This window comes from Sturnus vulgaris, chromosome 29, assembly GCF_052056855.1.
Source record: "Sturnus vulgaris isolate bStuVul1 chromosome 29, bStuVul1.hap1, whole genome shotgun sequence".
Taxonomy (NCBI): Eukaryota; Metazoa; Chordata; class Aves; order Passeriformes; family Sturnidae; genus Sturnus; species Sturnus vulgaris.
Genome location: NC_142271.1, coordinates 5,954,685 through 6,020,184, shown reverse-complemented (window position 1 = coordinate 6,020,184; position 65,500 = coordinate 5,954,685). Strand labels below are relative to the sequence as shown.

Below are 65,500 nucleotides of genomic sequence, written 5' to 3'. Positions count from 1 at the left end.
ATCCCCCCCCGGACACCCCGAAATCCGCACCCAGACACCCCGAAATCCCCTCCCAGACACCCCGAAATCCACAGTCAGACACCCCGAAATCCCACCCCAGATACCCCAAAATCCCCACTCAGACACCCCGAAATCCCCACTCAGACACCCCGAAATCCCCCTCCGGACACCCCGAAATCCGCACCCAGACACCCCGAAATCCCCCTCCGGACACCCCGAAATCCCACCCTTGACACCCCGAAATCCCCTCCCAGACACCCCGAAATCCCACCCCTGGACACCCCGAAATCCCCACTCAGACACCCCGAAATCCCCCCCCGGACACCCCGAAATCCCCCCTCAGACACCCCAAAATTTCTGGCAGTGATGAGGATTTTTTGTTCCATGCAAGTAAAAATTGAGAGTTAATGAGTAACACTGGCTACTAATAAATACTCGATGATCGATTACTCGAGCCTTGTGATCGATTGCTCAACGATCACTCGGCACTGGATAGCTAATGCCTGCCGATCGATTAGCTCGGCGATCGATTGATCGCGACTGCCGATCGATTAGATCGACGATCGATTGATCGCGACTGCCGATCGATTAGCTCGGCGATCGATTGCTCATGCCTGCCGATCGATTAGATCGGCGATCGATTGATCGCGCCTGCCGATCGATTATATCGGCGTTCGATTGCTAATGCCTGCCGATCGATTAGATCGGCGATCGATTGATCGCGCCTGCCGATCGATTAGCTCGGCGATCGATTGATCGCGCCTGCCGATCGATTATATCGGCGATCGATTGCTAATGCCTGCCGATCGATTAGCTCGGCGATCGATTGATCGCGACTGCCGATCGATTAGCTCGGCGATCGATTGATCGCGACTGCCGATCGATTAGATCGACGATCGATTGCTAATGCCTGCCGATCGATTAGCTCGGCGATCGATTGATCGCGCCTGCCGATCGATTAGCTCGGCGATCGATTGATCGCGACTGCCGATCGATTAGCTCGGCAATCGATTGCTAATGCCTGCCGATCGATTAGCTCGGCGATCGATTGATCGCGCCTGCCGATCGATTAGCTCGGCGATCGATTGATCGCGACTGCCGATCGATTAGCTCGGCAATCGATTGCTAATGCCTGCCGATCGATTAGATCGGCGATCGATTGCTAATGCCTGCCGATCGATTAGATCGGCGATCGATTGCTCATGCCTGCCGATCGATTAGCTCGGCGATCGATTGATCGCGACTGCCGATCGATTAGATCGGCGATCGATTGCTCATGCCTGCCGATCGATTAGCTCGGCGATCGATTGATCGCGACTGCCGATCAATTAGATCGGCGATCGATTGCTCATGCCTGCCGATCGATTAGCTCGGTGATCGATTGATCGTGACTGCCGATCGATTAGCTCGGTGATCGATTGCTCATGCCTGCCGATCGATTAGATCGCCGATCGATTGCTGATGCTCATGGATCTGCAGGCATGAGCATTCGAGCTTGTATTTTTTTTTAATTTTAATTTTTTTTATTTTTTTATTTTTTATTTTTTATTTTTTAATTTTTTAGTTTTTAAATTTTTTAATTATTTTTATTTTTAAAGTTTTTTGTATTTTTTCCTTTTTTCCTTTTTTCATTTTATTTTTAAATTTTTATTATTTTTTTGAATTCTAATTTTTTTACAGTATTTTTTTTCCTAGCTCACGGTGTGATCGGTCCGTGCTGCACGAGGGGTGATTGCCGCTGCAAGAAATGCACAGCTCTGTTCTTGTGGAGAAGACAAACAGGTGCAGGGTCCCGAATGCACTGAGGGGATCAGACATTACCACGGCCATGCCAGCGCTGCCCTTGGCTCACACCTGCAGCCAGCGAGAGCTGTGCTGCTGACCCAGCATGTCATATGGTTTATAATACATTTCATTTCTCTTTAGCAATAATAATTTAAAAAAAGGAACAGAGCTGCAGCAGCCAAGTAGGGAAGGGAAAACTCCGTGGCACTGTCCTGCACCTCTGCTCCCCCCTAAAACGCTTGTGGCTGAAAAAGAGGAGGGGAAAAGGCAATAAAAAACAAAGCCTAAAGTCTGCACAGCACAAGGGGGAAAAATACCGAAAGACAAACGTAGAAAATGCTAGAAAGGCACAAAGCACCCGAGGCTCTCCTGTTCTGCAGTCTGCTTCACAGGGGAACTTGCACATTGCTCGTCAGCTGCACGCAGCAGAAATGACAGAGCAGCTTTGGCAATTTCAGCAGACCTGATTTCATAAAGCCTTGCTTTTAGAATTCTTCTACCTGTCTATGACAGGATCAGCTCGAAGAGGTTGGAAGAGACCTCTGAAATCACCGAGTCCAGCCGGGGGCATTTAAAGAAAATTCCCAGGCACCTCTGGAAAGCAGAAATCAGGTGGAATGAAGAACCCACTCCCGTGGAAAGACAAAGGACTCAGTGTCCCCTACGAGACAGAAGTGCTCGCTGATACCCACGGTCCTTGCATGAACAAACGGAGCAGGACACACAGAGACACTCCTGGAAAAGGGAAGGAAGAAGGGGAACTGTTTGAAGAAGTGAAGCCGACAAAGCCCTGTGGAATGGGAGAGCCTGGGCTCGTGCACAGAGGTGTCCCACAAAATCTCCTGAGAGCAGGGACACTTCCAAGGGGCTGTGGGGCTGCTCTGGGGGAGCAGAGGGGTGATTCAGCTCTGGGCCACTGCTGGGGAGCTCCTGAGCCTGGGGCTGCCACAGCCCAGCCCTGCCACCCCACCAGCCCTGCTCCTGCCTCAGCCTGGCTGGCCAGCCAGGAAAGCATCCCCCTCTCCACATGAAGGCATTTGGAGGTGGATTTGTTATCCCACGGAACACAAGCTGCCCAGCAGCTCTGCCAGGGCTCCTGTGCACGTTCCCGTTTGTTTGTGGCGGATGAAAGGTGTTTGCTGCTCACCCTGCAGCTCCCAGCCCAGCTCAGACCTCGCCTCAGCAGGGCAGGGAAGGCTCGGGAGCAGCCCGAGGAGCAGGCTGGGTGTGATGCTGGGCACGGGGCTCCTGTGAAGTGCAAACTGCAGAGACACAGGGAAGCTGCCGAGCCGGGGGGCTGGGCTGTGTTTTTAAGGAAGGACAACTGTCACTCCTGAGTGAGTGAGGCCACACGGCCAAAGGCACTGGTGGGCTGGGCTGGGCACAAAGCTCAGCAAAGCGCCTGGAAGATGTCCAGCAGATTTTATGGCCCAGAAAGAGCCATGTGAGCAGTGCTGTGATGTACCACACCGCAGTGTGGGGCTGCCTTTGATCCCAACGCAGGTAAACAGCCCGGAACAATCTGCTTTTGCATCAGGGTGAGGAGCTGCACCCTCAGATGTGGATGGTTCCTGCTGCACTCGCAGCTGTGAGAGGGGTTTGTGCACTGAGGGCAGCTCAGGCCGGGCTGGAGGAGGGAGGGATGGGAGGAGAAAGCCTCAGGTGTGCGTGCAGAACAGCAAACAGCTGCCAGGGACAGAGAGCCAGCTGTGCAACGGGGACAGGGGCCAGCAGGGCATCCTGCAGAGCCTGCCCGTGCCCCAGGCAGCACCAGAGCTGGAAATCCTGGTCCCCATGGCTGAGCCCCTGCCCTCCTGTGCACCCCCTGCCCTGCCCAGCCCCACTGTGACACCCGCAGGGACACCCCGTGGTCACAATGGCCCCTGTGGTCACAGTGACCCCAACAGCCCTGCCCACACCAGCAGTGCTGTCTCCCCAGACAGCCCCACACTCCAGGGCCTCCATCACCAAGAACACCTCACAGGTGTGTCCCAGGTGAGGGACGCTCCCTCCCCATGTCCCCTTCCCATGGGCTGCAGATCCTGGCCCCGAGGGTGACAGGCTGGCAGGTCCCAGTGATGTCAGTGAGATGCTTCATCCCATCCCTGCTGTGCAAATCCCATCAGCCAGCTCTGCCCCCGTGGTGCTGAGAGCCCCGTGGCAGTCCTGGATGGCTCCTGGATGGCTCCAAGGGACAGGATGGGCAGTGCTGGTGTGGGGACAGTCCCAGAGCAGGGACAGGACAGGCCCTGTGCTCCCAGCAGCACCACTGAAGCCTTCCTGCTTCCCTGATTACTGAGCCTTTCCAGCCTTTCCCTGGGACCCACCGGGGGGATTTGCCGTGACAGACACCAGGCAGTTTGGGAGGGATTAGGGATCTCTCTACGTAGGAAGGGCTGCAATAGGATTATGTGATTCTTCATTCAGGCACGGAGCTCTGGCAGGGCCATAAATAGCACCGGGACCTTAAGCTGGTGCTTCCCCTCCAAGGCAGGGATTACACAAGCAGGTGCACTCACCTGGGCAGGAGGAGGTTCCTGCACAGCTCCAGGTGCCCCAGGGGATGAGCAGGACCTGTGGGGCAGCCCAGCCCCAGGGCAGGAGCAGAGCCAGAGCTCAGCACGCCCTGCTCGGGTCCTGCCCCTCTCTGAGGGCACTGGAGGGTCCAGCCCAGCCTGCCCTGCCCCTCTCGAAGGCATCTGCATGATTTAGCAATCTGCCAAGGCAGCTCCAGCCTCCCCTCCACGCCCCAAATGCAGATGAATGACTTTAGTGCTGCTGCTGGGTGGGTGCACAGGCATCAGCACAGTCCTGTGTGTACTTGTCTCTGCCAAAGTGAGAATGGCCAGGAGCCACCAGCACACACGGGTGTGAGCACAGCAGCTTCTGAACCATCTGAGTCCAGAGCAGGGTGCACAAACCTCACTGGAATGGCTGTGCTGGTACAAAATCTGATTTTCAGGTGTAAAAATCCCATTATTTTATCCCCTGGGGAAAAATGGATTGAGGTTTCCTTGTAGCAGCAAGTGCTGAAATAACCCCTGTGTGCTGAGCTCCAGCCCGTCAGGCATTTGGCATCTGCCCTGCAGAAATGAGTGACAAAAAGAGGTGGTGAACCTGTAGGGATGTGGTGATTCCCCTCAAAGGCTTTAAGGAGATTTCCAAACAATCTGCAGGCATTCCCCTTCTAATAGGTTTAGGAGCCAGGGAACAGAAATAGCACCAAGTACGTCACGGAAAGTAGGAAACCTCTTTGCATGCTTCAAAAAAAGCAAACGGCATTTATTTAGGACAGGCAGGAGTAGGGTGGCTAATTGCTGGGGGAAGAGGCAGTTTCCATTCGCACAGAGGTGTCGTCAATGAAAACAAGAACTGAGTCATGCTTAGGTAACAGCAGCAGGAATATCTCTGCAGCCCAGCACAGCCCTGGGTCACAGGTCACCCCTGGGTGCCTCGGGGCTCCTGTCCACCCCTCCTCTGCAAGGGGGTCTTGAAAATGCTCAGGGCAAGCATTTCCCTGCTCCTCGTGCCCTGCGTGGGACCTTCACAGTTCTGGGGGAAACTCGTTTGGAGATTTGCTGAGAGCAATTCCCGGAGCAGGAGGAGGCTCAGGGAGGTCCCTGCAGAGGGACCCAGAGCTGCTGAGCTGCTCCAAAGGACAGAGTCCGGTCCTGCCACCACTTTTGTGTCCTCTTGGGTCGCTCTGTTTTCAAGGCAGCTTTGCCATGGCTTTGCCATGGTGACATGTACCTGAGAGGCAAGACAGAACGCAGTCCTTTGTGTCTCAGCATTCATTTTCTCTCAGCGTTTATTTAAAGTCGCTTCCGTATTTCCAGAGTATCATTTGAGTTTAAAGTCCCTTTCTCTTTGAGCAGCACCACCTCAGATTTTTGGCCATGGATGTGTAAACCCCTGGATCAGCTCTGACACTGCCCTGCTGCCCTTGCAGGCTGTCCTGGTGGGGCAATTACCACACATTTCTCTGGCTCTTTTTCTCCACAGGGGGCTAAAACACCAGAAGCCCCTGGCAAGGACCACACGAGAGCCAGGGGAATGGAGAAGGACAAGGCAATGCCAGGGACCACCAACCCACCTCCCAGGAGGAGGAACTGGCCTCCAGCTCCTCCCCTGGGCTCTCGCTTCGTGCCCGTGGTTGTCCACCCTGGGGGCCGCCCCCTCAGCTCCTTCCAGTTCGTTTTCTACCGCCCTGAGTGGTCCAACTCGCTGGCCCCGTTCTGCACCATGCAGAAACCTTTCTGTGGCTTCCAATTCCGCGAGGACACCGAGCACGGCCGGCGCCGCTGCGACCTGGAGAGCTCCAGCCCCTCCAAGTGGAGATCCTTCCACCACCCAAAACCATAGCTGGGAGCAGCCCAGCCAGCCCATAAAGCCCTGGAACAGCAGCTGTGTCACTTCAGTGTCCCATCAGTGCCAGCACCGGGCTCAGGGGAGGGTGGGGAGGCTCTGCTGCTGCTCCCCAGGAAAATATGCAGAGTGGATTTTGCTGTAAAACCCCGTCCAGCTCGTCCTGTCCCTGGCTGCCCACTGCTCTGGGTGCCCCAGCACAGGGCACAGAGCGAGCCCAGCTCTCCTGGCTCAGCACAGGCTGGGCTGGGGCTCAGAGCATCACTGCAGGTTCACCTTGCACAACGGGGGCCTGGTGGGGAGTGCAGAATTAGCACATCCAATTAGTGCTCCTCAGCTTAATTCCTTTTCCATAAGTGTTTTATGATTGTGTAATGCTGCTTTTTTTAGCAGAGCTATTCCTAAGTTACTGCGATGCAGAAGCAATACTGGGCTCTATTACTTGTTAGATAACTGCAGTTATTAGATTTAAACTTTGTGTTATGGATATAAACTGTGTGTTTGGATATAAACTGTGTGTTAGGGATGAACAGACCCTGCAGTCACAACCATTCACTTCCAGCTGAGGACCTGGCCCATGATGCTTTCTGAGGATATTTTATTCCTGAGTACTTCTCAGAGTGCTGAGTGTCAAAGTGAAAACAACATTTGATTTGGTTGTATTTACATGGAGAAATTTTCATGGTAATCCATCATCAGTGAAACCTGAAGCTGCATTTAACTCCCCTGGTGTGAGCTGGGTTTGTAATGCAGCAGCCAGGACACAGTGCTGGGCTGAGCAGAACGTGGGACAATTTTGATGAAAACCCACTCAGTTACCAGGACAAGACTGGACACGGGGCCCTGGGGGGAGAGGGCCCTTCCCCTTCCTGCTGTCTGCAATTAAAGCACTTAAACCTTTACCATTCAAAGAAATTATGTTTCTATATTTGTCTCCCCACACCAAATTTACCCTCCTGGTCTCTTCCAGGAGCTGGCACTTCCCCCTCCCCGAATTCCAGGCTCTAGAGCCCCTCTGGAATCCTCTGGCAGAGTGAGAGGTGAAGGGAGAGCAAAAAGCAGTAACAGCACAGAAGATTCTGAGTGGTTTTCTTTCATTCTTCTTACTCTGGTTCTGGTGCAAAAGTTGTTGCTCATGTGACACCAGCTCCCCCCTCCCAAAAGGATAAATGAAGTGGATTAAGAGATTAGCTCATCACAGAGAAAATTCCACCCTTCTAATCTCCTGCTGGGCCTGTAATCTGCAAGACTTCCCCATTTTACCTCTTTTCTATTTTCACCCTGAACTCTTAATGCCTGGCAGGACCCCACCACCCCCACTCCAGCCCCATTGGCTGGGGAGGGATTTACTGGGTGCTTAAATGTCACCTTCCCCTCCAAAGGGAGTTTTGTGCTTTTGGGTTTTCCCCGGGAAGAGGAGTCTCCATCACCCCTGGGATCTGTACAGCACCAGGCACTTTGGGTTTCCCTGATGACCCCTGGACTTTGAAGGCAAGAAGGAGAGTGAGATTTTTTTTTTCCCCCTCAATTTCCCAAAGCCTCAGTTTTTGGCTGCAAAGGGACCAGCACTTGGTGTGGAGATGGGGAACATGGATGGGAAAACCGTGGAGGAGCTGAGCACCACCGAGTGCCACCAGTGGTACAAGAAGTTCATGACAGAGTGTCCTTCTGGCCAGCTCACCCTCTACGAGTTCAAACAGTTTTTTGGCTTGAAAAACCTGAGTCCTTCAGCGAACAAATACGTTGAGCAAATGTTTGAGACCTTTGACTTTAATAAGGTAAATATTCCCCTGGGCTGGGGCCGGGTGGGTGTGAGGGACAAACTGCTCTGAGTGTCACAGCCTGATTTCCTGTGGCCTCATAAATTGTAGAATCACTTCTGGAAGGTGAAACATGTCAGCAAAAACTCTTCACCCACTGCCTGCTCTGCAAGGACACAGAGACTTCTCCCAGAACTGATATTTTCCTTTTATAACAGTGGGGTTTTATCTGGCAGTCTTTGATTCCTTTAAAATGAAGTGTCCTTTAATCCTTAAACACTGGATGTTGTGGCAGTGAGGACAAGGGCTGCATTCATGCAGGACAGTCAGGGCTGCTGGCATTGTTTGAAACTGTAAATGGGTTGCACTGGGATGGATTTTATTCCATGGAATAAGGAGCTCCCTGGAGAGGTTTTGCAGCCCAGGCTGTGGCTGTGCTGGACCCCAGAGCAGGGATTTGGGAATGCAGTCCCAGAGCAGATATTTGGGAATAGATATTTGGGAATGCTGCTCCCCAGCTCAGGGAAGTGCCAGGGAAGCAGATGGATGCTGTGTCCCCAACAGGAAACTGCATCTCCTCTGCTTGCAAATGACCTGAAATTGCCCCTCCTGGGAGATGAGGAATCTATTTTATGGCAACCCAAAGGGCTTAGTGGCATTAATCCCATTGACAAAAATGCAAATCAAGCCCTAAATCCTTCAGGTGTTTGGTTTGTGCCTTGGCCTTTCCCCGTGTTTGAACGCATGCCTGAGAAGGGAATTGATGCACAGGAAATCCTGCTGGGGATGGGGCTTAGCAGCTATTTGTACCTAATCTGGCTCCTGCAGCAGTGGGATAAAGCAGATGATCCCTCTGGAACCGCGGGGCGTGCCTGTGTTCATTGACAAAGCCCTGGCTCATGCTCTGCCCTGGGCAGTGGGAATCATGGAATCATGGAGGCTGGAAAGGGCCCCTAAGATCAGTGAACCCAGCTCTGCCAGCTTCACCGAGGAGCTGTGTCCCCACTGCCACTTCCACACGGCTCTGAGCGCTGCCAGGGGAGTGCCACAAACCACAGCAAGCAAAGCAAGCACCACGGGAACGCTCTGTGGTGGGCAGGAGGCATTTTAACAACATTCTGGAAGCATCTTGGGCAGTGTGTGGGGGCAGCTTGGTGCCCTGTGAGCTCCTGCCAGCAGCTTTGCAGCGCTGCCACCACCTCAAACACCACGGTGTGAGCTGGGGTGGGCAAACACCCAGAGGAAAGTCAAAGATAAAAGTGTTTGTGGAGCAGGTACAGAAATGGCGCAGGCACAGAGAAACACCTCCCCAGCCCCAGATGTCAGCAGTGCTGGGGTGACCCCTGAATTCACTCCTCTCCTGGAAATGAGACCCCCTGGCAGGAGAAAGGAGCTGCAGGTGTGTGCAGGCAGGATGAGGCTGGGTAATTTATCGGGGTTCATCTGCATAAACCTCTCTGACCTCTGAATTCCCACTGCTTTGGGCTGGTAATTAATGCCTGGCATGTTAATTCCCTGAGCACAGGCCAGCTCTCAGTGCCCAGGCCAGATTCACCCACCCAGTCCCTGCCTTCCCAACAGGTAACAGCCCAAGGCTGGACTTGATGATCCTGGAGGCCTTTCCCAGCCTTAATGATTTTATAATTCTATGATTCTACAACATTTCTGCACAGATTAAGGTGGAACCTTGGCTTTAACCACTGCACTCCACCAGCCTCTGGTCTCAGGTGGGGGCACCAGTTCCAGGGGGGGCCTTCCAAAAGTGACCCAGAAAATCCCTGACTCTCTGCCTTTAACCTCACCTGAGCTTCTCACCTTCTGCTTTTAGGATGGCTACATAGATTTTATGGAATATGTGGCAGCTCTGAGCCTGGTGCTGAAGGGGAAGGTGGATCAGAAGCTGAGGTGGTATTTCAAGCTCTATGACGTGGATGGGAACGGCTGCATCGACCGGGCTGAGCTGCTCAACATCATCAAAGTGAGTGGGCTCAGCTCTTCCCCTCCTGCCACCATGGGCACTGCGTGCAGGGAGCAGGAACTTCCAGCACAGTGAATTCCATTCCATAGTGCCCAGACCTGCTGCCAGTCCTCCCTCTGCCTCCCACACCCCTCGGACACCCAGCAGCCCCTCGTCCTTTCCTGGCAGGTTGTTTAACCCTGTTCACTGAAACTGGGGCTGAGATAAGCACTTGAATTTAATCTAAGGGTTTTCAGAGGTGAATGGCTTCTGGCTTATCCCAGCATGCCCACTAAATCTTGTAAAGCATTGCTTGCCTTTTTAGGTGATTTTAATCCCCAGATTTTTAGACAAGACTTATTCCTTTCAAAGCCTAACTGCCTGAAAACAAGCTTTAGCCCTGAAAAAGAGTTTGGCCTTTCGTGTCTGGTCATTTGGCCACTTGTGATGGACACACAAAGCTTCAGAGCCCTCAGTGATTGCCTGTGCCCCTCGTTCCCCCCAGGCCATCCGATCCATCAACCGCTGCAACGAGAAGATGACGGCGGAGGAGTTCACGGACATGGTGTTCAACAAAATCGATATCAATGGAGATGGTGAGGCCTCCCCTGGGCACTGCCACGGCTCCTGCCTTCCCCCTTCCTGCCCTGCAGCTGCCACAGCAGCTCCTGCTGCTGCGAGTCCCAAAACACCGGGATGGGCAGAGCTGGCAGAGGGTGACCCTGTGACCCATCCCCAGAGGGGACCCTGCCCACAGCCCCTCCTGGGCTGGGCTTTGGGGCACAGTGCACAGAGCTGGGAGCCCAGAGTCAGTGCTGGGAGCCCAATATCAGAGCTGAGACCCCAATTCCTGTGCTGAGAACTCAGTTTTACTGCTGAGACCCCAATTCCAGTGCTGGAAGCCCAATGTCAGTGCTGGGAGCCCAGTGTCAGTGCTGGGAGCCCAGTTCCTGTGCTGAGACCCCAATTCCCGTACTGGGAGCCCAATTCCCGTGCTGGGAGCCCAGTGTCAGTGCTGGGAGCCCAATGTCAGTGCTGGGAGCCCAGTGTCAGAGCTGAGAGCCCAATGTCAGAGCTGAGACCCCAATTCCTGTGCTGAGAACTCAGTTTTACTGCTGAGACCCCAATTCCCGTGCTGGGAGCCCAGTTGCAGTGCTGGGAGCCCAGCTGCAGGCTCTGTGCCGATCCTGGGGGCAGCAGCGTGGCGAGGAGCGAGGCTGGGCATTGACAGAGCGTTGTGGACGTGCCCTGCAGGTGAGCTGTCCCTGGAGGAGTTCATGGAGGGCGTGCAGAAGGACGAGATGCTGCTGGACATCCTGACCCGCAGCCTGGACCTGACCCACATCGTGAGGCTGATCCAGAACGACGGCAAGAACCCGCACGAGGGGGGGCAGGACGCCCAGGACGCCCAGTAGCTCCCAGGACACTTTCCTGTGGCCTCCCCCTGGCACTGTCACCTCGGGCTGGGCTGTGGGGCTGCGGTCCCACTGACAGACAGACAAACAGACAGACAGACACTGTCCTCCAGCCCAGGGACCGGGCTGTGCCCGAGCAGCAATGGGAGAGGCCCCAGCAAGGAGGGAGTGCAGAGCTGGGCTCGTCCCACACACACCTGGGGTCTCTGGACAATGCTGAGCTCACAGAGGGGACAGCCGGTGCTGCCTGGGCAGGGGAGCAGCAGAGCCCGTGCAGGGCACCCCAAAATTCCCACCGAGGCCGTGGCCAACACCCCCTCAGCGGGGTCCAGCCCCGGGGATGCCCAGGACTTGGCCCCGGTGAGAGGGGTCCTGGAAAATCAAATCCAATCCTTCTCCTTCCATTTGTATTTCCAGAGCAAATGATCAGTTCTGGTCACTCCTTCATTCGTTATCGTTTGGTCACCAGTGATTAGTGATAATGTGAGTTAAAATATTAATGAGCTAGAAAATGGGAGGGGTGAATGCAGTGGCTTTTCTTTGTTTAAAAGCGTTAAAAACATCGAATGGTGCCTTTTTTTAAACAACCCCCTGGACTGGAAGGAAATGTTTCTCCCTGAAGCATCTGGAAGGAAGGAAGGGCTTCCAGATAAGCAGAATCAGCAGTGCAATAACCTGAGAGGGAGAAGCGTTGTTCCTGAATGTTTTAGCTCCTGGAGAAGGAGCACCAGGAGGTTTTGACCCCCGTGTCTGTGCGGGCTTTGGAGGGGGGAGCTGCCACAGAGGGGTGAGACTCAGCTCAGAGCGCCCACGGGTACCTGAGGATTCCTGCCCTGAATCCTCCGGGTGGGATCAGGGCAGTGCCCGTGGAGCTCAGGGCTCCTTTCTGCAGCCCCTGGGCATCGGGGCAGGGCTGCCAGGACCCCGAGGAGGGCTCAGGGGCGGTCTCACCCCAAACAGCTGCTGCAGGGAGGTTCCTCACCCACAGGAGCAGTCCCAGGTGTGATGAGGCAACACAGGACACCAGGAAGGATTCCTTGCCCAGCTGAGTTTTGTTATTTAGCACTGGGTGTTTGCAATTCATAATCAGCTTCCTGACCGTTTTCCTGTGTGTCTTTTTCATTTGACAGAGTTTTACCTGGAAGCTTTTGCACTTCCAGTCCTGCAGTGACCTAATAAAGATGTTTTACAATATTATTTCAGGTCATGATTTTCTCTCTTCCAATCAATCCTCCTGTTTCCAGCAGGACAGATTTAGTGGCTCACACAAGGACAGAAACAGCTGCTCTGGGGTTGTTCTTGGGCTCACAAACCACAGCACCCTGGACAGGAGCCCTCGATGGGGCAGCTTGTCCGCTCACTGCACCTGCAGCTGCAACCCCTCATTAGAGGAGGGCTGAGCTCTTTACTCACAGTGTCACTGTCCTTGCAGCAAAACCAACTCCCCCTCAGGTGACCAGCACAAAACTCTGAGCCTTTGGCTCTGCATCAGCACGAGGAGGGAGCTGAGCCCACCTTGGGCTTTCTGAGCCCCTCCCTGGGCACAGACACCGTCAGTCACACCCGAGCCTCCCCCAGCCTCTCCTCTGCACCCAAAGAGCGGCTTTGACCTGCCAGGTTTCTATTTATAAAGCCGAAGTTAAAAGGGCTGTCCCTGTCCCCATCCCTGAGCCTGTCCCATCCCATTATCCCATCATCCCATCCCATTATCCCATCCCCTTATCCCATCATCCCATCCCATTATCCCATCCCATTATCCCATCATCCCATCCCATTATCCCATTATCCCATCCCATTATCCCATCCCGGATTTTTGGCACCGCTCCGGTTCCCCCCGCGCTCCCGCCGTGTCCGCCCGTCCCGCAGCGCCCTCTGCGGGCCGCGCCGGGATCGGCCCCGGCACCCCAAACACGAGAGAGGATCCCCCAAAACAGCCCCGAGACCCCAAACACGAGAGGGGATCCCCAAAACGGCCCCGAGACCCCAAACACGAGAGGGGATCCCCGAAACAGCCCCGGGACCCCAAACACGAGAGGATCCCCAAAACAGCCCCGGGACCCCAAACACGAGAGGGGATCCCCGAAACAGCTCCGGGACCCCAAACACGAGAGGATCCCCAAAACAGCCCCGGGACCCCAAACACGAGAGAGGATCCCCGAAACAGCCCCGGGACCCCAAACCTGAGCGAATCCCCAAAACAGCCCCGGGACGCCAAACCCAAGGGAATCCCCTAAGGCACTGATCCCACAGGCACAGAAAACCACACAAACCCTTCCCAAGGCCCCTTTTCTGCAGGTTTTGGGTGATCCCACCACGCCCCTCAGAACCCAGAACATCCTCAGGTGTAGGATTTTCACCAGTGATGCACTCCAGGCACTTTCTAAGCTTCTGAGGTGCACTTAAGTTTGAAGAAAAAAAAGAAGGGAAAGGAAAGGAGAAGGAAGGAAAGGAAAAGGAAGGACAGCAAGGAAAGAAAGAAAAGGAAAGAAAGGAAGGAATGGCAGGTGGAAAGGAAAGGAAAGGAAAGGAAAGGAAAGGAAAGGAAAGGAAAGGAAAGGAAAGGAAAGGAAAGGAAAGGAAAGGAAAGGAATTGAATTTTGCCATGGCAGAGCTGGGCACAGGTGCTGTAAGGAAAGCCCTGGGAGCACAGGCAGTGCCTGCAGTGACCAGCGCGGGGCTGAGGAGGTCACTCTGCCTTTCCACAGGACATTTGCCAAGGGAAGCTGCCCAAAGGTGCTTCGGGAATGATCTGGACACAAGCCCGACCCCCGGGCAGCCCAAGGCTCAGCTGCAGGGCTGAGCCCAGAGCTGCTGCAGGGATCCTCTCTCCTCCTCAGCCCTCCTTTCCTCTGCCCAGCGCCTTCTCCAGGGATGCATCTCCCAGAGCATTTTAGGATGTGATGTGGCTCCTGTTCCCTCTTCCCTTCAACAACAGCCCCAGCCCCAGCTTTCCACCCTCATCACTCCCCCTTCGGTGCTGCAGGGGCATCAAGCACAGAGCAGATGGTAGCCCAGAAAAGTCCCGTGGCATTTGCCTTTTCCAAGCCAGCCTGGTTCCCAGTTTAGAGCAGAAAGCAATCGGATCAGGCAAATCCAATTCTGGGCCGTAAGTCTGGAAAATGGATTATGCAAAATGCCTGACATCAAGAGGCTGCTGAGAATGTTGGGGTTTGGGAGGAGATCAAGGTGTTTATAGCCCGGGCCTTAAAATAGCCCTCAGGCCAAAGCACCTCGCGATTCCCTGACCAAAGATTACACCTTTGATAAGAGGAACCGTTTTCCATGGGATCTGCCAGCTCTGACACAAACACATCCCCTGCACCTCCATCCCACCTGTGCCAGGCCACAGAGCCCCCCTGAGCCCTCAGGGCTCCTGATCCAGCCCTGGCAGGGTCACAGTGGGGACATCTGACTGCACCAGCCAGCTCACTTCATCCTCACTCTTTCAAGTTCCATTGAGAAACATTGTTTGTTTTTTTTTTAATTACACCCTCACGGTTTTTGCTGTCAGCACAAGGAAGTTGAGCAGAAGAGGCTCCTTCCCTACTCTGCCTCTGCAACAGCATCGTCATCTCTGCCTTATCTCTGTCCTACCCAGCTGTTCCACCAGCTCCTCCCCTAAATTCAATATATCACACTCACAGGCTGCAGTTTCAGTCAGATACTCAGGTGCTTACACAGGTCTTCACCTAATTAGCAAACAAATACTAAGAAACAAAGGTTTTTAATAAATATTTCTTTATTCAATTCGTGTTTTACAAAACTTCTGCCAACATCTGTACAAGTGCTCACCAGGGGAGGGCTGCTGGCCCGGGGGACCCCAAACAGCCCCTGCAGAGCCTGGGTGAGCAGAATTGGAGAATTTGAAGCATTTCAGTGAACCAGTCAAATGCAATTCTATGAACTAAAGGCCTCTCTAAATCCGTGCAAGGAGAGCAGGGTGTGTTACCTCGGTTGAGATGCTGAAAAGCAAAGAATTCTCAGAGATTTTTGTATCCTACAATGAAAACATTTTTTTTTCACAAGCTGGAAGATCAATACAAGTGAACATTTTCATCCAGGCTCTCAAGTCAGAAGTCAGATTTTTCTTTCAGATCTTGGGCTGATAAACTATTGACTAGAGAGAGCTTTGAGCAGCAGAAAGCACAGGTCTAATCAGCTCTGATAAGTCAGCACAGCACAAACTGCTCAGTATTTACAGAGAACTCATAGAAAGGCTATTTCAGAGTGGAAATATAGCACTGATTGTGTCTAATCCTGAACACTTCCCCATGGAATTTAAACACTGGGTAAACTGACAAGACCACAAACCAGCAAACTAATCAGCTAAATGACAGTTACTACAGTCCTAATTAAAGGCCACAAAAAAGGGGTTGTAAATCTTTTCATTGGTATGACCTGGCCCACTGATCCCATGGGAAAATGAAAATGGAACAGACAAACTCATGTTGTTTTTTTCTTGTAAATGAACCAGTAAATCCAATAGAGGTGAACCAAAATACTGATTCAACCCCAATTTTTTCCCACATACATCTATGTAGAAACATGGATTAGAACAGCAGCTTGTGTAAATTTTGTATCTGTAGTCTGGGGCTAAATTAAGTCCAGTGTAAAACCACTGTACTGGAATTTTTGTCACTTTTTCCACTTTTCAAGGCCGGTTTGGGCAGGGCTTGGAGCAACCTGATGTGGCATGGTTGGAAATGGAGGAGTTTCAAGATTCCTCCCAACCCCAACCATCCAGGATTTATGATTGTGTGGCCCTGCCCGTGGAGCAGCACAAATCCTCTCATTGCAGGGACACTTCCAAGCAAAACTCTGCTCTTCCCCCATCTCTGCTCCCACACTAAACTTTTCCCAGTGCAGTGGAAATCCTGGAGCTCCCTGAGCCCATCCACTGTTCCCAGGGCAGCAGGAGCTGTTCCAGAGCGATGGTTCTGTAGGAACCAGGGGCTCAGAGGGAGCAGAGCCCCAGCCGAGCTGCTGTGAGAGTTTGGAGCCAGCACTCACAGCCCCCGGGCAGGAGGAGCAGCCCCTGGTGCCCAGGAGGGAGAGGAAGGAGCTGCTGCTCCTCCTGCCCAGCCCTCACCTCGCTTCCCTCAGCTCTGTGTGCTGGCCTGGCCTCTGCTCTGATCCAGTTCTCGTTCCTGGTGGTTGTGTTGGTGTGCAGGAAGGCGACAGGAGCAGCAGCAAAGGCTGCAGAGCACACACACAGAGCCCTGCACGTCCAGCACCTGCCAGAGCACCTGTGCTGGGCTGGGCAGCTGCAACTGTGCAGCAACGAGCCATGCACTGCTCAGCACCACTGCCTGCATCCCTCACCCCCCAGGCCTGCTCAGGATCTGCTGCAGGAAGCCACAAAAGGTTTGTTCCTTGGGGTGTAACCAAAAAGCAGAGCTGGCAAACACAGCATTGTGTACACAGCAGGACTTATTCATGGGCCAGAAATAGTCCCTGGGTACCAGCAGTGCTCAGCACGTGGGTTTTACATCGACACACGGCTCCTTAAACCACTCCAGGGTTCGTCTGGATGCTGAGATCGAATTAAAAATGGAAAGTCACTACCAGGCTAGAGGAAGGGTCACACTTGGGAGTCAGCATCAGGATTTCAGCTGTGTCAAACCCGAATTCTCTCAGAACAAAGCACTCTTTCTCCTCTGCTCAGAGATCCATCCCCCGGGGTTCACATCCATTTGCAACATCTTCATCACCCACTTGTCCTTCCTGGCTCCATCAATGAACTCGTCGAGAGACAGCTGCCCTGTGGGTGAGAGCAGGGGACACGGATGGGCAGAAGGCAGAGATAAGAGAGCAGGAGGAGGCAGGGAGCAATTCCGTGTGTCAGATAACGTCAATCCCACACCATCTCCCGGACCCTCCCCAGCGCTGCCGGGCCGGGGGCTGTGACCCAGCCCAACGGGAGCCTCCAGGTGCTGCGGGGGCTCACCAGGCTCCTCCAGGACCGGGGCCAGGCAGGTCCTGCAAGTCCCAGTCTGACTGGAACCCGTGTCTTTACTCAGCTCTTTGTGCTGGGACTGGGACCTGCCCTCTGGCTGCCGGGGATGGGATCTGAGTGACATCAAAATCCAGCCCGAGCAGTGACTCCTCGGTATTTCACATTAAAATAACAACGAGAAAGGTTCCACCCTGCTCCACCAGCACACTTTTGGCTCAGTGGAACAGAGCAGAACCGAACCCAGCTGTCCATTGTGAGTGATCTCTGCACAGCCAGGATCAAAGCTCAGCTCAGGGGAGCTCCCAGCAGCCTGAGCCATCCAGCACTCACCATCCCCGTTCTCATCCACCAGCTGAAATATCCTCTCCACCACCTCCTCTGGTGTCAGCAGTGGGGTCCTCTCCTCCACGTCTGACCAGCACACCTTCTTCAGCCTGTAGATAGACTGAAAGGGGCCCACAAATTATTATGGAAAATGAAAAGCTGTGAACTCCATTATATGCCATCACTGTGAAGGTCTTTTTCAAAGGGTAGGATTTAAGTTTTCTGGAAGGATCTGCCCCTCAACAGCCTCAGATCTGGGATGGAACCTCTGACCTTCTCCCTACACTCACTGCACATTAATCACCTCATTTGCTCTGTGAAGCTGCTGCCCTCCTGTTCTCCTTACACATATTGGTCAGACCTCAGGGTTCCTTTGCAAAGAACAAAGCCAGAGTTTCACAGATGGGAAAAATGAAAAGCCTTGAGAGTGATTTTTTGCTCACATCCAAAGCCAGGCCCATCTGGACTAGCCCAGCCCTCTCTCTGGGGAAGTTGTGTCCAGGCTGCAGATCAAGCCTGGCTTAGCAATAATTTTGACCCACAGCTTCTGCTCCCCTTTGCCACAGGAAAGGGTCAGACTTTATCTACCCCTCCCGTGGCACCACCTTTGTTACCTTTACTGCTTAGGCTGAAGGGTTTTGTCTAAAGTCTTCCCAGAGAGAGGATTAGCAGCGGCCTCACAGTTCTGGGCAATTCTTGGCTGACCTCAAAGCTGTGATGAACGTGGCCCACACAGGCTGCCCTGCTTTCCCAGCTGCTGCTGCAGGTGACCAGCTGCTCACCTTCCCAGCCAGAAGGCTCTGCTGCCCACGGGGACAATTCCTGCACTCCCTGAGATGCTCAGGTGGGGGTTAAACCTGGTTTTCAGCCTCCTGAGCACTGCTGGGCAGGGAACAGCCCCTGTGGTGCTGCAGCACAGCCACCAGGATATTGTACCTCAGGTAAGAGCACAGGTACCTGTGCCTGGCTGTCTGCTCAGCCCCACGGTCCTGCAGGTTGGAAAAGCCCTTCAGGATCAACCCAACCATTCCCCCAGCACTGCCAAGGCCACCCCTAGCCCCTGTCCCCAAGTGTCACATCTACACAGCTTTTATATCCCTGCAGGGCTGGAGGTGCTGCTGTCAGGGCTGGACAGAAATTTTTCCTAATAATCATCTAAACCTCCCCTGGTGCAACTCGAGGTGATTTTCCTTTGTTCTGTCTCTTGGGAGAAGAGAGCAGCTCCCACCTTGCCAATCAAAGCCCAGAATCACTGAGAGGTCTCTTCTCCACTTCCACACAGTCTGGGTAAATCCAACACAGCAGAAACCCAGACAGGCACCAGTACCAAGGGATTTGGGCACTCATTGGTACCTCTGAGGGCATTCTCACCAACCACCCTCCTCCCCAGCCAGCAGAGGCTGAAAGGACAGGCAGAGCAGAGCTCTGGGATCTCACAGTGGGCACAGCAGAGCCCTCAGACCCCAGCGGGCTCCAAACCCTCCCACCAAGCTCAGGCATTTTCACTTCACCACCATCCACAGCAGCTTTGAAACCTGATTATCACAACCCCCAAACACCTCATAACATTGCCAAAGAGCAGGGATTGCTTCCAAAAGGGATTGGGCAATGCCCACTTACCTCAACGATTTCCAGCAGCTCAGGTTTATCGATGCAGCCATTCCCATCCTTGTCATACACTTTGAACGTCCACCTCAGCTTGTGCTCCAGTTTTCCTCGTAAAACCAGATTCAAGGCAGCTACATATTCCAGAAAATCAATGGTGTTATCCTGTGGCAACAGAGAAGCAGCAGCTGGATGACACTTGGCTGGGTGGGAGGTTGATAGAAAAGAGCTTTAGAGATTCCAGGAAGCCTGGGTTAAATCTGTCAGGAGGATAATGCACGGGGCAGGTGCTTGTTTGGCACTTTAGGGAAGGTTTGCAGCAGTTCAGGACAGCAGCAGGCACAGCCACACCCCTGGGCACCCCTGGGCTCCTCCTCCCCCATCCTTAAAAACAGTCTGTCCTGTAGGGAAAATCCAATAAATCAGGAATGGGACATCTCCTGTGCACGGTTTGCTCTGCTACCTCTTCTCCACAGCTTTCACAGTGGAATTCGGGACCTGAATCTTTCATTTCTCGCAGGAATTTGGGTTTTTACAGCTTGGAATTCTGAGACAAGCCCGACCTGCCCAAATCTTCCACGGCCTCTAAAATCCTTCCCCCCAAACTGACTTTTGCTGCCTCTTCAATGAGATCCCGACTCTATTTTCCAAGGGAGCTTAAGGGAGATGAGTTGATCAGAGATGAACAACCTGAATCCCCTTTTTCCTGTATTGATACAAGGAGCAAACATGCCCACAGCTGGAATATGATCAAAAGCTTCAGGAAAAGAATAATTGAACCATCCTGAGGAGCCAAAGCATCCCAGGCTGGTGGTGGCAGCAGGGCAGGGTGTGCAGGAGCTGGCACTGAAACACAAACCCCACTTTCCCCAGGTGGCAAAGGGAATCAAAACCAGAATGTCTGAATTGTTCAGCATTCAGCAAAGCTAAAATCGATATTTTATTACAAAGGTATTTTATTACAAACCACCTGCTCGTACTCGGTACAGACTCTTCCTCCAACACAGAACAAGCCTGAGTAGGATTTGCCTGTGCTGTAATTTCCCCCCTCTCTCAACAGAGAAATATTTTTGCCATGTGGGAGCCTTGGCTATCTGAGGGTCTCCAAGTGTGACTGCCTAATTTTCAACTTTTTAATCCACCCTTAGTCCCTTAAGGGGGACACTCTGACTTTAATTTAGGTAGAGATTTGAGGAGATAAATCCAGGGCAGCCTGTGCCCTTCTCCTGCCCTCACAGGTCACTCACCCAAACACCTCCCCACTGCAGAAATCAGATTTGGAAATTATGGCACAAATAACTGTACAACCTGCTCAGCACTCACCCCGTTCTTGTCAAAAGCCCTGAACATGTTCTCCACGTACTCTTCTGCTTCCTGGTTGTCCTGGACCCCAAAGAAACGCTTGAACTCGTGCATGAAGAGGGTCCCACTGGGACATTCCACCACGAATTTCTTGTACCATTCCTGCAGCTCTGCAACATCAATCTCTCCTTGCTCCCCTTCAGCATTGGTGAACTGCTGTCCCATTTTCCTCCGGAATGCAGGATCAAAAAGAGAAGGAAAAGAAGAAAAACCCTGCCCAAGCCTTTTGTTCTTTTTCTTCTCGCTGTCTTGTGCCTTTCTCTGATGCTTGTGCTGTTCCTTGCTCTGTCACCTTCGCTTTTTTGTGCTTTATTTTCTCGTTCCTCGTCCCCTGCCCAGCTCGTGGCAGCTCCGTGTGCTCCCCAGGAGATCTCAGAGTGGCTCCTGTGCCCCAGAGCACTGAGCACTGGGCACGGATAAAAATAACTAAAGATCATTAGGAGATTCCCACCCATGAGCCCCAGAGACCTTCAGATGTTCTGAGCTGTGCCCTATTTAGGAGAGAACTCCAGGGGCTCAGGGTCTTTCTGCTCATTAATACCTCCCTGTCAAAGAATTTGGGAGCAGAGGTTCCCTGTGCACACCACACACAGCCCCATTCTCTGTTCTCTACAGTTTTCTAGGGGACAAAAGGGATTATAGGGGAAGGAACATTAATCTTTGCAATGCTGGCTTGTTTTACCTGCCTGTGGGGTTTGCTCAGTGCTTCAGTGAGATGGGGCATAGGAAAAACAACAACTACAGAGAGGAAATCCTGAGAAAACAAATATTTCCATTAAAAAAAAAAACAGCTGATGGATTAAATTAACTGAATGCCTACTGTAGGTTGCGAGACAATTAGTGAAAGCCCCTAGATATATTCATGTTCCCTCTTATTGTCACATCTCCACCTTAAAGCTTTACACTAAAACCAGCAGGAATTGTTTATTTCCATCTTTTTAGAGCATATTCTCCTTATTCCCTTCCCCTCTTTGTGTCCGTGGAAATTCTCCTGCTTTCCCCCTTCCCCCTGATTTATTGCTTTGATTACAGACACAAAGTGCAGCTCTTCCCTCTTTCTGTTCAGCACCACTCACAGCCACAGCCCAACCCCTCCTCTCAGCACACACGGAGCCCTTTCCTCTTCCTGAGGAGCCACCAGCTTTTCTGCACACCAAAACAGTTGTTCTGAACCCAATCAGTATCTGTGCCACTGGAAAGAATGACCTGAGCTATAAATGTGCCCAAGCCAGCCCAATATCTTCATTAAGAGGATTGGAGCAGCATTAATAGGAAACCATAGATTCTCTTATCCTAATTCCAAGGCCCAGATGATTTAAGCTGCTCGTTTTTTGGAACTTTTTTTTGGTGCTGGTCATTCCTTTTTCGTGCAGCACAGCTGGGGAGTTTGGGATGTGCTGGGGTGAAGCCTCTCCACCATTTTGTGCTGCTCTCCTGCACGGAGCTGCCTGCTGGAATGTGAGTGCTGAGAGCACACAGCAAGACTCCACATGCCCAGGACATTGTCTTGACTCATTGCATAATTTTGTTTTGCCTTATGGGAACTTGGTGATCTGTTCCCAGGAGAGAAAATGGTTCCTTTTTGTTTTGATGACTGCAATCTTCTCCAGCTGGGAACAAAGGGCTGCAAGAGACCTGGAGTACAAAGCCCAGCTGCTGCTGTTGCAGGTATCATGACATACAATCGTGTTGATAAAATAGCGATATTAATTTGGCACTGAAATAAAGGAAATCCCATAGCTCCTGGCATGAGAATTCCTCTGCACATCCTCTGTGTGCTCTGCAGACTGCACTGAAAGAGCTGCTCAGCCAGCACGATGTCACTTCATACGGGCCAGTTTATCAGCCAAAAGATCACTTGATTAAAAAAAACCCAAAAAACAACTATGCAGATAGAGGTAAATATAGGTAGAGAAAAGTAAAAATAAAAAGAATCATTTCTAGAAAACACTACAGGGCAGAGGTTGGTGCTGTTTGTCTGCCTGAAGGAGCAGGATCAACGCTCTGTGTGTTGTGTCAGAGTGAACACTTTGGATGATCAGTTCCAGGTAACATCTGATTGCAGTCCTGCCTAATGAGTTATCCCTGCATTATCACCTCTCCAGCTCCAGAGCTGCGGAGTTTCCCAGCCAGCAGCATGGAAAAAGACAGTTTATTTCCTGTCAGCTGCTCCCCCAGCGTGCTGCCACACGCTTCAGCACAGCCTGCTAGAAACTCACGAGGGAAAAGAAAAAAAAAAAAACCAAACCAAACCCTGCAGAGGGCTGGGAAGACTCGTTTGTTTGGCATCTGTGTCGGTGCTGGGAAGCAGCAGAGGCAGTGGCAGAGGCAGAGGCAGTGGCAGTGGGTGGCACAGCTGGCAGAGGGGACCAGCTGCAGGGACACTGCAGGCAGGGCTGGACCCTTCTCCCAGGCTGGAGCTCCCAAACTTTGCCACATTGCTCCATTATTTTAAAATCCCCCAGCCCTGGCCTGCCCCAGGACCTCTCCTGCATCTCCAGTGTCCTTCCAGTGGGCCTGGGAAGGGCAAAACCCATCCCGGGCAGCTCCAGCACTGCACAGAGCCAAGGCAGCAGGAGTGGGAGCAGCACCGCTGGTGGCTCCTTCCACAGCTGCCCAGAATTCCCAAACACAGCCAGCCCAAAGCATCCTTAAATTTGGCCAGGCAGGAGGGAGGCGTGGACAGCAGGAATGCAGGGAGGATGAACGCGGCTTTTGTGCTGACCCATCAGAGGAGAGATCAAAGATCCTTCAAAGCCTGGCCTGGAGTTCAGCCCAATATCTCCCTGTGTCTCTTCCCAGCTGCTCCCAAAATTGTCCCACCACTGCATGCTTTGACACAGCAGGAATAACGAGGGTGTTTAATTCCAGGAGCAGCTGTCCCCTGATTTACACATCAGGAATGGTCTGGTACCACTAAGGAAACCCATCTCACCCAACACAGAGCACTGACACGTCTTGTCTTCTGCTTACTGCCAGAAAGATTTTCTTATGTGCTGACAAACTCCTGCATGTTTCCTCTGCGTGGAATTCCATGCTGAATGAAGCCTGAAATATTTAGCTTGCACTTGGCATCCAGCAAGGCAAAGTTCCCCAGAAAAATGGTGAATTGTTTTGTCTCTGCGTGAAGATCTCCGAGATTTTATCTAGTTCCAAACTCTTGGCTGGGGACTGAGCTGTGGGTGTAAGTGAGCCTTCCCAAAGTCAGGGTTCAGCATTTTCCACAGTGTTCACGGTGAGAAGGAGAAGGGAAATTCCCATTTTTTTTTTCTAGTTCATTGAAACTGAATAGTGAAGTGTTGTATGATCCTTGAAACCAAGATTCACCACTGAGTCACGGTTCTCCACCTACGAGGAAAATAAATAAGACGCGAGGCTGGAGGGCAGGAGACTGCAGAGGAACCAGGGAGAAGCTGCTGAGCCCCTTCCCAGGGGTAGGTGTGAGCCCAGAGCAGGCATGGAGGCAGGGGAGAGGGACGATTTTCTGCTTTTCGGAGAAAAAACTGTGTGCCTGACAGAGCTTTAATCAGAGCTGACTTCAGGGTTTGGCTTCATCCTGTGCTATCAGGGATGGATATGGATTTGGATGGATGGATGTAGGACAAGAGCAAATGTACTTAGGCTGTGCTAGGGGAGGTTTCGATTGGATATTTGGGAGAATTTCTTCACTGAAAGGACGGACAAGCATTGGAACAGGCTGCCCCTGGAAGTGTTCAAAACCCTGTGGAAGTGGTGCCAAGGGGCACGGTTTAGTGGTGGGCACGGCAGTGCTGGGTTAATGTTTGGACTCGATGGTCTCAGAGGTATTTTCCAGCCTTAATTATGCTGTGATTCTATGACTCAGCTGAATATGCCTTGAACTGCAAAAAAGCCTAGGAACTTAATGTTTTCTTCCCAAAATATTCCATTTAAAAGGCAAAGATATCCCGCTTAAAAGCGAACTTCCTTTCCTAAATACTCCATTTACCAGGGAAGGAAAAAAAAAATCCCGTTTGGAAGTTTCCTAAATATTCCATTTGACAGGAAAAGGGCCGCGGGAGAAGGGCGGGGCTGGGGGGGGTGACCCACCGTGCGGGGTTCGGGGGATACCTGCGGGGTTCGGGTGGGGATGTTCGGGGGATACCTGAGGGGTTTTGGGGATACCTGCGGGGTTTGGGGGGGATGTGCGGGGCGGGGCGGGCGGCGCGGCTGCGCCGAGAGCACCTGGGCAGGTGAGGGGCGGGGAGGGGCAGCCGAAGGAGGCGGGACAGGGGCAGGTGAGGCGGGGCAGGTGAGGCCAGGCGGGGCGGGCGCTGCGTGAGCGCGGCCGCCGCTGCCCGAGCGCCGCTGCCCCACGCGCGGGCCCCGCGGGGCGGCCCCGAGCCCCCGCGGGACGGACCCGCCCCAGCCCCACGGACGGACGGACGGACGGACGGACAGACGGACAGACAGCTGGGGTGAGCTGTGCGGGGATCGGACCGCACCGGCCCCGGAGCCGCCCGGGCCGGGATCCGCCGGGCGCGGCCCCGTCCCGCGTGGGGCTCGGGGCGGTGCCGGTTCGGGAGCGGGGCCGGGACCGGGGCCGGTGCCGGGGCTCGGGACGCTCCGTGCGGGGCTCCGGGGGCTGCAGAGCCCCGGCCCCGGTGCGGGGGCGCCGTGCGGGTCCGGCAGGGCAGAGCCCGCTGGAAATGCGAATTTAGCGCTCCTTCCCTTCGGCTCCTCGGGCTGCGCTGGGCTGGCCCCGGGCTACGCCTTTCAGGGAGGTGTAAAGCGAGGCCTAAAGTTAAGGCAAGGTTGGTGTTTTCCCCCACCCCCGTCACCAGCTGCAGTTTGCGGATCGCAGCTGTTCCACCCCAAAACCCCGCACTCGGTGTAACAACTCGTGCCCGTTCCAGTTTCGGGGGCTGCTTGGCTGTGATGGGGGCTGAGGTGACCAGATTGGGGTGCGCGGACTGGGAATTCAAAGAGTTAATGGTGTTCGGGTGTGCTGGGGGCAGGAGATGCACCTGGAGATCTCTGAAATTTGGGAGCCCCAGGTTCCCGGTGCATGGAGGTGATCCAGCGTCAGATGGAAATTCAGCCTGTTTCTCTGGGGGAAGGTTTGCCTTTGAAAACATGAATACAGGACCACGAAATCCAGGATAATGAAGTCAAACAAAGGTAACAAGGAAGCAGCAGAGTCTGTGGGTTCGCAGCAGTGAACCCCGAGAAGACCCTCCCATCTTCAGAGGCTTTACTGGATGAGGTGGAGCAGGAACACTGAATATATTTGGGTCTCCAGGCAGGGAGTGAAAGCATCTGTGCAGCAAAGCTGAGCTGGACTTCAGGACGGTTTTCCTGGTTCTCCGTGTGCTCTTGGAGCTGAGCAGGGCCCCGGGTGCCAGCACAGCTGAGCGGGGCTGTCCCTGACCTTGGTCACTCCCCTGCAGCCCTCCGGGGAGTGCTGCCGGCTGGCTGCTCCTTCCTGAGTTTGTTCTCGTTGGGCTGAATGTCTCCAAGGAGAAATACTAATAATTAGGGTACAGGGAGTAATTACATCATTGACCAGAGATGCATTATAGCAGCACAGGGATGTGCTAATTATCCCTACACACCACCCAAACTGAGTGGGAATGAAGGGAACTGGGTAGTCCCGGGCTTTGTGCACTGAGGAGCCTCGAGAGGGGCCAAGCCTGGCTTGGCAGAGCCCTGAATGTGCACAGACATTCCCCAGGAGTCTGGCATCGGTGGAACCCACCGGATCGAAGTTGAAGGTTGTAAGAGGCTGACTCACCGTCTGAGCCCAGCAATGGGATTCAAGTTGATTTGCTCTTAGTTATTGTGTCAACAAGTCATTGGTGATAAAAGGCCATAAAGCATTGTAGTGTGGAGCACTGACAGACGCTGTCTGTGGGCACAGGGACAATCCCAGGCAGCACCCACCTTGTGACCCTGCTCCTCTGCTGTGAGAGGGACACAGATCTCCTGTTCTGGCTCTTTGGATTTACTCCGTGTCTTGCAAACTGTGTGTGCACAGCACACGTTATTAGCAAGGACTTCTAAAGTTAAGTGTAAAATAGATGGTGGAAACCAGCGCCACTAAGGATTCTTCCAAGTGTCACTTTTTTCCCTTTTCAAGAGTAATCAGTGCCTGATTTTGGTCTCAATTCTAAGTCCAGGATTAGTCTGGACTTCGTGTCTTTGCAAACATGCTTCTGAAGGTTTAATTCTGACAGCATTTTCAACATGGAGAACCAACACGGCAGAGTTCGAGGAGCATTAAAACAATTTTGATGATTGCTTCCTGATCCTTTGCAGCTCCTGGGAAAACAGTCTGGTAATGTGCCCACACATTTTCAAACTATTATTTAAAGATGGTTTGCAGTTGAAGCTGAACATTTTCTTTGCAGAAAAGATAAACAGATAAACTGAGTTGTGTTTGGATTAATTTTGTGTGAGCGCTTGCATCTGAATGGGATCTGCAGGTATTTGAACAAATAAAACCTGTTCCTAGACTAGTTCTTGGATAGGATTTTTTTAATCTTCTCCATCTCTGCTACCAGACACATTTTGCAACTCCTCCAGCAATATTCAGGGCTAATGGCAAAGGTTTTACTTGTCCTGTAACTGCTTTATTACTGGGAATATTTGTAATTTCTCACCTCTGTTTCAGGATTTACAAATGAATAGGGGAGATGCATCTTCCCCTCCCAAAATCTAAAGATACTGAATGTTGCCTCTTCTTAGAGAGGGACACGCGTTAATTTTGTTTGTTTGGCTTTGTTCTACACAAGGAAAATATTGTTGGCTGGCTGCAGTTGTATGAGCAACACAGGGCTACTTAACGAAAACATTAAGTAAACAGCACTCGATTTTTAGCAGCAGTGCAGGCAGACCTGCAGTTCATGTCCCTCTGGATAAACATCCTGGTTATTACAGGTCAGTGCTGTTTGCCAATGATTATGCTGCATTCAGGGCTTTCATGGAAAAGTCATAAAATGACTTTTAGAGTCTGTGTCTGTGGTAAAACAGCCCCTGTGCCTCAGCCTGGCCCCTGCACCTTCCTCCTCCTCGGTGTGAGTGTGCCAGGACTGAAGGAGCAGAGATCACATCAGCTCCCTCTCCAAGGCTTTGTGTGTGCAGGCTTTGGGAACTCTGCTGCCTGTTCTTGCTGTGGCTTGTTCGTGGCTTTACCTCCTGCTCAGGGTGTGCAGCCCAGCTCTGCTCACAGCTCCCCTCCGTGTGCTGGCTGAGCTCTGGAACACTGAACGTGAGCTCCTGTCCCAGTAACAGTTCTGGGCTCTGCTCAGGGCCGTGTGTGGGACTGCTCCTGGCAGAGGAGCCACCCAGCTCCATCTGCATTGGCGGTTTCAGGGTGCAGCGCTATAAAAATAACACAGGGACACAGCACAGGGCCCTTTCTCATTGAATTAATTCAGTTTGCTTGAAGCAAATGAGGCTCAGGTAACCTGTAGCCGTGGCTCTGCTGTCCCCCTTGCAGACCATGGCCCTCCACCCGCGGAGGGTGCGCCTGAAGCCGTGGCTGGTGGCCCAGGTGGACAGTGGCATGTACCCCGGGCTCATCTGGCTGAACCGCGAGGCCAAGCGCTTCCAGATCCCCTGGAAACACGCGACCCGGCACAGCCCCCAGCACGAGGAGGAGAACACCATCTTCAAGGTGAGGCAGGAGCTCTGAAAGGGAGACAAAGGGCTGGATTGTTGGCCCCGGAGCTGGACAGGCATCTCGGGAACTGTCTGCAGGCACATTTTATTTATCTGACCTCAGAAAAGCCGCTCTGTGCACCTGGATGCCAAGCTTGGCACGGCCTGAGGTGGTGCCGAGTTCTTTAACCCTTTCCCACCACCCCAGGCCGGGTGCTGTGTGATCCATGGTCTCGGGAAGATCATTGCTGTTGGCTTCATCTGCTCGGGCTGGGATGCGGTCACTGGCTTGTTCTTGGCAGCAAACCATGAGATGCTGTTACATAAGTCTTAAGAGGTCCACCACAAGCTCATCACAAGCACTCATCGCTGCTGTCCCTAATATTCTTATCCCAAGGGATTCCCTGTAACTCCCTGCACTCCTCTGAGGAATTTCTGACCTCTGTCTTGAAGGGATCTTGGACCAATAATCAGATTTTGGGGTGAGAGAGGGAGAGGCCAGTCGGATGTCTGTGGCTGTCCTTCCACTCCATTTTAACCAAGTCCATTCCTCCTGCACAGGCTCCCTGTCAAAAATGACTTCTGGTGTTGAATCCAAGACCCACAAAAACCCAGAATTGTGAACATTCTTTTGGAATTTGGATTTCTGTCTTTTTTCCTCTACTTTCTTGTAATGGGCAAAACTGTTAAAGAGGGAATTTCCTTTTTTATTTTGTTATCATGAGAGCTCTAATTAAGACTTCTGCAAGAGAAGGATTTTACAGTGGATTTGTTTGGAAGTTTGATTTCTGATAAAAGCTGCTCTGTGAGGAGGGCTGGACTGAGCTGGCTGTACTTTGTCCCCAGGCATGGGCCGTGGAAACAGGAAAGTACCAGGAAGGAGTGGATGAGCCCGACCCTGCAAAGTGGAAAGCCCAGCTCCGATGTGCACTTAACAAGAGCCGGGAGTTTAATTTGATGTACGATGGCACCAAGGAGGTGCCCATGAACCCCATTAAAATTTATGAAGTGTGCGACATCCCGCAGTCGCAGGGATCAATCATTAATCCAGGTGAGGGCCTTGCTGACAGGGCTGGCTCCTGGGCAGGCGTTGGGCCAAGGCAGCTCCTTCCCTCTCTGCATTAACTCTCCAGCTGCCCATGTGCAGCAGGAGCAGCTCCCAGGTGAAGCCTGTTCTTAAACTAAAAGGATTTTGGACCATGCTCTAAGCCTAAAATTAATAAAGCTGCACACAGTTGTATGCTTTCCTGCTAAACAGTCTAATATTGGTAATGCTGTCTTACTTCATCCATATTTTAACTTTCGTTTCCTAGAATTATAAATGAAACTGAAATTAGCATGTTGTATGCATCAGATTTATCCTTTTTTACTAAAATTTGAAAAATACACACATTAATATCCAATATGAAGATGATATTTTTTCAGGGTTTCATGCTGATCATCCACCCACAAGAATGTGATTGTTTGCAGGTTCCACTGGCTCAGCTCCGTGGGATGAAAAGGATAATGATCTTGATGATGAAGAGGAGGAAGAACTGAATCAATCTCAGCATGTCCCAATTCAAGAGACATTTCCATTTCTTAATATCAATGGTTGGTGGCACAGACTAATGTATTAGTGAAGGTATTTGTTTGTAAATTGCCGCATGCTTGAAATGAAATCTTGATTTATTCAAGAGTTTGTTGCCTTGTTGCAGATTCTCCGATGGCTCCAGCCAGTGCAGAAAACTGCAGCCCTGAAACTGTGTGGCCAAAGAACGAACCTCTGGATATGGAAATGCCCCCAACGGCGCTGCAGCACGACTTCTTCAGCAGCCCCGAGCTCTGGATCAGCTCCCTGCCAAGTACGTGCGTGGGCTTGTAGCAGTGCTGCTGCTTTTGTACTTTAAAGCCCCACAGAGAATAGTGTTTGGCTTCTTTTTTTTTTTTTTTTTTTTTTTTCTTTTTGGCTGTTTGGGGGTGAGTGAGGAGAACTTGTGTAGTTTAAATAGAACTGTGTGTGGTTTAAACATCCCTGTGAGGGCAGTGGGGCTTGCGTGGTGTCCCTGCTGCTGCTCCAGGGAAAGCCTCACTGACGATTTCTCTCTCAGTGACAGACCTGGAAATCAAGTTTGAGTATCGAGGGAAGGAAACCGGACCCACGACGACCGTGAGCAACCCGCAGGGCTGCAGACTTTTCTATGGAGAGCTGGGTCCCATGCCAGACCAGGAGGAGCTCTTTGGGCCCATCAGTTTGGAGCAGGTCAAGTTTCCAGGGACGGAGCAGATCACCAATGAAAGGCAGAAGATCTTCACGAGTCGGCTGCTGGATGTTATGGACAGGGGACTGATCCTGGAGGTCAGCGGCCACGCCATCTACGCCGTGAGGCTCTGCCAGTGCAAGGTGTACTGGTCTGGGCCCTGTGCCCCCTCCTCCACCACCCCAAATCTCATTGAGAGGCAGAAGAAGGTCAAGCTCTTCTGTCTGGAAACGTTCCTGAGCGGTAGGTAACTTCTGCTTCTGGCACACTGGTCGTGGCACTGTTGGAAAGGGTGCTCTGCACTGGGGCTCTGCATGCACCAGGTGTGGAGAGAGGGTCAGGGTCACTGCTGCCCTCACTTGAGGGGAGCTTGGAGAGGCAGGAAAAAGGCACTGTACACTCATTTAATGCTCTGAGGGCCTTGCTTTTAAAGAAAGCACTTCACGTGCAAGGAGTGAGCTGTAATTGTGTGAGAGGTGGCAGAGGACAGTGTGCAGGTAAAACCTGAGGTGATGCAATGAGGTGGGATGTCATGGGTGTTTCCAGCCCAAAGAGGACAGCCCTGCAGCACTCTGCTTTTCCTCCTAGAGCTGATTGCCCATCAGAAGGGACAAATTGAGAAACAGCCACCATACGAGATCTACTTCTGTTTTGGAGAAGAGTGGCCCGATGGAAAACCCAGGGAGAGGAAGCTGATCGTGGTGCAGGTAGGGCTCTGGGGTGACATGTGCCAGTCTTGTTGGGTTTGGGATCAATTCCCATGGATGCTGAGACCTGTTCTTTTCTGATGTGGCTTCTGGAAAACCAGGAAAACTCCAGAAAGACTGGTGGGTTGGGAGAGCAAATACAAATGTGACATGTGCTGAATAGAACTGGACAGGACAGGGGTTCCCGCAGAGCAACAGGGATATTTATTCCACGTGCCTTTAGGCTAAAAAAGGGGATTTCTTTAACAGGTCATCCCCGTTGTGGCCCGGATGATCTACGAGATGTTCTCCGGGGACTTCACGCGCTCCTTCGACAGCGGCAGCGTGCGGCTGCAGATCTCCACGCCCGACATCAAGGACAACATCGTGGCACACCTGAAGCAGCTGTACCGGCTGCTGCAGAACCACCAGGAGGGCTGGCCCATGCAGGCCCCTGCCATGCACATGGCACAGCCCCTCCCAGCACAGTGACCCACCTCGGCTTCCACCGGGGCTCCTTCGTTGTACATATACAGAAGTGTTTCTTAACCAGTACCTTGCCTCAGTCTGAATAAATAAAATCTGTAAATCTCGTCATCTGATTCCACAATTTCAGCAGTCTGTGGTGCTTTTGTTTTGGAAGTGGCTCAAAACAGAGGGGGTTACGGGAATACTTTTCACTCCTTCACCCTTTTCACTTGTTTGCTTAAGCAACCCCTCTGTATAAATCAGATTTTTCAATTCTGTAAAATTTTTAATCTGCTATTAATACAATGTATATAAACAGTTGATCATTAGAGGAGGAGAAAGAAAATAATCTGTGCTCTATTAAATCTGCCTGGACAATATCACCTTGTGTAATTTTGTTCTCTTTAATGGGGTGTAGCAGCAACCACGAACGCTGATACTCCTTACAGTGTAGAGTTTTTTAAATAGGGAAGCGTATACACAGGCATTGTAAATGTGTCTGTAACAGAACGGGGTTGGAAGGGACCTGTGGAGCTCCAGGAGTCTCCAAGCCTGAGCACTCAGTGATGGTTCAGAGCTGTCAGCAGCTCCAGCACGGCTCCTTCCTGTCCCTGTGCCCTTCTCCCACCCATGCCGCTATCCCGGGCCTTCTCCCAGCCGCTCTCCTTTCTCCTGCCCTTTTCCCTTCTCCTGGCCGTTCTCCCGGCCATGCCGCTGCCCCTACCCTTCCTCCTTCTCCCAACCCTTCGCCTTCCTCCCGGCCCTGTTCCCTTCTCCCGGCCATGGCGAGCCGGTCCCGCCCAGGGGCGGTGTCTCCGCTGGGGCCGTGCCGAGCTCGGGCCCGCCCCGGATCCGCGCAGGGTTCCGCTGATGGCCGCGGGCCCCGGGGCGCTGCCGGTGCCGCTGCTGGTGTCGGCGGCCCGGGAGGCGCTGGGGGCCGGTGCCGGTGCCGGGCGGAGGCGGAGGCTGCCCGCGGCCCGAGCCCTGCACGCCGCCGGGGAGGTGCTGGCGGTGGCGGCCGGGCTGAAGCCGGCGCTGCTGTGGGACTGCGGGGCCGCGGGCCCGGCCGAGCTGCGGCGGTACCTGGGCCGGCTGCGGGAGGCCGGGCTGGCCCTGGGCCGGCTGCACGTGCTGGCCATGGGCGGCTCGGCGCTGGTGCTGCGGCCGGCGCTGGCCCGGGGCCGGCTCCGGGCCGTGCTGGACTCGCGGCCCGCGCCGCTCGTGGAGGTGTCGGCGGGGCGGAGGGGCCCGGAGCTCTGCGGCCCGGCCGAGGCCCAGCCCGCCCTCCGCCACCTCGCCGCCCTCCTGGGCCACCTGCGGGACGCCGAGGCCGCCAGCGCCGAGCCCGTGACCGCCAGCGAGGTTGCCCCCGGCGATTGGAACCTGTGCACCGTGGCCGGGGTGCTGCTGGGCTACCCCGCCGTGTACACGTTCGCCCAGGGCGCCGAGAACTGCCTGGCGCTGACCCCGCTGCGGGTGTTCACGGCCCAGGCCTCCTGCCCCCGCATTAAGGATGGGCTCCGGGTCCGGATCTACTCGTTCAGCGTCCCGGAGAGCCTCTGCCCCCAGCTCAGGGACGCGCTGGATGCCTGGAGCCGCCAGCTCAAGGAGGCTTTCAGTGCTCAGAGTGATTTTGTAGATCTCTGCATTTCGAGCGAGGTGGTGTCTCTTCCAGCGGTTGCCTTGTAAAACACGAACATGCTCTGACTTTTTACCCTTCTTCACTGTGTCGGGGACCAAGGCAGAAGATCCTGTTCCCTGTGCGTTGTCCCCTGCGTCTGTCGTGGTCCTTGAGCACCGAAGGCTGAATTGTGACAGTCACTGCAGGCCGGTGGCAAAACCAAATACATGTTCTTTAAAAAAAAAAACGTGTGTGGACACGTGTGCTCCCAGCTGCTCTGCTACCTCAGTCCTGCCTGCCTGCACATCACACCCTGCAAAGTCAGTGTGGATTTATTTGCAGTGGGCAGCTGAAGATTAATAAATGATTTGAACACCACAGTGCTTTGAATTAGTGAAGTTTAATGTAAGTTACATGTGTATTTACAACGTGTATATTGCATGTGTATTTCAGGTTTATTTCCTTCCCGTGGGAGGTGGTGTCATGGCCTGTGTGGTGTCTGAGCCTGTACATGAATGGGGGGCAAGTGCTGCTGTAAAACCTGCACGGTGCAGCTGCAAAAGGGACTTTAAAGCCCTGTCTCTGATGGATTCCTGTGGGGCTGGCAGTGAAAGGGAAGCAGGTGTGGCTGTGGGGATGCTCGGCCACAAGAGGGGCTGGAGGAGTGGGATCGAGCAGGGCCTGGTGGGTGTGAGGTGGGAGAATTGCTCAGGACACACGAGGGGACTGTGCTGGAGCCCCCCTGAGCTGGGTTTCTTTATCAGGTAAGAGTAGGGATGGCCCAGGATCGAGTTCCTCCCATTTAGGGAAGCAATAAATACAGGAGGAGAACTTGAGGGTCATGGAGCTCGGGCAGGCTGGATGCCCATGGCACAGGATGCCCTGTCCCTCTCTCCCTGTGCCAGCCACGGCAGCGGAGCCAGAGGGGCTTTGTCCCCCATGCCTTGGGGTCTGGGCAGTGCAGGCTCCAGCAGGAACAGAGGAACCACAGCAGCCGAGTCCCCGTGGTCACTGGGACTTGTCTGGAGTGAGACCAGCTCAGGATACGAACCCAGTGTGTACATACAGAACAGCAGAAGGTGAGGTCGGGTTTTGGGGAAGCAGAGGTCAGTTCCTGCAGTGAAGTCAGTCACCGAGGAGCTCCTTCACAGCCTGTAAGTCGCCAGGAAGGCGGCGATGGCCACTGCTGCCACTGCCACCAGGAGAGGGATCCAGGGACCGCGCTGTCTCTGCCAGGAGAGGCTTGTGTTAGTGGGAGCGTGCTGGGGGAAGGCACTTCTCACCTCAGCCCTGGCAAACACGCCATTCCTCCCTGTGCACGGCACAGAGCGGGGCTGTGTGCCAGGCTGAGCTCCCACCTGTGCCTGGCTGCCCTGGGAGCGGTTGAGCTCGGCGCGGCACTGGCGCAGCCGGGTCAGGCAGGACTGGTACTCCTCGCTCAGCGCCTCCAGCTCCGAGCGCAGCTCCGAGCACTGCAAGCACAGCAAGGAGGGGGATCCTTAGCAGGAGGGGACCCCTGGGGTCTGTACCCACCCAGGGTGGCCAGGCTGCTGCAGCGGCTGCACCCACAGCAGGGCACTGCCCAGCTCTGCTGCCCGAGTGTCCTGGGGTACCTGCAGAGACAGAGCACAGCTCGGGTTACTGCAGCAGGGTGCTGGGGCAGTGCCCGCCTGCCACCATCCCATACCTGCCTGCCACCATCCCACACCCGCCTGCCACCATCCCACACCCGCCTGCCACCATCCCACACCCCCCTGCCACCATCCCACACCTCCCTGCCACCATCCCACACCCGCCTGCCTCTGCTGCCAACAATCACAGCACAGGGGAAAGGAGAAATTGAGTTGTACGACCACAGGAGTGTGCAGGTCAGAAGATGTGGAATGCAGACTCCTGTCAGGGTTTGCCCCTCAATCTGAAATTCCTTCTGCATTTCAATGATCCTGACAGCAATTCCTGACAGTCCATTTTACCCTCTGAGAGATGGGACACATGGAACAGGTGCCTTGGTTGTGTTGTACAACCCCAAAACTCAGGGCTGGCCCCTTTTCCTGACCACACACGTGGAGTGAGTTCTCCCTGACATTCTGATGGGCAGAACATTGGCAGCAGCTGTGAAGGAGCTGCCTGGCCCAGAGGCTCCAGGAGCCCAAGTGGGGGCACCTGGGTGTCTTGTCCTCCCCAGCTGTTCCCTCTTGCTGTGGTTGTGCTTTATAAATCCCTCCCAGGAGCTGCTGGGTGCTTCCTGATGGTGCCCTCAGCTCTGTGGGTTAGTGTGACACGGTCTTCTCCTCTGTGGCTCTCCATTCTGCTACAGTAAGTTATATTTTTATTTTTTTTAATGCGTCCTTTTTAATAAATCCTTGCTGGCTGAATACTGCTATAAGAATTGAAGGGTTGTTGTTTGGCAGAAGGCTGGTTAGATGTTAGGGTGTGTGTAAAAGGCTGTAAAGCTTTGCTTGGTTGGATTTTTTTGCAGCCCAGTTGTACTGGCATTGCTCCTGTTAACAGACCCTTCTTGTTATTTTTATTGTTGTTATTACTGCAAGCACTTTCTTTTCCTCTTCTCCTTCCTTTGTGCTCAGGGCATGGTTCTGTAAGTGTGGTTTTATCTTTTCCCTGTGGGGCTGCAGAGGCTCTCCTGTCTGTGGGAGCAGCAGTGGGTTTGTACAGGGAGAGTTCTGCTCCTGCAGCCCTGTCCTTGTGTGCAGCTGCTTCATTGGGACTTTAGGTAAGAGTCAGGATCAAATATGTCTTTAGGTAAGAGTGATATCAGGATAAAAAATGAGGGCAGGTAATCCTTACAGGAGACACCAGGCCTGGGTTACCTGCAGGAGTTTTGGTGTGTGGGGTTTCTGCTGGAGCAGAACCAGCACTGAGTGACTTCCTCACCTCGTTCTCCTTTGCTGTGAGCTGGGATGTCCTTCTCTGCATCTCATCCTGCAGACTTTCTGTTCCCTCCTCCTCCTCGGGGTGCTCTAACAGAGCGTTTTGTTTCTCCTTGGCAGGAGTGAGAGGTGGGGTCTGTGTGGTGAAAACCTGGTCTAGAAAACAGTCAGGCTTCTGATGAGAAACAGCTCCAGGCTCTGGGCTGGCTTCAGCTCTTGTTTACTCAGCACAGTTTAAGGATAATATTTGTGTGCTGTGCACAAAGCAGAAGACACAGGAGCTGAGTTTGTTATCACAGGCCTGTCTCTGCTGTAGCTACAACTTCATCATCTTGAGAGCAATATTTCTAAGCAGTTGCCAGAAATGAAGGGGAGGGAGAGTTAAAATGCCTTTTTCATTACTTTCTCTTTGTCAAATACAGCTGTAATTGCAATTAGAAATTGGAATGTGTTTTGTTTGGAAAAAATATGGCATAGCCGCTGAAGTAGAATTTGCAGTGAAATCCATTTATTTTTTTCAAGTGTTTGCCATCATTAAATACATTTATATTTTAATGTTAGCTAGCAAAACAACTCATTCTGTGTAGCTCTAAAATAACCCTTCATTCTAAACCACTGCAGACTTTTCCTAGAGTCAGGGTTAGTGTTCCTGTGTCCAGGGAGTGCTACGTGGGGGTTACAAAGTTTGCTGACCTTTCCTTTGCACCGTCACCTCCTGGCTCTTCCTTTGGTTGTTCTGGTTGTGGATCAAGTCTGGGAACATAAAAAGCAGCATTATTGTCTTCAGCACTAAAGGAGTTTTCTAACTTTGTGCTTCTGTGTTACTTACTCTGTAAATGGCTGATTGTTTCCTCCAGCGTTACCTTCTGCTCTTGTTCTTTTTGTAATTTATCTGAAATAAGGATAGAAGGGAATCAAGGTTGGTGTAAATCTGTGTGTCTTTATGCAAGGGTGCTACTTTTCTGTTCTCCACATGTGTAGAGTGGAGCAGACATTGGCTGCCCTGACTTTCTTCTCTGAAGGGATGTGATTTTTAGCTGTTTATTGCCCTTTCTTTTTTTTTGGCAGCTTTTTCTCTCGTGCCTTGTGATCAAGTAATTTATGGCTTATTTTAAAGCTGTTCATGCAAGACCTGCTATGAGATTAGAACTGCACTTTCTCTTCCTTAATTATGCTTTAAAATAGGCGTGTGTGCATTTAAAATAACGTGTGTGAGTTTCCATGGCGGTATCTGAGCTGAGCTTTAGGACATGCTCAGCTCCTCTGTAAGCCCATCCCAGCCGGCCCCCGGGGCTGCAGTGCTGTGTTCCGTGGTCTGCGAAGGGTGATTCAAGCTGAGGACACAGCTTAGATTTTTATTTCCTTTCATCCCTCCCATTACATCCTTTCCTCTAGCAAAGCCACCTCTCTGAACTCTTCAATCTAGACAGGAACAACTTTTGGAGAACTTCACAATCAGAAACTTTTGTGGCGAGTTGAGCTGTGAGCTCTGAGCCCCGCGGCTTTAGGAGCGTTTCCCTTGTCCCTGCCGCGTTTTTGGGGGGCACAGCCCTGCCCGTGTCCCCGGGTACCTTGGATGTGGCGGATGAGGCTGGCCTGGCGGTCGTTGTCGCTGCGCAGGGCGCTGGCTGTGTGCAGCAGCTCCGAGCGCTCGTCCCGCAGCTCCTGCAGCTCCCGGCTCAGCCGCTCGTTCTGCGCTTCCGCCCGCTGCGGGGACACGGGGGGGACAGGGGGGACGAGGGAGACACAGGGGACAGAGGCACGGGCTGGTTCAACTTGGCAAGACATCAGAGCTCATCTCATCCTGTCCCCACACCATTTTCCACCGACCCAGGCTGCTCCAACCTGGCCTTGGACACTGCCAGATTTGGGGCAGCCCAGCACCAGCCAAATCGCACATTCCAGAGGAAGCTGCTCCTGCAGGGCACTGCCGTACCTGGAGGTCACTCTGTAAAATCTGGAAGCTGTTTTTGAGCTCGGTGTGTGCTGTGGTCACCCTGCTCAGTTCGGCTTTGAGTGTGGCATCGTGCTCTTTCCAGAAGTCGAGGTCCTCTCGTGTCTCTGCCAGGCTTCTCTGGAGAGGAGAGTGGGGACCCAGGAGTGAGTGCCCCAGGTGCCAGCCTGCCCTGGGTGACACCAGCTGGGCAGTGCTGGCTCCCTCAGCACGCAGAAACCCGTGTGGGGCTGATGCCATCTGATGGACAGAGCCCATATGGCCACTGTTCCCTCTGGAACACATTCCTGTGCTGCCAGCAGCTTGTAGCCTGGTGCTACCTGGGATAAAACTCACTTGTTTTTCTGTAAATACCAGTTATCCTGTGGGTCAAAGCAATTTGCGTCCTCTAGGGGAAAATCTGTTTTCACATAAATGAGCAAGTCCAGAAAACACAGCTCAGGAGACCTCGTGCCCTGGTGTCTGTTGGTGCCTGCAGAGCAGGGAATGGGGAGGGGGAAGGCATTGCAATTCAGGCTGACAAGCCCGAGTACGTTTCCCTGGCTGTGAGCTGTCTCTAACTTAATGTGCAGTGAGCACAGATTGCATTAAAGCTGCTTTGGGCTTTGCTGAGTAGCTAAAACTTCGTACTTTTTAATCTTTGCTGCTAATGGTAATGCCTGTCATCACCTTTCCCTGACACGTGGGTGTTCTTTGTCACAGTTGGACTAAATGAAAGCCAAGCCAGGTGTAAGACATGTTGCTCACCTGAGAGTTTTGCAGCTGCTGCTCTGTTTGGAGTTTGTCCTCCAGCATCTTCTGAAGAGCCTCTTTTGCCTTCTGCTCATAGGTCTGCTTCTGGTCCTCCATCTCAATCAGGATCTTCTTCACACACTCCTTTGAGTAACTCTTTAAAGAAAGAGAGCTTGAAGTGCTTGTCTGTCAGATTCCTGACCTTGCTAAACCTGAGTATTAGGAAACCCAGAGTGTGTAAGTGCTACTGCTAATGTGCTGTGAAGCATTGCTTCAGCAAAGAGCAGAAGTCCTTTTTGGATAGGTATCTAATCAGATTGATGTAGAAACTGAGACCCGACCCACTTACAAGGCTTGGTTTTTGTTTTCCTGCCTTTCCTCCCCGGTTTGTCAGTGAATCAAGCATTACCTGGGTGCAGGCCTGCAGCTGATTTTCCAGCACCCGTAGTTTACACCTCAGTTTGTCTTCATTCAGCTGACCCTGGGGGAAAAGCAATTGGAGTGAGATGGGAAATGAACTGCACAATGTGCCCCCAATGTTTTCTTGGGTTGGGTTTTGATTTGTTTTTCTCCCTTCTTCTGTAATCAGATCAGTCTCTTCAGTGCTGGGGGCTCAAGTCAACCTTCCCAGCCTCACAATAAATGGGATATGGGGGAAGTAAAACTTTGATGGATTGAAAACCTGTCCTGAGGCAGTTTCTCTGGTTACTGAGTGCAGGTGCTGGCACTGACATGACAAGTTAGGAGCGAGGGGATTTGGGGCTGTTCTGGCTGGCTTTGGCAGAAATGCAGCTGCTGCCTGTCCCCACGAGCATCCCCGTTCTCTGCTTGTGCTCCCTCCCTGCCTCCAGCTGCTGGAACGGTCTTGTCTCGCTGCTTTCCTTGGAAAATAGGTTGGGTCTGTGTTGCAACATCTGCAGTTGGGCAGGGGGATGGAGGGCACCGGTGATGATTCATTTTCCTCATTATCATCATCTCCTCTCGGTGTTAGTCAGGCTGCTCAGGCTTTGTGGAAGCAGACTGCATGCAAATTCAGATAACATTTCTAGCAAAGAGTTCACGTAGGCTGTTTTTTCCACCACCAATATCCTCCCTGCCCACTGCTGTTTGAAGTCACGACTCTGAAAAGAAACTCCTTGATGTTACAGGAATAGCTGACAGACCCGAGCAAAACCAGACTCCCTGGTGTCTCAGCACTGTTTAAATTTGCACAGAAACATGTTTACAATCCCAAAGACTAAATCTTCCCAGTTCACTTGTTGGTGCAAAGAACTAAAAGCTCTTAGTAAGTAGGTGGAATTTTGAAAAGCAATTTTAGATGTGCAATATTCTGCCTGGCTTTCCTCCTGCACAGGTCCTGTGCTGTGCACAGATGTGGCTGTGCCATGTACGAGGCAATCGGGCCCTTTCTGTGCTTTGGAGCAGAAATCAGGGAAGGCTTTGGGTTGGAAGGGGCGTTAATCACAACAGAGACTCACTGAGCATCATCCTTCACTGGCAGCATTTTGGAATCAGCTAAGCAAGTTTCACAGCTGCTGGGGGATTCAAGGCACACACCTGGGGTAGGAAGGTCTCTCTGACCTCAAAATGAAATTGTGGGAGGGGGAAGGAACCAAATTATTTGTCCCTGCAGTCTGACACCCCCATCCTCCTGCAGAGCTTCACTTGCCCCATCAAGCCACAACCACACATGAACAGCACCTCAAAAATGACTCTGACCATTCCAAGAGTTACTGCCACATCATTCACAGGTACTTACAGCTCGTCTTTGAAACTCAGGCTGTTAGAAAGGGTTGAAAATCTGCTACAGCAAACATTTGGCATCTCACCTGAGGCTGGAAAGGGGCAGCCGGCCCTCCCTTTCCATGGCACAGCGTTATGGGAAAGCTCCACCCGTCCCTCCCTTTGCCAGCACCCCCTGGAGAAGCCCCCAGCCCCACCTGCCTTGCGGAATCCCCTCCAAGCAGCAGCATCTGCCTGTTGGCTCCAGAACCGAGGGGTTTTTAGGCTGGTGAAGAGCAGCGTGCAGGAGGCAGCAGCAAAGTCTCTCCTGCAGCAGGAGCAGCGAGGAGCACCCACCTGTTTTGTCATCTGAGGTTTTCTGGCCACTTCCTGTGAGTGTGGCTGAGTGTTTTTTCCTGCTCACGTTATATTGAAGGAGCGAGCAAAGGCGGAAGTTTCTGACCACAGGATGTCTAACACGAGTTTTTGTACCCCCTCAACCAATCCCTTGCTTCTCTGCTCCAACAGAACTTTCAAACCACTTTTTAATGCCACAATGGCATGAATTATTTGATTTAATGATCCTATAAGAAAGCCTCATATATTGCATAAAATGTATCGACTTAATTTTGCATCCTCACAGAAGAAAAGAAAGGCCCTGTCTCAGGGTGTGCAGAGGATTATTTTTGGGCTGTGGGGAGACAGTTTGATGTCAGGCCATGATTCAGCACCAACAGCCTTGGTGCTGGGGCCCAGAATACATCCCTGAAAGGGAGGATAACCCTGGTATTTCTTCCCCACTCACTGCTGTTGGCTTTTTTTTTTTTTTTAAGAAACAGTGGGAAAGGCAAACTATAAAAAACCCCCCAAACCTTACAGAGGAATAGAGAATTTTAGACTTGATCTGAAAGCAACGTGCATTTTGCAAGAATCTCTTTGAGCACAAAAGGGAAAATTTCAGGCCAAGTTCCCCCTTTTCTGCAGAGCTTGTCCCACCCTCCCTAAGCAGAGCAGCCAGGGGGAGGTGAGGAGGGTTCTGCAGCTCTCTGGTACCTGCCAGGATTTCTCTGATGCCTCGAGCAGAGTGGACAAAAGCTCCTGTAAAATCACCATCTTCTGCTTGAGCAGCAGCTCACGGTGCAGGGCCTCCTGTGGGCAAGGGGGACACGGTCAGAGCTGGGGGGAACAGCCCAGAGCCCCCCAGCCCTTTGGGGTCTGTTGGCTTTTTTGGCCATGTTAACGTTGGGCTTTTAGCACCCCTTCATTTAGCAATATTAATACTAATTTAAAAATTATTCTTCTTGATGAAAACCACGCAGTGGGTGCTGAGCTCTGTTTGGTACCTACCTTCAGGTAGTTGGAGAGCTGCACCATTTCCTGAAAGGGAAAGGGCAAATGTTTAAAAATAGGATTGTTTCAGTTTATAAACATGTCATGAACTTGCTACAAAAATCTAAATATTTTTAAATAGGAATGCATTAACAGCCTATATTTGGGTGGAGAAGGAGAGCCTGCTGGGGTCCATTGGGTTAGTTTTTCCAGAGAAGTGGAAATATTTCCACAGCGGTTTAACATTCGGGAGTGTCAGGCTGGTCATTACCTGTGCTTTGCTTACCTTATTTAAAACTGCAATTCCCCAGCTGAAACGAAAAACAAAATGTGTTATGGGAGGGTCTTCAGGCTGGACATCCCCTCCCAAGCTGAGCTGTGAGTTGTGTGCAGAAACCTTTGCAGGGGGAGCACTTTGGGCTTGGGGAGCTGTGGGAATCCCCAGGGAGGGGCAGGAGCTGCTTTGCTTACTCTGTCTGCTGGCTCGAGTCTCTCACTGCTGAGCCGGGCTTTGGGAGGGTCTGCGTTCCTGTGGGAGCAAAGTGAGAGGGTGTGAATGATGCCCGCGGGCTGTGGATGCTCTTCCAGGAGGGTGTTCGTCTCCCAGATGGCTCCCATTGTTCCCAGTTTGGTGTGCAGGGCCGGCTCACTGGGCACAGGAGGCAGAGAAATGAGCAGCTCTGGTGGACAGAGAAGCAGCGTGGAAATGATCCTGAGTGGAGTCACTGCCCTGGCTGATCCTGGGACAGCAGCACTGCTGCTTTGTCCTTCCCCAGGAAAAAGATTCCCAGTTCCCGCGGTCTGCAGGGCAAACTCACACTGGGCTGGGAAAACACAGGAGTGGGGATGCAGCGTGGGGAGCTGCCAGCCGATCCCAAACAGCTCCGTGGAGATGGGAAGGTGGGCAGGGAATATTGTGCTGGGAGATCCGAGCATCCCTCGCCTACCTTGGGTGTTGACAGAGTCCCCTCGTCCCCGGGGGCTGCTGAGGGGCTGAGCAGGGGGGGACGTGGGGCAGCTCCTGGGGTGCTGGAACGAGAGGGCAGCTGGAGTCAGTGTCTCCTCAGGGCAGGCTGGGGACAGGGGCTGTACCTGCGGGGAGAGACTGCGTGAGGAGATGCCGAGGAGCCCGGAAATCCCCAGGGATCTGCTGCTTTGGCTGCAGCAGCTCCAGAGCTTTGTTCAGGGAGCTCCAGGGTGGGTTTGCGTCGTCACCTCGTGCTCAGCTCACTCAGCTTTGTGACCCTCCCCAAGGTGCACCAGGGAATTTTACACAGAAATACATTTACAAGGAGACCTGTTTGGCTCTGCCTGGGGTGTTTTGCACTTTCCAAAGCTGTCCTTGAAGGCAGGGAGCCCTCTGGGCTCCTGTGTGGCACAGGGTGGATAACGAGTGCCAGGGCATCTCCTGCCTCCTCCACCCGTCCTGCTCACAGCACAGGTGATGGAGAGAAGCCAGGTGGATGGAGCTCACTTATCTCGGGCAAAAATAATTTGTGTAAGTGCAAAACTGCAGCCTGGCAGCAAAAAGGTGGAGTTGTACTTGGAGAAATGGCAGAAAAATCTCCATGTGGTTGAGGGCTCGGCAAACAGGAGAGGAGCAGGGAGGTGAGTGTGTCCCCACGCCTGACTGCACAGTTCGTGGGGAAATACCCACTTTTGTCCGTACAATCTGCATTTTGGTGATGTTTTGACCCGGATGCTGATGCTCCAGGGGTGGCTGGAGCAGGCTGAGCTCTGGGCTGTGCTGCAGGGCAGGCGTTACCTGGAGCACGATGCTCGGAGGGCTTTGTGCCTCGGGCTCCTGTCCCAGCAGGGTCTCCCCGGGCAGGTTCCTCCTCCTGAGGAACTCCCTTTGGCGGGGGCTGTGCGGTGACCGCGGGGCTGGCCGGGCTGGCTGGCGGCAGGAGGTGACATTGTTCCTGTGGCACATCCCCTCCCTGGCCTCCTGCCTCCTCTCGCTCCGCTCCTCGTAGCTCTCGCCCGGGCGCCACCGTGCCCGTGCCCTGCTGGGCATGGTGGCCTCGTCCCCTGGGGACCTCTACCCTGTGAACAGGGGCAGAACACAGAAAATCAACCATTTCCAGCATTTCATGGCTGTGGGGTATGGGGCAGTGCTGCTGGAGTGCCGTTCACGTGTAGAATAGTGCCGTGCTTTTTAGTTTGTGTTCAAATCTGCTCGGTAATTCTTTCTAATCTCCTTGTGGTAGCTGTGGGGTGCTCCAAGCTCATTCCTGGTGCTGTCTTTTACTGTAGGGGTCTCCTTTGAAGGTGAGCAGTGTTTTTGGGGTGGTCAGCTCTTGGGTAGGGAAGGTGCCCACAAGCCCCAGCCAGGACACCACTCCAAATTCTGAGCGTTTTTCAACTCATTTTGCTCCATTTTAGAAAAGGCCCAGTTGTGTGTCCTGCTCAGTCTCCACTCATCCTTCTCCTCCCATCAAGAAAAGCTCAGCCTCTCCCACCTGTGCTGCCTCTGGCTTGCCCAGCCTGTCCCAGGGCTGTAAAAGCCTCAGTTCACCAAAAAATGCACCAAAAAGCAGAATAAAGCTTAAAGGAACACCATCCATTACTCACCCCAGGCTGAGCAAACCCTTGAAGCTTTCTTGACGAGCTAATGCTCTATTTCCTCCTTCTGTTACCCCAAATTACCCTCTCTAATTAAACATGTCCTCTATCTTTGCTTTCCAAGCTGTTACACTTCTTGCTTCAAGGGAAACTAGGAAAAAAATAAATTTGTCTTTCTTGCTGGTTCACGTTACAGTTTCCCGGTGCAAGTTGTATAGGCTGAAGGTGGGGTGAGAAAAGAGGAAAAAGGTGCCTGGTGCTGCTTTTTATCCTCTGCTGCCCTCCAGTCCCACCAGCCCGGTGCTGTGGGTGCTCCAGCACTTACCTGGTGCCAGGGTCCTGTCCTGCCCCTGGAGAGCCGTGCTGAGCCGGGTGTCAGCGGGCAGGAACACGCCCCAGCTGCCCTCCTCATGCCAACCAGCTCATCTTGGCTCTCGCTGTCTTTTCTCTCTCTGTCAAACAGGAAACGTTGCAGCTGCGGCCGAGCCCCGGTTCCTGTGTGCGCTCCCGGCCCGGCTCACGGCGGGGTCGGGCTTATCTTGGGAGCCCCGAGTGGCCAGCCTGGCCCCAGGCACAGCCAGCACTCATCTTTTGGGACATCTCCCCGTGCTGGCCCGTGACTCAGGTTGGGTGCTGGCTCATGGAACTGCTTGTGGCACTCGGGGATGGAGTTTCCCCGAGCGGCTTTGAGAAATCCAGACTTAGGGAAGTACAGTAATGCTATTATTTTAAAGCTTCTTGCAGATTGGAAAGGGGGAAAAAAAAAGTGTGTTTTTGGCAGCTGAGGAGAGGTCAGGAATGGCAGAAATTCATTAAGGTCTTTAGAGAAGTGAAAGCTTCGTTAATGCAAATCGGGAGGAGGTCGGTTTGGCCAGCTGGGCACTGATAAGGGTGCTGGGCACTGATAAGGGCTCCCTGCTTGTGCACGTGGAGAAGGAACACCCGGAAAAGCAAAGATCTCAAAGTAACATGGGATTTATTTTCACAAAGAGCAGCATGGAAGGGATGTGTGACAGAAAATCTCCAGATCCAGAGACTCTCGTGGCTTTGGGTGGTTTGTGCTGCTTGGCCCAAGCCCTGGTTCTGGGCCGGGGCTCAGCTCAGCTGCCTCAGTGGCTTTCCAGAGGGAACAATTTCTGCAGAGTGAGCAGGACACTGGCAGCAGATGCTGCTGCAGGACTTCTCCAAAGTGCCTCCCGGCTGGAGAAAGCCCTTTACAAGAGTCCATTACTAAAAAGGACATTTCTGTGCTGCGTTACAGACTCCTGGAGTGTCCTGTGCCAGCACAGGGATGTCCCAGTGGTGCAAAGGGACACCCAAGCAGCTGGGTGACCACCCAGATCCATCCTGCTGGGCCCCAGGTGTCCCACAGAGCTCTGCACTACGTCCTCTGGACGTTTTCCAGGCGGTAGCTGCTGCGGACGATGGAGTCGAGGAGCTCCGGGGCGAAGCTGCGGATGAGGAGCATGGTGCTCACGGTCCTGGCAGGGTAGTGCAGCTCCCTGTGGCGCAGGAATCCTGCCCGGATGATCTCCAGGGCACACTCCTCCTTGGGGGCCGGTGTCTCGGGGATGACGTGGGACACGGCACGCACGGCGCTCTCTGAAGGGGGACAGGGACGTGTCAGGTGGGGGCACAGCTCGCTCAGAGTGTCTGGGGCATCCTCAACCCCACCAGCTCTGGGGATTGGACCTGTTTAACAGGGCTTAGAACTGTGGCAGTAACAATTATAAGATTTCCTCTGCCCCCTTTCCTCCTCTTGAGTGGCCCCAGGACCTCCCTGAGCTCACTGTGAGGGTGGCAGAGCCAAAGGCTCCAGACCACGCTTTTTTAGAGCTGGGGTCCTGTTTCCAGCGGTGCAGACACTGCAGAGGAGGCTCCAGCAGCAGTGGCTGAGCAGGCTGGGACCAGGCAGTGGGTGGTGGGCTCAGCTTGGCTGTGCCTGGAGTAGGCTGAGCTTACCTGTGTTGATGTAGCCCAGGATGCAGAGGGTGATGGAAACGTTGACCTTGTCTATGATGAGTTCCTGCCTCAAGGAGCTGAAAAATCCATCTAAGGCGAACTTGGTTGCGGAGTAGGGAGCAGTAAAAGGGCCAGCAATCTTACCTGGAGCACAGACACAATGTTCAGGTGCTGGGCAGGCACCAGCTCTCCCTTCCTCTTGCCCTGCCAGGAGCTGCAGCATTGGGGTTTAGGGTGTTGGAATAAATGGTCATGAATGCTTGAGAGAAATAGATACAGGCAGGAATGTTTAAAATGTAACATATGGCACAGAGTGCCTTCCAGTGCAGCTGGCACTGCTCTTGTATCCCTGCAGAGATGCCCAGGTATTGCAAATGTGTGTTCAATACGTGCCATGCCTGTGAAATCACCTGCACTGCCACGTGTGAAGGTGAGCACAGGGTGCCAAGAACACTGACAGGACAAAACAGAAATTTCCCACAGGGTTTGAACTGTGCACCAAAGATCTAAATCAGGTGCTGACCCTGAGTCCCAGCTCTTGCCTGTGGTCCTGACTGTGTCTTTTGAAGGGTCCCAGCAGGGATGCCTGGTGGGCTGTGGGCAGGGCCCCTGTGAGCTCACCTGCAACGGATGAAACCACCACGATGCTGCCCTTGCTCTCCTTCAGCATGGGCAGGGCAGCCGTGGCCAGGGCCACGTAGCTCACAAAGTTGGTCTCCATGAGTTTTCGGACGTGCCCCACGTCCCCAGTGAAGTAGGTGAAGCCGCTCTGGCCGATGTGGTTCAGGATGAGCATGTCCAGGCCACCTGGGGGCACAGCACGTTTGCCACTTGGCCACCTTCCCCTGCAAACCAGGCAGCCTCCGGGAGGCTGTGGGGTGGGGAGGGACCCGCAGCACCTACCCCAGGTGTTCTCAGCCTCCCTGACCACCTGCTCGGGCAGGCTGGGGCTGTCCATGGAGCCGCTGATGTAGCGGGCGGAGGCAGCTCCGAGCTCCAGGCATCGCTCCACGACCTGGGGACAGAACGGGCTTGGATGGGCTCCCCTGCATGGAACCCCCGTCCCAGGCTCTTCCCATCCTGGGCCACGTAGGGCTGGTGCTGGGGAAGCCCTGGGCTGCACCTGGAGGGTACCAGCGTGCCCGGGCTGGGGTGAATCCCCACATCCAGCCCAGCGTGCCCTGCTCAACATTTACTTTCTGCAGCTTGGCCTCTGTCCGTGCTGTGAGCAGCAGGTGCGCCTCCATCCGTGCCAGGTGATATGCCATCTGCTCCCCGATGCCGCTGCTGGCTCCTGTCACGATCACCCTCTTGCCCCGGAGCATCTCTGCAGAGGAGGGGGCAGAGCTCAGGGTGGGCACAGCCCTCGCCGTCCCTCTGCACGTCCCTGCTGCTCCTCTCTGTCCCTGCTGCTCCTCTCTGACCCTGCCAGCCTCGTCAGACCCCCCCTGGAGCCTGGGCCCTGATCCCAGTTTGGTGGGGAGCCTGTGTGAGGCTTGAGCTCTGCACCCAGCCTGGCCAGAGAGCAGTGAGAGTTGATCAAGAAAAGGATTAAATGTTTAGAGTAGGAAAACGACTTGTTTCCTGAATAAGTCATTTACAGAGGTCAGACACTGTGTCCCAGTGTAATTCCATGAGTTGTCCCTGTGCTCTGATCCCTTTCCTGGGACCCGTCTGCCCTCCCAGCCCTCCAGCTCTGACCCTGACAGGCCCTTCCAGGTTCCTGTGCATGGCACACTCTGCCCCTCTGTGCTTGTAAAGTCTTTTTGTCCCAGGACTTACCTTCATTGAAGTTCTCAGGTGCTGAATAAAAATAAAAGGCCAGTGCTGCTCCCAACAAAGGGATGAAAATCTTCAGGAGCAATCCCATCCCTTCCTTAGTACAGGTCCAGGCAGGAACGAGATGAGCCCCACGGGGAGGTGAAGGTGGCTGGAGCTTGCAAATGGGGCTGGGAAGTTTTGAGCTGGTTCTTATCTCACATGAGTTTGCTGGTATCTCTTGGCCCTTTTCTTTGCCCTGCCGGTGATTTAGCAAACATTAACCTAATGAAGCGTGTGGCTTTGGACTTTAGGCTGTCCCTTTGCACCCTTGGCCTGCCAGGAGTGCCAGGGTTGCTTTTTGAGAGTGCTGAAGGGGAGGCACTGAGCAGCTTCCAGCTCCACAGAGCAGTGGGTGCAGTGCATGGTTTGGTGGCTGCCCTGGGGGCTGGGACAGCAGTGTCCCCTCAGAGGGGGCACTGGGATGAGTGCACATCCCCCTCTCCCCAGTCCACGTCTAAACCAGGAGCAGCTCTTCCCTTCCAAGGTTAACTGCTTAGCACACTCTGCTGTACAGGTTCATAGAAATACCTGGAGAGAACAGAGCTGACAAATGTTCCATTTTCCAAACATTACTGATGATTCTGGTTTATCCTCTGGGATATCACCATGGCTATAATACTGGCAGGTTGTTGGGGGGCTCTCACCCCTAAAAAATATCACTGTTGAGGAATCCAGGGGGTGCAAAAAGCAGTAAAAGAGCAAAGTGGAGGAATAGGAAAGATCTTCAGCTTTCCCAGGATTGTGATGCTGAGCGGTGTCTGCTGGGCAGATGTGAATGGGTTTGAGAATGATTTTTCTGAAAGTTTAAAGGGCAGAGCCCACTCTGTGTGTGCTGGCTTGTGTAGATGGTCCTGGAGTAAGAACAGAAATTAAGAAGGAATTGTTCACTGTGAGGGTGGGCAGGGCTGGCACAGGGTGCCCAGAGCAGCTGTGGCTGCCCTTGGATCTCTGGCGGTGCCCATAAACAGCTGAGAAATGCGACAAAACCCCTGTCGGGTTACTACACTTTATTTAACAATTAATAATCAGCCGGTTCCTCGGCCAGGCGGTGGCGAGCAGGGCACGGAGCCGGCTCTGCTGGCCCCGCTGTGTCCCTGCGGGTGCCGCCAGCGCATCACGGAGCGGGCGGAGGCGATGCCGGGCACGGGCGGAGGCGATGCCCGGGGGTGCCCGGGGCCGCTCCCGGCTCAGTGCGGCGGGCGGGGGGCGCCGGGGGGCGCGGGCAGGCGGTAGCGGCTCCGCACCAGGTAATCCAGGAGCTCGGCGGCGCAGTCCCGCAGCAGCAGCGGCAGCCGCGTGGAGCTGTAGCGGTAGTAGAGCTCCCTCCGGCGCAGCGCTGCGCCCTTGAGGATCTCCAGAGCGCACTCGTCCCGCGGCGCCGGCCGCTCCTGCAGCACCTCCGCGGCAGCGCGCACTGCGCGCTCTGGGCGGGGGTCAGCGCCGGGACCCCCGGGGAGAGCGGGGAACGCCGGGGGATGCGGGGCCAGGGAGGATCCCACTCCCGGGGGGTGCGGGGAGAGTGAGGACCCCACCCCCGGGGGATGTGGCTATCTCTGGGGGATGCGGGGAGAGCAGGGACCCCAGGCAGTGTTGGGCTGTGCCAGCCTGTGAGCGGTGCCCGGTTTCACGTGGCACGGGGAAGTGAATGACTTTAGAAGATGTTTTTTTGGTGGCAGAGAGGGGGGATCCCCCAGAGATGCTGCAGCAGAGGTGAAGGCTGAGGGGCGGAGGGCAGGAGGAGGAGTAGGGTGGGGATGCTCAGCAGGGATAGAACAGCGCTGCTCTTACCGGTGTCGATGAAGCCGAGGATGCAGAGCGTGATGGAAACATTAATGTTCTGAATGGTGAATTCCTGCCTCAGGGAGCTGAAAAATCCATCCAGGGCAAACTTAGTCGCAGAGTAGGGGACGGTAAAGGGAAACCCGACTTTACCTGGACACAGAGTGAAGTTCTGTGTTAGCACACGAGGCTGCTCTGCCTGAGCCTCTCTTTTGCCTTTCATCAGAGACATTTTACCCAAAGGGAGTTTGCAGTCAGGGAAAGGTCATCCTGGCACCTGAACAGCATCCTTACAAATATTCTTGTTGGCTTCCAGCTCTTAAGGCCAAAGCCATGGCTCACATCTCTGCTCTGGGCATGGGCAATCCACAGGAAGCACAAAACCCTCAGAGGGGAGAGATGGAGCAAAGTTCAAACTCTTGTCCGTGGGCCCTGAGCTGATCAGCAGAACACTGGCCAGCATAGCAGCTCTGGGGTTTAATCCCAAACCCATCTGGATTTGGGCGTTGGGGCTGGTTTTGGTGGGGTTTTAGTGTTTGTGGCTCCTGGAGGATGCCTGGTGTCTCTGTGTGCTGTTCCTGACAATCCCTTTTGAGCGAGCCCCACGTCACCAGCCTGGTGGCGCTGCCCCCTCACCTGCCATGGATGAAACCACCACAATGCTGCCCTCACTCTCCTTCAGCATGGGCAGGGCTGACGTGGTCATGGCCACGTAGCTGAGGAAATTGATTTCCAGGAGCTTTCGGACGTGCTCCACGTCCCCATCAAAAAAGCCAAAGTAGGATGCACCGACGTGGTTAAGAATCAGCATGTCAAGGCCTCCTGCAAGAAAAAAAAAAGGGTATTAATGCTGGAGGGAAGAGGGCTGCAACCAGCAAAACAACATTTTCTGGGAGCAGAGTAAGTGTAATGCAAGGAAATCAGGTTTTTGGGTCAGAGCTGTGGCTTGTTATCTCCGGAGCAGGGATACAGCCTGGATGGTGGCCAGTAAATATTTTGCTGTGATATATATATATATTTTTTTTTTAGTTCAAAACTCAAATGCCACGGCCCAAGGGATGTCACCCCTGAATTATCTGTGGGCCGGGGAGGGGGAGGCAGTGCTCCACACGGAGCTGGGCTGGTGCATTTCTGAGCCGTGACCCCTGGCTGCAGTGGCCGGGGCTGCCGGATCCTTCAGACCCCGGCACTGATGAAATCCAGGGTTGTGCTACTGCCAGAGGATGTCGGGAGGCTCAGAGCTGAAATCGAGAGCGCAGTTCAGTTTGAGAGGCAGCAATGCAGCCAGAGGAGCAGGGCTGCAAAGGGCAGAATTAGGGGAGAATTTTTCCCGTCTCGTCCCGCATCTCCCAATTTTTTTTTTGCACGTGGCAAAAGGCATGGCCAGGCACTGTGCGGGGCAGGTTGCAGACGTACCCAGCGAGGTCTGTGCCTCCCTCACCACGTGCTGGGCGAAGGCTGTGTCCTCCATGGTGCCGCTGACAAAGCGCGCCGAGGCTGCTCCCAGCTCCAGGCACCGCTGCACCACCTGCACGACAGCGGGGTCAGCGCCTCCCCTCCCTGCCCCTGGCGCTTCTGAGTGGGTGTTTGAGCTCCCCGAGATGTGTCCCCACCTTAAACCAGCGCTTTGGGGTTTGGGGAGTGTGTTTGGAGCTTCGTGAGCTTCAAAGGGAGCCTGGAAACGATTGCTTGTGTGAGCGTGTTACCCGAGGCGGTCTGGCTGTGTGCGTGTGCAGGCTGAGCTGCAACTGCTGCAGGGGAGCAGGAGCCTGCGAGCAGTGCATGGAATGAGGCTGAGTGGGGATGTGTGCTCAGCTCAGGCACGGGGACATGGAGTGCAAGGTGCTGTGCGTGCCCAGGGCATTTCCGTGTGTGCCCAGGGGATTCTGTGTGTGCCCAGGGGATTCTGTGTGTGCAGGAGCTGCAAGGGCGTGGAGGGGGCTGTCCCCGTGCCCAGGTGGGACCTGTGACTGTCCCCGTGCCCAGGTGGGACCTGTGACTGTCCCCGTGCCCAGGTGGGACCTGTGACTGTCCCCGTGCCCAGGTGGGACCTGTGCTGTGGATGCTCCTTGGCTGTGATGGGAGGTTCCCTCCCGTGTCTGTGAGCCCTGCCGTGGCCATGTGAGAGTGCCCAGGTTGCCATTTACGTTCTGCAGCTTGGCCTCGGTGCGTGCCGTGACGAGGATGTGGGAGCCCATCCGTGCCAGGTGATATGCCATCTGCTCCCCGATGCCCGTGCTGGCTCCCGTCACGATCACCCTCTTCCCCCGCAGCATCTCTGTGACACAGGCATTCCAGTTAGCCAAATGCTGATAGAACAAATCTTAAAACTAAAAAAAACCAAAATCACTTAGTGCCCTTGAGAATCGGCCGTTAATTGGCAGGTAAGCGAGCCTGCGAGTGCAGCACAGGGCTCTCCCATGCCATGGAAAAAGCTGTGGAGCTGCTGCAGCTCCCCGAGGAATGCAGTGACACAGGGACAGCGCTGGACTCTTCCAGCAGATTTTTCCACCAACCAGGGCACAATTTAATAACGCCTCAACTATTCTGTAACAAAAACAATCCGCTGAGTGCTCCAAACTTAAACTGCAGCACTTACAAGCCCTGTTTATAAACTTTTCCTGCACGCAGGAAAATGGAGTGCTCAGTGCCCTCTCCCTCTCGCCCCCTGCCTCACCTGCTCCCTCAGGAGGTTTCTCTGCACAGTCTTTGTTCACTTTGATTTTAAGTCTTTGTTAAAGAAACTTTCCAGTATCTGCCACCACACAAAGGCTCGGCCGTGCCTTGGTCCGAGCTCTGGCCAGTTTCTATGCAAAACACCCAAATGTGGCTTTTCGTCGTTTTTTCCTTAAAGTCAGATTCGCTTTGGATACTTACCCGGTTTGAAAGTGTCCCTCGCAGAATAGAACCAGAAGGCCAAAACCAATCCCAGAAAGGGAATGAGAATCTTTTGCAACCGACCCATCCCACTGTGGAGTCAGGAAACACAGCATGAGAGAGAAGGAAGGAACAAAAACCCCTCTGCAGAGCTGAGGGAAGCAGCAAAGTGACCCTTTAGAAACCTGTGAGCGACGGAGCTGCAGCTTCCAAAGGCCTGGAAAATCACGGCTGGGCGGATGGATGAGCCAAGCAAAGCCCTTGCTTTGCTCCCTGCTGCTCGGCCTGGCCAGCGGGGCTGTTTGGGTCCTGCCCGGCTCTTTTCATATTTCCTGTCCTACATTAAAATGCAGAATTTTGCACAACACCCTGGAAGAGGTGTGTCTTTGCTGAGCAGCATCAAGTTTCACTTGGAGAACATCAGAGGGAGCCCAGTGCAGGTGGTTAAACATTGTCCTTTATTCCTGCAGGCCCTGGGCATGGATGTGACCCAGCTGTGGCAGGGGGGACACCCACAGCTGGTCCTGAGCTCCCAGGGTGTGGCTGCTCCGTGCCCCAAAGCAGCTCCTGCCACTGAGTGCTGGCAGCAGGGACTCAACATTGCACCCCAAACAGCCCCAGGAGGGCAGGGCTGAGGCAGGGCTGAGTTTTTAATCTGCTTTTTTTTGTCTGTGAGCTGGTGAGGGAGCTGGACCCATCTGTGGGGTGCAGCCACCTCAGCCCCAGGGAGCACAGGGAGGTTTTCAGGGAAAGACTGGCTGTGTTTTCTGCAGAGAAATCAGTGACCTTGCAGCTGTGGTTCCTCCTTTGGGGTTTCCAAGAGTTTTGTTCTGACTTTTAAATGAATATAATCTTGAGGAACCCCACAGAACATCCTGTAGCTCCCCGAGCCTCAGCAGCAGCCGTGGATCCTGTGCCATAGGGATAAAGTTATCCCAGCTTTGGGCTCTGGGATCTCCATCCTGCAGTACCAGAGGTGGGGAAATGCTGTGGGAGCTCCTGGAGCTGCTCTGCCAGAGCCTCAGCCCTCTCTGCTGGGACAAAAGCTGTGTTTGCAGGGCTCTGATTTCGGGGGGCACAGCACTCTGCCTGGCTCTCTCTAACAGAACCAGAATTGTTTAATGGATTTTCCCCCTCATATTTTATCTGTAAAATACAAGTGCTTTAATTGAGTTTTGTGCCTAGTAGGGCAGTTGCTCTCTGGCCTCGCTGCTGCTTTATGGATGAGGTTTTTTTCTTTTTCTGCCTTTCTACTCCAGGCTCAACTTTCCCTCTGATAAGAAGCACTCAGCCCACACTGGGTCCGATAACAGCAGGGCAGCCACTCTGCTTTTCCTGCCTTGCCTGGAACTTGGGTTGTGATCGTGGGGCAACCATTTCATTCCTTGGCTATGGCAAAGGAAGGAAAATGAAGTAATTAACATATCTCAGCTGGGATCTTGTCTGCAGCCGCCACCAGAGAGGCTCTTTTCGAGCTATTTTAGTTTATGACAGGCATTAGTGAAGCAATAATCACCAACCTTTGTCACTATCTGCACGTGGGACAGGAAGGAATTGTGGTCTCGGCTCCGTGGTGGCACCAGGGATGTGGGGCTGGAGGCTCTGGGGGATCCCAGAGCCAGCACTGGTGAGAATTGTGGGGTTGGAGTTTTGCAGTAGCTGATAATAAAGGATTGAAATATGGGATATTTCGGACAGAACTGAGCCTGGTTTTCCTGTATAAGCAGTTTCAGTGCAGGGTTTGCTCCCAGCCTCCCATCCCTGCCAGGGTGCTGCTCTCCTCACTCCCACTCACGGCTTTTCCTGGCTTTGTTTTCCTGTGTGTGACTCCAGAACTTGTTTTTAACTTTTCCTGGGGGAGGGGAGGGCTGACAGGGAAGGTTTTTCTGATCCTGGCTGCTCCAGACCTTGGTGGGGCAGAGCCCAGAGCTGTGCCCAGCTCCTGGAGCCCCTGAGAGTTCACTGGGGTGGCCCTGGATGCATTCCCTGCTCAGCTCCCTCCCCTGTCCTGTGTGTTTGTGCTTCCCAAGGGATGCTCCTGCTCCCCTGCCCGCTCTGCCCACGGGGGTTTCTCCAAACCTGGGCAGGAAACTCGTCCTGGCAGCCAAGGGGAGGGGGGAGCCGGGAGAGCCCCTGCAGGGAGAGCGTTCAGGGCAGGCTGAGGCTCGGGCAGGTCCCTGCAGGCAGCTCCAAGGCTCAAAAACACTCGGCAGGAATTTGGATACTGCTGCTTTTTTTTCCTCCTTTTTGGAGTGATATTTGCCTTTTTTCAAACCATTGTCAAATCGTGGTCAGATGTAGAGGATTTTCCTTTTACTTTTTTTTTTTCCCTTTCCCCTCTTGCTTTCCTTTATCTCACAGACATTAAGATATTATTTTTCCTACCCAGCTGTCCCAGTGCCCTTTGCCATGAACACAGCTCTAATTCCTCTCTTTACAGGCAGGGCCATCACATATAAAGGGCTGCCCTCAGTTCTGTTTTTCTACTTGTACAGCAGAACCCCATTGGTGTCACAGCTACACCACTGGAAATGCCCTCCCAGTCCCACGGGGGATGAGAGGATTGTAGGATGGGTCTGGTTTCGTTTGACATCACATTTCTGCACACTGCTGGTTTAGTGAAAATACTGGGGATGTTTAAGTCATTTCCAAGCCCTAAATTTATGCTTTTTTTTTTTTTTTTTTTCGATGTGACCAAATTGGGAATTGCTGCCTTGAAATTTCATTGTTGGAGCTGTGGCTGCTGAGCCTTGGCTGCTGTCCATGTCCCCAGTGCCCTTGGAGCTGGGTGGCTGAGGCTGATATTATCTGCACCCCTAAATTTAGCCTGGCAGCCCCTGGAATATTCAATGTCCACACTGCAAATAGAGTGAGGACTCTGAAAACATTCAGCTCCTGCCTTTGAGCTGTGAGGAGAGGGCTGCTGCTCTGAGTGGATTTCAGCTCCAGGCTGAAACCAGACCTTTGAAAAGATGGGTACAGACAAAGACTCACCACATTTTGTGCCAGCTGCATTTTTCCTGAGGATTTAATGTACCAGGAGAGTGTCACGTTTACAGGTTGGAATCAACCAGATATTCTGAGAACAATAGAAATCAACCTGATGTAAAGCCAGCAATGTGACTCAGCCCTGGGGCTCTCCCCAGGAGTTTGTCCCTCAGGATCTGGGTTTAACTCAGCCTTAAATGCTCAGGTCCTGTCTGTGCCTTATCCCATCTCTGCTCTGTCCCAGGGTTTGTGATTAAACTTTGTCTTTGCATTTCTCCAGGGGCTCTGGGGATGCTCTTGGCTGTGCTGGGGTTTAAAGATGAGAAGGTTTTGCTGAAGCCTTTCACTGCATTGGGCCACTCTGTCACTGGTCACTGTGGCAGTGGAGTCAAAGGGGTCACCAAGCCTCGTGCACACTGAATTTATCGTGGGGCTTAAACAAGACTTTATGGGGTCGTTGTGGTAAAATCAGGGATTAATACTGGTCTAATTCCCCCCTGTGCAGGGAGCCAGGGATGCCTCCAGCCCCTGCAGTGCCCTGGCCTGGCAGGGTGAGTGGCCCCAGGTCTGGTGCCCAGCAGAGCCGGCAGGGCAGGAGCTCGTCCTCTGCAGGTGCCCAGGGTGGCTGCTGGGCTGGGCTTTAGCTGTCTAATCCCCTGAGCTGTCTTAGCAGCAGCTATTTTGACTGCTCACAACCCTCTTTGCTTTAAGCTCATAACAGCGGGGCTGGCACACTGGGAGGAGGAGGTGTGGGCAGCAGGGCAGGGACACCTGGGCTCTGCACCCAGGAGTGATGGGGAACTCACCTGGGGGCTCACCTGGAGCCTCCCTCGGGGCTCAGGGGCTCCCTCTCCTCCCTTTCCAAACCCCTTTCCTGGGCAGGATGAAACACCCGGGATATAGAGAGGAGCAAGAGGGGTGATGAGCAGTTCCCAGCTGCCCTGGATGGGCTGTGACTCTGAGGTCTGGCAGGGGTTTTTCATTTTCCATGATCCAGTCTTTGGCTCAATTGTTTTGCTTTTAGCTGGAGAGTGGCACACTGCTGGTGCATCTCCCAGTTTCTGTGCAAGGTGTGTGTCCTGCTACTCCCCCTGCCCTGTGGGTATGCTTTTGGGCAGATAAAGAGGAATTTCTGCCCTGCTCAGCACTGGCAGGGCCTGTTTGCCTGCCCTCCCCTCTGAAGTGTGGTCAGGATCACTCAGCTGTGGCTGGCTGGAAACTTTATTTGACTGACATGACAAAGTCCTAAATGCAACAGGCTCTTGCTAAGCCCCAGAACATTTTTTAAATAGGTGAAAGTCCTCTAATGGTCCTGGCAGCGCTCTGAGTGGAGCCTGAAGCCTGGAACAGTTTCCACACCCTCCAGCCTGGCTGTGCCATCTCCGGTTTTTTCCATGTGTGACACCCGGTGACACTGGCAGCCAATATTGCTCTGCACAATCAGGTGTCTGTGGTGCCTTTGGGAAAGATCCCAGGAAAGGCAGGAGAGTTTTGGTTTTGTTCTTAAGATTTTTAGCTGTGCAGCAGCTGGAGCCTGCGGGAGGAGTGCCAGGGCAAGAATGGGGTTTTGATTTATTTTAAACCAGTTCTGTGCACACATGGCCGTGACAGAGACAAATCTGTGCCACTGAACCCTGATAACCCCTGAAGCACGACCCCACCGCCAGCTCGGGGCATGCGGCACCCGTGTGACACAAGTGCCACCTCCTCCCCTGCCAGAGTGACAGACAGGACAGACCCAGAGCAGCCTCACTGGGGTTTATGGGGAGGGGACAGCCCCTCCTCCACTGTCCCCTGGGTCCCCCTGCTCCGCAAAAGCAGCCAGAGGTGTGAGCAAAACTTGGCAAATCAGCACGAGGAGCCTTTGAAAATAAATGCAGCAAGAGAGAGCACTGGTACCATAGAAAATATTTATTGATCTTGCAAAACGGTGTAAAATGCGTCCGTAAGAAAAATAAGAAACCATGCTGTGCGTCGTGCACAGGTTTATACCAACAAAAGGTATTTCTTCCCACTGCTGCACAGCAGCAAATATAACCCTTCCCTTGTGGCGAGTCTCATACGTGCAGTCTCCTTCAGCCGAGCCTCTCCGGGCGCTGGAGCCGCGCTGCGGGCGCAGTCTGTGAGCGCTGCCGCCTTAGGACGCGTGGTGCCGGGTCACCAGAGCCCTGTGCAGCGCCGGCGGAGCCTTGCCCTTGTCCAGCACCAAACCCTGCTGTGTCTGCGGCTGCCGCTGCTCCCGAGATGCTGAGGGCTTGTTCTTGTCCTCCTCCTCCTCCTCTAGGCTGCCCTGGGAGCTGAAGGGGCTGCACACGGTCTCCACCAGCCCGATGACCACTCCAAAGAAGGCCAGCACGCTGCCCAGCATGTACAGCTTGACCATTTTCCTGTTGGGCTTCTGGCTGAGCATTTCTTTGGCGAAGGGGATGAGCTCCTGCATGGTTTCCATTTCTGTTTTACAGCAGCGGGTTCAGATGTCAGTTCTGGAAGGGAAGAGAGAGGGACGCGAGTTAAATCCTGCTGCTGTGGTGGCAGAGCTGTCCCGGCTCCCTGAGCTCCCCGCCGACCCCCGGCTGTGCTTTAATGGGGATCGAGGCTTTTTGCCGAAAGTTTGCTTCGGGAAAACGCGCCCACCCTGAACCCGCGGTGCCCTAGGGCAGAGCAGAGCCTTGCCAGGGCAGAGCCACCCTCGCCAGGCTGCGCTGAGGGGCGCACGCTGTGCGCTCTGGTTGGTACCACGCGTTTTGTGCAGCGTCCCATGGCACCGCATCCCCCATCGCATCCTCCGCCTCATCCCCATCCCATCCCCATCCCTCCATCCCGACCCCTCTCATCCCTTACCGGTGTATCTGCGGGGCCGTGCAGTGCAGTGCAGTGCAGTGCAGTGCAGTGAGCGCTGCGGTGTTGTGCGGAGCTGTTCCGGGGCTGTTCCGGAGCTGTCGCGGTGCTGTCGCTGTCGCGGCCGCTCCGCTGCAGCTGCTGCCCGGGGCCGGCTCCGCCGCCTTTTATCGCTGTCGGGGCGGGCGGGGCGGGGGCCGGGCCGGGAGCCGGGCCCGGAGCTCGGGCCAGCTTGGCCCCCCCCGCCACTTGGCAGCTCCTGCCCCTAATCCGGCCAGACAGAAAAAAAAAAAACGCTTTTTTTTCTTTTTTTTTTTTCCCCCCCAACCCTTTCCTCCCCTCCCCTCCTTTGTAAAAAAAAAAAAAAAAAAAAAAAAAAATTAGTTTTTTTCTTTTTATCTCCTCCTTCCATTCCTCATTCAATTTCTTTCTCCTTCCATTTCTTCTTGTGTTTTCCCATCCCTCCTTTCGTTTCTCCTTTTTCTCTTAGAAAACTTGCGTTTTTACCCCCTCGAAAAAACCCCACAGAATTCTCTCACAGTCTAACCAGAACCAGAGATCTGATGCCTGACTTGCTGTGCAGCTCTGTACGTGCTTCTGCAATCAATATTCAATATGTTCATAGAAGCTTTGCTGATTGCCTGGGCAGGAGGGACAGGGTGTTCATCCATAAACAAGAAATAAATAATAATAAATAAATCCCCAAACAGGGCAGGGTTTGGATCCAGGGCTTGGGGCTGTTCGAGCCCAGTTCAGCACAGTGTCCCTGCCTTGCTGCCCATCCTCCTGGGGAAGGGGGTGAGAAACTGCCCCAGGATCGGTGTCACCCAGGCCGAGGTGTTTGTGCAAGGTGCTGCAGGTGCTCATGGCAAAGGGAACATCAGCAGGGGCTTCTGCAGCGTGTGACAGCCCTGATTTCCTGGGAGTGACAGAACTTTTGGAAACTCCAAAGCTGGAGGAAGTTACGTCAACTTAAAACTCACTCTTCACTTTTCCTGCACTTGACGCTGTCACCCTTTTGTGTCACCCTTTTGTGTCACCTCTTTGTGTCACCCCTCTGTGTCCCTCCTTGTGCCACCTGCAGGACGGTGCTGTTTCCACCCTGGCCAAAAGCTGCTCTGCTTGCCTGGCCTGCAGCCAGGGAGTGTTGCACCAATAACCCCCGGCACTATTGATGATGCAAGAACGATTGCATCATCATCATCATCATCATCACCATCATCTGCTCGGGCTGCAGGGTCCATCAGAGCACAGACACTGCTCTGGCTGCAGGAATCCTGTGGATTCCATGCACATCTCAGCAGCTGCTGAGCCCAGGGAGTTGTTGGGATTCCCAGCAGTTGATGGACTCTGGGACAGATGTCCTGGCTCATCCATGTGGCTGAGAGGATGGGAATTGCTCTGCTAGGCAGTGCATAGAAATGAAAATACAAGCTGATGTTGTAGCAGCAGTTTTAGGGAGAGGTTGGTGCATGTGGAAGGAGGTAAAGCCTTCAAAGGATGCTGCAGAGGAGTTGGATCCCTGGAGAGGCGCAGCCCAAGGGGTGGGCAGGCAGCCCCCAGAGCAGCTGGAGATGAAGGGAGCTTGTCCCCAAACCAGAGAGGGAGAAAAGGGGGTGCCCCAGCACACGGAGGACAGGCCCTGTGGCACTGGGGATGTGGGTGTGATGCTCCTGAGCTGGGTTTTGCCTCAGCCCACACAGGGGAAACCTCTGTGTGATGTAAATAAATAACTGGTGGTGGAATGGCTGGCGCTGTGTTTGCCCCTCCTGCCCCTGAATCCTGCAGGTGAGGGATGTCCTCCCTTCCTCCCTTCCTTCCCTCCAGGTGAGGAATGTCCTCTCTTCCTCCTTTCCTCCTTTCCTTTCCTCCTCCCCAGCCTCTGATGCCCCACACACTGCTCAATTCCCTGCCCACGATATTGTGGGAACTGCTGAGCCGCCCAAAAAGGGACACTGTCCTTTCCTTTGTGGGGTTTTCCCTGATCTGCTGAGCTGTGCCGTGGGGTGTGTGGGGTCCTGAGTCACCCCTGGCTCCTCACATCCCTCACATCCCACACGTCCCGGGCTGCAGGAGCCTGCCCCTGCCCCCACAGCGCTCCAAGGAAACGCTTCTGGTGAAAACTTGGGGTTTTTTTTGCAAGTTTTGAGTCTGCTTAGGAAATTCTATTGCAAGACTGGCTGTAAAAGTTGCTAAAGACTTGTCTATCCCTCCTCAGCGTCTGGGGTTTTTGACTTTAAATAAAGAGCCCTTATCTTCTCTGCCAACTTGGCAGCCGAGGTTGCAGCTGATTCCTGAGTTCGGGCTGTGTTTTTTCTCTTCTGTAACACTCAAAAAAACGGCCATTGGAGAAAAGATAGCTGGAGGAGACGGCGAGCAGACAGGGCAAGTTCAAGGTCACTGTTCCTGTCCGGGGTCATTGTGCTGACCCTTCCCAGCTCCCAGGGAGAGCCGGGGGCTGCCCTGGCCCTGCTCAACCCCAGCAGCAGCGGCTGAGCTGCACCCAGCCCCTGACACAAAGGTCACTCTGGAGTGCTGGAATTGTGACATTTCACCTAAAAAAGTGATTTTTGGTTGTTTTTAGTTTTTTTTTCAAGGCAGGGTTTTTGTTGCCTGCTGAACCTTATGTTTGCAAGTCTTTTCCTGGAGGCTGGGAAGGCTATTTTGCATTTTTGTTCATTAAATATTGATGGAGATGTCCATGCATTCCCAAAGAACTGAGAGCTGGAGCTTTTGGGCTAACACAGCTCAGGATAATTTTGAGCATCAACCAATCAGCTGATAATCATCTCTGGCAAACCCTTCTCATAGCAGCACTCAGATTGTGTTGATCTAATTTAACAACATTTAATTCAATTTTGGTTTAGATTTCAGCAGCAAAGTCTATGCAACCTCGTTGTGTGGACATTTAAATTGAATTAAGTGTGGATAAAACGATTAATGATTAACACTAAATTACACTAATTTTAGCTGTTCTAAATCTTATTTAGGAGAGTCTGCACGAGGACATTGTCAGGTTTAATCACAACTTTGATTAAACCAGGCTTTGTGGCTGGGGGAACTGCACGAGTTTAACGTCACTGGGGGGAAGAGCTCTGCCTGAACTTCCACGTCAGCAGCCACAGCTTAACCTAAATCCTGCCGAGAGGGCAGGCTGGGGTGTGAGGGGATGATGATGATGATGATGATGATGCTCCTCAGCCCGGGGAGATCTGCCCTGGAGGAGCTGAGGTGCTGCTGAGCTGCATCCCTGCCTGTGCCGGGGCTGAGGCTGCTCCCGGCCCTGCCCGGGGATAACCTTGGGAATGGCAGCAGTGGGAGCCAGCCCTGGGGAGGGCTCCAGGTGCCCCAGCTCCGGTTTCAGTGGCCCAGGGCTGGCACACCCGCTGCTGGCCTGACCAGGGGCACGGCAGGTGCTGACCATGCTGCGGGTGCGTGCTGGAGGCTCGGGGAGGAGAAGTGCCCTGAAAGGGGCTGGCAGGGAACGGGAGCTGCTCCTCCTGCCAGAACACCCCCATAGAAGTGCCAGGACATCTCCAGGACATCTCCAGGACACCTGATCCACTGCTGTAGCTGGTGTAGCTGAAACACTCGAGGGAACAAGGACAGAGAAAGGAAAGGAAAGCCTAGAGCCCAGCAAGGCACGTTAAAGGTCTGTCCTATTGAAAATGAAAGAAATAATGCAGGTTTGGTTCCTTTAGCCTGGCTGTGCCAGAGGAGCCTCCCCAGGCTGTGATGGACACAGGGTGAGGAGCTCTGGCCGGGTGGCCAGGCTGTGCTGACCTGGTCACTGTGCTGACCTGCTCTGCTGCGGGCTGTGAGCAGAGATTGCTGCCCTGGACAGGGCATTGTCCTGTTTTATGGAAGGGACCTTGGGACAAATCACTGAGCCAGCCTCTGCCCCTGGGTGCCAGGTCCTTGGTGGTGGCACAGCCCTGCCCTCAGCGGGCTCGGCACGGAGCTGCTGCCCCCTCCCCTCATGGGGACACGGACAGGGGTGGGCACTGCTGGGCTCTGCCTGTCACCAGCGTGAGCCCCACGGGCTGTGCCCACCCCTCAGCCCAGCCTGGGAGGGCAGCAGAGGTGGCACCAGGCTCGGCTTTACCTGGGCAGCCCAAACCCCGTGCACAGCCACAGCCTTGCTGCAGGTGCAGCCAGGAGCAAGCAGCGTGTCCTTGTGTCACACACAGGGACAATCTGTGCCTTAGAGGGGCTCCTAACGCCCCTTTAATTTAAACTTGTGCCCTGCATGCTGCAGGGGGAAGCTGTGGGAGATTTTCAGGCTGGCACCAGGGGTGCAGAGACCTCTCCATTCCACCACCTGGAAAAGCCAAAACCTTTCAGAGGGGAGCTGGACGCTTTCCTAATGGAATATTTTCCTCTTTAGAAAATGGGGACGTGACAAAAATAACGTTGTTCCCCTGCAAGGATAATTTTATCAAGGTCCTGGTGGGAAGCAGGCACGGTGCCAGGCTGTGCCCTGCCAGCTCTGCCCTGTGTCCCTGCGAGCCTGGGGGATACTGGGCATACTGGGGGACTCTGTGCTGACCCAGCATGGGTCAGGGCATGGGGAACTCCCTGGGCTGGGGAAAGGAGCTGGGGGGGAAAAGGAAAACTCAATTTAAGGGCAAATTCTGAGCCTTTGCTTTGCTGAACAAGTGGTGTTGAAGGGATTTGGGACCAGTGCTGGGCTGGGTGTGGAGCAGGTCCTGAGCTCTGTGCTGGGCAGAGCTGTCCCTCCATGGCAGCACGGGCCGTGGTCCAGCTGTGCCCACAGCTGGCACTGGGCAGGGGCTGCAGAGAGAGCCTGGGCTCACGGGGTTGCTGCACTTTGGAGCCAGAGTTACTGGAATTTAAACCTAAAGTAGGTCAGTGGTGTTTCAGTTCAAGGTTTTATTTGCTTTCAGAGCAGGTTTTCAGAGCATGGATTGGAATTTCGTCAGGAATTCCTGAAATGCTTTCAAAGGAGATCATGGTAATTAGCAAAGCCAGTGATTTAAATCATCTCTGCTGGAATAAGGAGGCAGTTTGCTGGTCAGGCTTGAATTAAAATGGGAAATGAAAAAATTAGGTGGAGGAAAACCTCTTTTATTACTGATACCATTAATCTTGCAGCTGAGAGAGTTGTCAGAAAGTTACAACACGAGACATAATTTCTTATCCCTGACAAAACCCTGCCAAGTTTTCCTGCCTGGAACAGCACAGGGCTCAGGTTGGGCTGTTCATGTGGGTGTCCCTGGGCATGGGGAGCAGCAGCAGCGCTGATCTGCTCCTGGAGAACAGGACAGATATTTCTGCACAGAAATGTCCCCTGCATCAGGGGATGTCCCATGACTCAGAGCACGATTTCCTGCAGGAGTTAATGGTGTTTGTTTTCCAGGGAATGTCTTGCCCAGCCCTCTGAGGGCACAGCCTGGCACAGGTTGGCTCAGGCTGAGCTGGAGAGGAAGTCGAGCCCCGTGAGCATCCCCGTCTGTCCCACAGGTCCCAGACTGCTCCAGTGGACATTTTATTTGCTGTGCTGCAATTTCACCATCACTTACGGTCTCCATCTGTAACATATTCCCTCCCTGACCCAGGACAGCACTGGGCAAGGCAGCCTGGAGCTGTTGCAGCCTTTGACTCCCAGCAGGGCCCTGGATCAGGGATCCCCAGCCCTGCCCCTGGGCACCCACCCGCTCACAGCTGATTTTTCCCTTTGCCATTGGCTTGCAGTGGATATTCTGTAAAGGAGCCTTTTCCTCGCTTTTGTTCTTGTTTGAACTTGTGGAGCCTGGAACTGCAGGTGATGTTTTACCTTGCTCTGGCAAGTCAGGGGTCGGTGGGAGCGCTTCACACACACGAGCTCACACCGAGGGGTTCGCTCACCCCCGGCGTGCAGAGGCAGCTCGGGGCAGGTCCCATCCCTCCCTCCTTTTCTCTTTCAGACATTCCAGGGTTTCTTCTCGCTCCCTTTTGCCCCAGCCGGGCCGGGGCGGGGGCTGCAGGAGGAATGCGGCGTTACCGCATTGCAGGCGCGCCCAGGTGTGCCACACCCCAGCCCAGCTCTCTCACACATTGTAGCCTCCGGGACAAGATTTTTTTTTCCTCCTTTTTCCCAGCTCTGTGTGTCCCCCTGCTCGGAGCTGCTGGTCCTCAGACGTGCCTGTGTCACTGAGGGTGGGGACGGCAGGGGGTGACACCAACAGCAGCGCGACAGGAAGAGACACCTGGAGTCACCTGGGTCCTGCTGAGCGCTCACCTGGGTGGGAGGGGAGGTGACGTTGAGGTTATTTCACTAAAGTAAATAAAGCTTTTCTGAGGGTGAAAAACTGTTTCAGCTGAAATTCAGCGTGTGAGCAGCGCTGGGGTGGTGGCCGCGCTCTCAGCTGCCCTCACTCAACAATCCTCACTTCAAACAGGTTTTCTAAAGTTTCTTACTTTGCTGCCGCAGGAAAGTCACAATAAAGTTATGCTGCAGTTTCCATTTTTACTTTAAACGATGGAGCTGAGCTGTGATGGTGGCACTGCCCTGGCAGCTGGTGCTGAACCCAACGCGCAAACCCTGCCCGGAGGGTGGGCGAGCACGGGGCTGCGGAGCCGGTCCCAGGCTCCGGGGTGGATTAAGCGGAGCTCGGGGTGGGTTAAGCGGAGCTCAGGGTGGGTTAAGCGGAGCCCAGCCGGGCTCTCCCCGTGCCCTCGCCGTGCCCGCCTGGAGCTGTCATGAGTTATGCGCTCACAGGGTGTGGATGTCTGGGGATCCCTGAATCACTCCTTTATCATCACTGCACCCACGGGCACCTCTCTGCAGGTGAGGCAGCCGCTCGTTTAAAGCCTGCGAGGCTCAGCCGAGCTCAGAGGCTGCCGGGGGGGACACGGGGACAGCGCCGGCACCGCGGCCG

General features: G+C 53.7%; 8 protein-coding genes across 11 annotated transcripts; 3 read left to right on the top strand and 5 right to left on the bottom strand.

The window, feature by feature from the left end:
• Positions 1-7,730: 7,730 nt before the first annotated feature.
• Positions 7,731-11,282, top strand: GUCA1A (guanylate cyclase activator 1A). Its single transcript, XM_014892335.2, has 4 exons — positions 7,731-7,928; positions 9,739-9,888; positions 10,373-10,463; positions 11,122-11,282. The coding sequence occupies exons 1-4, from the start codon at positions 7,731-7,733 to the stop codon at positions 11,280-11,282; spliced, it is 600 nt and encodes a 199-aa protein (XP_014747821.2).
• A 5,468-nt stretch (positions 11,283-16,750) lies between these two features.
• Positions 16,751-20,694, bottom strand: GUCA1B (guanylate cyclase activator 1B). The gene is made up of 4 exons (XM_014892340.2): positions 20,491-20,694; positions 19,183-19,332; positions 17,569-17,683; positions 16,751-17,043 (listed from the first exon to the last, which is right to left on the bottom strand). Exons 1-4 carry the CDS (start codon positions 20,692-20,694, stop codon positions 16,916-16,918), a joined length of 597 nt encoding a protein of 198 aa, XP_014747826.1. The 3' UTR covers positions 16,751-16,915.
• Positions 20,695-24,857: 4,163 nt separating this feature from the next.
• IRF6 (interferon regulatory factor 6) lies at positions 24,858-31,923 on the top strand. The gene is made up of 8 exons (XM_014892354.2): positions 24,858-24,965; positions 27,989-28,165; positions 28,996-29,200; positions 29,620-29,742; positions 29,847-29,993; positions 30,240-30,632; positions 30,978-31,096; positions 31,346-31,923. Exons 2-8 carry the CDS (start codon positions 27,992-27,994, stop codon positions 31,565-31,567), a joined length of 1,383 nt encoding a protein of 460 aa, XP_014747840.1. The 5' UTR covers positions 24,858-24,965; positions 27,989-27,991; the 3' UTR covers positions 31,568-31,923.
• A 328-nt stretch (positions 31,924-32,251) lies between these two features.
• Positions 32,252-33,542, top strand: C29H1orf74 (chromosome 29 C1orf74 homolog). Its single transcript, XM_014892334.2, has one exon. The coding sequence runs from the start codon at positions 32,252-32,254 to the stop codon at positions 33,230-33,232; it is 981 nt and encodes a 326-aa protein (XP_014747820.2). The 3' UTR covers positions 33,233-33,542.
• A 6-nt stretch (positions 33,543-33,548) lies between these two features.
• TRAF3IP3 (TRAF3 interacting protein 3) lies at positions 33,549-45,175 on the bottom strand. Of its 4 annotated transcripts, XM_014892348.2 has the most exons (16): positions 44,680-45,172; positions 43,555-43,835; positions 42,737-42,881; positions 42,261-42,318; positions 42,076-42,100; positions 41,808-41,837; positions 41,514-41,609; positions 39,148-39,219; positions 38,754-38,894; positions 37,989-38,126; positions 37,624-37,759; positions 36,882-36,944; positions 36,746-36,805; positions 36,057-36,208; positions 34,523-34,636; positions 33,549-34,393 (listed from the first exon to the last, which is right to left on the bottom strand). In XM_014892348.2, the coding sequence occupies exons 2-16, from the start codon at positions 43,804-43,806 to the stop codon at positions 34,310-34,312; spliced, it is 1,566 nt and encodes a 521-aa protein (XP_014747834.2). In that variant the 5' UTR covers positions 43,807-43,835; positions 44,680-45,172; the 3' UTR covers positions 33,549-34,309. The 4 variants fall into 4 exon arrangements, with proteins under 4 accessions (XP_014747834.2, XP_088036342.1, XP_088036341.1 ...); XM_088180216.1 differs by lacking the exon at positions 33,549-34,393 and having other exon boundaries at positions 36,057-36,203; positions 44,680-45,173; XM_088180215.1 differs by lacking the exons at positions 33,549-34,393; positions 34,523-34,636 and adding an exon at positions 34,654-34,777 and having other exon boundaries at positions 44,680-45,175.
• Positions 45,176-45,313: 138 nt separating this feature from the next.
• LOC106863037 (11-beta-hydroxysteroid dehydrogenase 1-like) lies at positions 45,314-48,351 on the bottom strand. The gene is made up of 6 exons (XM_014892349.2): positions 48,099-48,351; positions 47,513-47,643; positions 47,220-47,331; positions 46,938-47,123; positions 46,317-46,460; positions 45,314-45,956 (listed from the first exon to the last, which is right to left on the bottom strand). The coding sequence occupies exons 1-6, from the start codon at positions 48,184-48,186 to the stop codon at positions 45,736-45,738; spliced, it is 882 nt and encodes a 293-aa protein (XP_014747835.2). The 5' UTR covers positions 48,187-48,351; the 3' UTR covers positions 45,314-45,735.
• A 973-nt stretch (positions 48,352-49,324) lies between these two features.
• Positions 49,325-53,103, bottom strand: LOC106863027 (11-beta-hydroxysteroid dehydrogenase 1-like). Its single transcript, XM_014892333.2, has 7 exons — positions 52,979-53,103; positions 52,794-52,885; positions 52,064-52,194; positions 51,333-51,444; positions 50,553-50,738; positions 49,926-50,069; positions 49,325-49,560 (listed from the first exon to the last, which is right to left on the bottom strand). The coding sequence occupies exons 2-7, from the start codon at positions 52,879-52,881 to the stop codon at positions 49,325-49,327; spliced, it is 897 nt and encodes a 298-aa protein (XP_014747819.1). The 5' UTR covers positions 52,882-52,885; positions 52,979-53,103.
• A 4,574-nt stretch (positions 53,104-57,677) lies between these two features.
• Positions 57,678-58,764, bottom strand: G0S2 (G0/G1 switch 2). The gene is made up of 2 exons (XM_014892358.2): positions 58,623-58,764; positions 57,678-58,264 (listed from the first exon to the last, which is right to left on the bottom strand). The coding sequence occupies exon 2, from the start codon at positions 58,228-58,230 to the stop codon at positions 57,919-57,921; it is 312 nt and encodes a 103-aa protein (XP_014747844.2). The 5' UTR covers positions 58,231-58,264; positions 58,623-58,764; the 3' UTR covers positions 57,678-57,918.
• Positions 58,765-65,500: the final 6,736 nt, after the last annotated feature.

Excerpts from the sequence above, each read along its gene's own strand:
- GUCA1A (XM_014892335.2), top strand. The coding sequence starts at position 7,731 with ATGGGGAACATGGATGGGAAAACCGTGGAGGAGCTGAGCACCACCGAG. Across the intron at positions 7,929-9,738 it reads AGACCTTTGACTTTAATAAG|GATGGCTACATAGATTTTAT; the intron begins GTAAATATTCCC and ends TTCTGCTTTTAG. Across the intron at positions 10,464-11,121 it reads AATCGATATCAATGGAGATG|GTGAGCTGTCCCTGGAGGAG; the intron begins GTGAGGCCTCCC and ends CGTGCCCTGCAG.
- GUCA1B (XM_014892340.2), bottom strand. The coding sequence starts at position 20,694 with ATGGGACAGCAGTTCACCAATGCTGAAGGGGAGCAAGGAGAGATTGAT. Across the intron at positions 19,333-20,490 it reads GGGCTTTTGACAAGAACGGG|GATAACACCATTGATTTTCT; the intron begins GTGAGTGCTGAG and ends CTGTTGCCACAG. Across the intron at positions 17,044-17,568 it reads GGTGGATGAGAACGGGGATG|GGCAGCTGTCTCTCGACGAG; the intron begins GTGAGTGCTGGA and ends TCTCACCCACAG.
- IRF6 (XM_014892354.2), top strand. The coding sequence starts at position 27,992 with ATGGCCCTCCACCCGCGGAGGGTGCGCCTGAAGCCGTGGCTGGTGGCC. Across the intron at positions 30,633-30,977 it reads TCTGGAAACGTTCCTGAGCG|AGCTGATTGCCCATCAGAAG; the intron begins GTAGGTAACTTC and ends TTTTCCTCCTAG. Across the intron at positions 31,097-31,345 it reads GGAAGCTGATCGTGGTGCAG|GTCATCCCCGTTGTGGCCCG; the intron begins GTAGGGCTCTGG and ends TTTCTTTAACAG.
- C29H1orf74 (XM_014892334.2), top strand. The coding sequence starts at position 32,252 with ATGCCGCTGCCCCTACCCTTCCTCCTTCTCCCAACCCTTCGCCTTCCT.
- TRAF3IP3 (XM_014892348.2), bottom strand. The coding sequence starts at position 43,806 with ATGCCCAGCAGGGCACGGGCACGGTGGCGCCCGGGCGAGAGCTACGAG. Across the intron at positions 39,220-41,513 it reads CATCAGAGAAATCCTGGCAG|GGTCAGCTGAATGAAGACAA; the intron begins GTACCAGAGAGC and ends CTTTTCCCCCAG. Across the intron at positions 38,895-39,147 it reads AGCTGCAGGCCTGCACCCAG|AGTTACTCAAAGGAGTGTGT; the intron begins GTAATGCTTGAT and ends CTTTCTTTAAAG.
- LOC106863037 (XM_014892349.2), bottom strand. The coding sequence starts at position 48,186 with ATGGGATTGCTCCTGAAGATTTTCATCCCTTTGTTGGGAGCAGCACTG. Across the intron at positions 47,644-48,098 it reads ACCTGAGAACTTCAATGAAG|AGATGCTCCGGGGCAAGAGG; the intron begins GTAAGTCCTGGG and ends CCTCCTCTGCAG. Across the intron at positions 45,957-46,316 it reads CCTGGGCTACATCAACACAG|AGAGCGCCGTGCGTGCCGTG; the intron begins GTAAGCTCAGCC and ends GTCCCCCTTCAG.
- LOC106863027 (XM_014892333.2), bottom strand. The coding sequence starts at position 52,881 with ATGGGTCGGTTGCAAAAGATTCTCATTCCCTTTCTGGGATTGGTTTTG. Across the intron at positions 51,445-52,063 it reads CCGAGGCCAAGCTGCAGAAC|GTGGTGCAGCGGTGCCTGGA; the intron begins GTAAATGGCAAC and ends GCTGTCGTGCAG. Across the intron at positions 49,561-49,925 it reads CCTCGGCTTCATCGACACCG|AGCGCGCAGTGCGCGCTGCC; the intron begins GTAAGAGCAGCG and ends ACCCCCGCCCAG.
- G0S2 (XM_014892358.2), bottom strand. The coding sequence starts at position 58,230 with ATGGAAACCATGCAGGAGCTCATCCCCTTCGCCAAAGAAATGCTCAGC.